This window comes from Peromyscus californicus, unplaced genomic scaffold (genome assembly GCF_007827085.1).
Source record: "Peromyscus californicus insignis strain IS unplaced genomic scaffold, ASM782708v3 Scaffold_19__1_contigs__length_69161282, whole genome shotgun sequence".
Classification (NCBI taxonomy): Eukaryota; Metazoa; Chordata; class Mammalia; order Rodentia; family Cricetidae; genus Peromyscus; species Peromyscus californicus.
Window position 1 is genome coordinate 63,409,764 of NW_026294491.1, and position 69,236 is coordinate 63,478,999.

Consider the following 69,236-nt stretch of genomic DNA (forward strand, 5'->3'; position numbering starts at 1 on the left):
GGAGAGAGGATTCTTAGATGAATGTGGGCGGAGCTCCTGGCTAGGACCTAGTTTCACTGTGGCTCTCTAGTGCCCTAAGGAGAACCAGGACAATTTGGCTGGGCTTCTCATTTCTCATGGGGGTTGTTAGAAGGTTGCCTCAGGAAACAGGATTACTGAACTTTTCCAAAAATGTTTGAAAAAAGACACTAGACCAGGTCCAGAGGAAATTCTTCTTCAGAAGTTGAAGGATTTGTCTAGCCAAGGATTTTTCTTAGGGCAGCTACCTCACAAAAAAAATGACATGGAGACTTATTAATTATGAAAGTTCAGTCTTAGCTTAGATTTGTTCCTAACTAGTTCTTATAACTTAAATTAACCCATATCTTTTAATCTATGTTCTTTTATGTGGCTCAGTTACCTTTCCTCTGTACTGCCAGTCCTGCTTCCTCAACATCTGGCTGGTGACTCCACCTTCTTTCCAGCCTTCTCTCTCTAGAAGTCCCGCCTATCCCTCCTGCCTAGCTATTGGCTGTTCAGCTTTTTATTACACCAATCACAGCATCCTCACAGTGTACAAATATCCCGCAACAGCCAATTGTTTGGCCAAGGTGATCTGTCCACGTTGAAACAGACCTAGAGACAGGAGAATAAGAAGAATGCTGCACATGAGGGTAGGAACATGGAGAAGGTTCTAGACGTAATATGCTGGCTCTTTGGCTATGACCTGCAAGGTTATGATATGATCAGATTTTCTCCACTGATTTAGGAAAAGCAAGGTCTTGGCACCTCTGATAGATTTTATTCAAAGTGAGACACATATACACACACACCCATACAGGATTCAGAGGCAGAGGGCAGTAGAAACAGGGGGAACTGGAAACAGTGTCTGAATCTTTCTGAGGGTTGGGGATTTCTTATGTTTAGATGTGGGATGGGTTCCCACTCTCCCTCTGAATTGGCTATAGTGGGAGTATCCCCAGGGATTGAGTAATCCGTGGCAAAGACAAGGAAGCTGATTGGTTCCTGCCACAGGAGCCCATCAGTGGGAGATTCTCCCTCCCTCCCTCCCTCCCTCCCTCCCTCCCTCTCTCTCTCTCTCTCTCTCTCTCTCACACACACACACACACACACACACACACACACACACACACACACACACACACACACACAGTGGGAGAGAGCCCACCAAGTCATTGCTTTGAAGAACCTGCAAGTTGGCATCTTAAATGTTTAAGTGGAAAGTACACTGATCTACCTGAGCATTTTTCCCAGCATGCCTAGGGGGCTATCTGACTCTTAGCCCCTCAGCTGGGATCACCTTGGTGCCAGAGGGAGCTGAGCTGAGCTGGAACACAGCATGTCTATCAGCTATATCACAGCGGCTCTGTAAGCAGGAACGAGGGAGGAGACAGAGCTATAGAGAAAGCACTCTTCTCTCTCACCACCCAGACATGTGTCTGTGGGCAGCGGAGGAAGGCTCTGAGACGCTGCCACATGTGGGCCAAGACGCAGACGCTCAGCTGGTGGGGAGCACGGAGTTCTCACCAAGCCCTGCATCTCTTGATCCTAAACGGGTGGTTACTGCTGGAGAAGACATGGAGGTGGGTGCTGAAGCGCCATCACGGTCTAAAGTGGACTCCTGAAAGTCTAAGCCCGATTCTGGACCAATCCTTAAACTGTGTAGGGAGTGGGTGGGCGGGCTTCCCACACCCAAGCCAACCCTCTCCTTGAAATGTAAGAACAATAATTTTCTTAAGAAGGGAGTGCCCACAGGAGGAACTTGTCAAATGGCCTTGCTGGAGACACTGGGGTTAGGACCGTTCTGGGCCGGGTGACACACCTTGCTGGACTTTTAGCTGTGTATGTCTCTTGCTTTCTATTCATTTATTTCAAGTATAACTTCTACTTTCTTTCCCCCATGATCTTTCTTCTGTCCTCATGAAGCCACCTCTTTACATGGCTTTGCTGGAGGTCCCAGGGCAGCACCGGTTGTGTGGGCGTGGCCCGTCCTTCCGGGTTCACATCCATGCCTGACTACCTTGCCAAGAACGGCACTGCTCACAAAATGTAGCTCGAGAGCTTGGAAGAATATAAGCATCGTCCCTGGTGGCAGAGGCTTCTACAACGTTCCAAATGACAAACTTAGCGGCCTCTTCCCTGGGCACTCACTGGGCATCCACACAGTGAACCAGCTGCACATGGCCCAGGCCTTTTTTGGCACAACGATTTTTTTTTTTTCTCTTACTCATCTTGGAGCCAAGACCCAAAAGAGCAGTCATTTATGTTTTAATTTTAAAATTTTAAGAGTGTGTGTGTTTCTGTATGTGGATCTGTGAACACGAGGACATGACCGCAGGGGCCAGAAAAGGATGTAAGATTTCCTGGAGCTGGAGTTACAGGTGGTTATGAGGTCACCAACTTGGATGCTGTGATTTGGGTCCTCTGCAAGAGTAGCAAGACCTCTCAGCTGCTGAGCCATGTCTCCCAAGAGCTTTGCTTCATGGGAAAACGACTTTACACGTTCAGCCTCATTACAAATTACACTCTGGTGATAGGAAGGGGTTCTCTTAGCAACCTTTAGAGATGTCCCTTAGGGAGCCACAAGCGTATACAAAGGCCTTCCAGGGCTCTCCTATGACAACCCCCTTTCCTACAGATTGTGCTCCCTCCATATGTCCTGCTTTGTATTTGACTCATTCTGAAATGCCTTTCTTCCTCAAAGCCTGGTGCCCCAGCTTTGCCTGGAGGGCTCTGAGTAGCACTCTTCAGGCATCTGCAGGTGCAATGTGGTGCTGTCTCCCCATGGTGACAACTGTCCCAGACAGAAGCACCACAGGGATCCTCCAGATAGAAGCCAATCTCCCTCTCTGGGAGGGGAGCAGGGGGTGAGTAAGTAGGTTTCCCAGACTCTAATCTGCACTGGCTTTCCAGAAGCCACACAGGAGGGCACAGCTGCCATGCTGGCTTTCTTCGAAACATAAGGAGACCAACTAGAATCCAGAAGGGAATCAGTATTTTCCTCCCTTACCACTAGACCAGGCCCTTGGTTCACCTTTGAACTTGAGACAGGTCCTATTGTCCCCAGGTGACTAGAAGCACACCCTAAGCATTGGACTGAGTTGTTTAACATTGCCATGACTTTTCCTTGGGAGCTGGGTTTCTGGCAGGGCAGGCCTGCTGCACTCACCTTGAGCTCCCAGGGTCTGCTTTTCCCTGGCTCCTGAGATAAACGGAGAAGCTAGTCTTGGTTGTTCAGATTTCTGGAGAATCATAAAGCAGCAATAGTACCAGAGGGCTGTGGGTTTTGCAAGCACATCCGTGTCTACAGAAGCCAGGACAACCTGGGAACATCATTCCTCAGGTCTGTCCACTTCTTTTTTAAGACACGGTCTCTTAATGGCTTAGAACTTGCCAAGCAGGCCTGGCTGGCCGCTCAGCAGGCTCCAGGGATTGTCCTGCCTTCATATCCTTACTGTTGAGATTAAGCCAGGGCTGCACCATGCCTTTTGCATGTGCTTTCTAGAGCTGAAATGAGGCTCCCAGGCTGAGACTGAGATAGCTTCCCAGCCCCAAGCTGTGGATTTTAGTTTGCTCAAAACTTAAGGAGTGTATCTTCATTCCATTTAGGTCTACCACATGGAAAATTGAGGGCTGTTTTTGGCGATAAAACATTATGAATGTTTCCAGGCACTGGACACGCAGATGTCATCCTTGCTGGGAGTGGGGGTGCACACCTGGCAGGAAGATATTGAGTTGGAGGCCAGCCTGGGCTACATAGCCAGTTCAGATCTCAAAAAGCAAAACTGAAAACCAAACCAAACCAAGTCAAACCACTTTTTACTATTTTTATAAATTTATTTAAAAAAATTGCAATGACACCAATGATCACCTGTACCCCCCTTGCTGGTGGGGAGCCCTACATAGTTGAGACCCAAAGGAAAATCAAGACATTATTATCAGGCACCCTGCAGCCAGGAGAGGCCGTCGGTGCAGCGTCTAGACACTGGCGTGCCCCGTTTATTACCAGTGCAATTAAAATATATACATTTAGCTATCCTGCAACAGAAGCGCTCAGGAAGTACAGAGATGCAACAGACTAGCAGCCCGCTCCTCCACTCACTGCGTCTTTGAAGCCATCACTACGATTCCAAGAACAAGTAAAAAGAACTAAGTTAAACAAACAAAAACCCAGAACTCAGCCGCCCCACAGGCTGGGACGTTGTGCTACAATACCACAAGGAAAGGGTCATGAGCTAACAGCAATGCAGGGGCAAATGGAAACCCAAGCATCTGTTTCAAAGGAAATCAAACTCAAACTTGCCTTCCTCAAAATGAAACTGAGCAACAATACGAGGTTAAGATTATATACAAACTTATGGAGACAAATAAATAACATTCTACAATTGCTGGCTTAAGCACTAGACGTTAGGTCTGAGGAATCCCTGAACCCTTCCCTTAGAATCCTCACCACCACAAAGGTAGAAATTCCTCATGGTTTTCAGTAATATCTGAAAGCTCATGTGAAGAGCCAGAAGTTTCTAGTGAGTTTACTAAAAAAGGATTAGCCCCCTCTGACATCTGGAAGCCAGGAGAAATGGCAAGATTCCTGGGAGCCGGAAGCGATGGCTTACTTCATGCTTCTCCGATTAAACCAGTCTCCCTGTGATGTTCCGTTCTAAGAGTAAAATCTTTCCCATCCTTAAGATGACAGAAGGAAGTCAAAGAGCCGGCCTTTGGACTTGACTGGTGTTTTAACCAGCCTCCAAGTCTTTGGGATGACTGCACTTGACCCTGACTGCAGAGCAGCGGCCAGCTCTTCTCCTCCAGCCTCAGCATCCACAGCAGAGTCCCGGCTGGCTGGGGGTGGCTCAGTGGTAGAGTGCTTGTCCAGAAAACAGATTTCTGAGGCCCAACTCATCCTGGGAGCTATGGCCCAATTCCTGACCCCGCAGGAATCTTCCCAGTCTGAAGTGGATCCCTACAGCACAGATGCGTATGCAAACCTTGCTGCGAGGCCTACAGAGAAAGGAGGAAACAAGTGGGAACTGGCACCAAGGAAATCAGCTGCCATGGGAAGAACATTCAGCCTCTGGGCCAGCACAAAGAGGCGGGGTGAAGAAGCCGAGTCTCTCCTCCACTCTGAGCTCCAGCAGTGTTCCAGTATGCGTCCAGGACGGCCACCTCAACAGTGCTTCTTCAGACAACGGAAGGGCACACCTCCAACTTCCCTTAGTGCATGGCAGAAGGTTGTCAGTGTGAATGTGAGTGACGTGGTCTCCTCAGCGTCAGACCCAGGCCTGGTCTCCAGCCACTGGAGAATCACGCTCTCTGGCAGCACCCGGGCAGGCAGGACACTTGCTCTCTAGAGTGAAATGCAAAGATCCTTCCCTTCCCTACTTGCTGTCATAAAGCCCATGATTAAAAATCCTAGGTTTGCCCCTGTTGAAGAACCACTGTACACGTCGATACTTCAGCACAGATGTTGTGAAGTTTTGTTCTCTACTGGGAAAATCTGCTGCCAGGTCCATTTACTCTCTAAACTGTCTTTAAAGTGGCCCCAGTACGAATGACGGCCCGGAAGGCCTGTTAACAGGGATGAGCAGACCAGTCAGAGCTAAGTCAGTGATGTACCCTTTAGATAGACCCTCAAGGTCGTCTATCCTTTTATCCTGAGTCCAAAACATCCTCTCTGGACTTTCTTGGCTGAAGTAAAACCAACCTAGCATGTGGGCAGACAGGTTCTTATCACACAGCCCGAGACTGCAGCTCAGTCTGCTGCTCCATGTCTGAACATGAAGCTCCTCTTTCTTGCGAGCCACCTGAGTGCAGTGCGTCAGCCATCCTGCCATCCCGCCAGGGGATGGATGCTGGTGATGCTCCACAGGAAGGCATGGGCTGTGGCTGCCTTGACTGCAGACCAAGGTGAGAAGGCTGCTCCCCCTACTCGATGGCTCACTGGCTGGCCTCAAACCACTCAACAGAAGTGCTGTGTATGTAACGCTGGGCTGGTCAATACCTCCTTGTATCATCCAAATTCACAAAAGGTCAGTGTCACCACCAGTCTGAAACAGGTCCTGAATGAAAGGGTGAGACAAAGGCTGGCAACTCCAGTTCATCAGCCACCACTGCAGCTATAATACTGAGCTAAGCAGTTCCTGTCCTGAGCAAGGGCAGAGTGCAATCATCAGTGTCCCATTGGAAGAGTCGCTCCATTTCCAGACAGTGGAAACAGTGGAGAGGAACATGACTCATCAGCTCTGCCGCCCGCCTGTGGTTAGGAGACTCGGATAATCTGTGCCATGGCTTCTTCATCAGCTTGGTTTGGATCCTACAAAGACAGAACCACAGTCCTTTACACAGGAGTTTCTGCCTCTTACAACTCACCACCAGGGAACCCATATAACCTTCAAGTAAACTGAAGCTCCAAAATGATCTCTAGTTCTGCACACGTGGTTTAAATCCAACTCTACCATCAATGAGGGGGCAGCTGTCATGCTGAAGACCACCTTCATGACTGAAGGACCTGTCAGTGCCCACCCATGGACATGCCAAGGAAACCCAGGCTGCCTCGAGTAGACTCTAAGGAATTCATTAACTCATCCAGTATTTGCTGAGCATTTGTTCAGAACTGGATCCTAAGCTAAGCCCAACAAACGCAAGAGAACAAAACCTATTTTGATGTAACACTCCAGTAAAGGAAGCAGTGTGGCCCAAACAGAGAGAATTTCTTGATGATTTTCATCCTTTCAAGTGAAGGGAGAACTTGTAGGAAAATACAAGAGTAAAAGAGCTCTATCTAGAGATGAGAGCAGGCTACAGGCCTTTCAGAGCTAAGCCAGGCCTAAAAGGAAGGGAGACAGAAACTGCCTGTTGGTGGCACACACCTGTAATCCCAGCGCTTAGAAAACTAGGGCAGGAATACTGCACATTTGAGGCTAGCCCAGGCTATGCAGTGAGAAAAAGATACCCATGCAAAACGATGGAGAAAAGAGCATCTGAGACTGGAGACTGGAAAGATGCAGGACCAGGTAGGAGAGAGAGAACTGGGTGAAGGCAGGTGGGAAAGAGCACAGAGGCCAGAAGAGGCGGACAAGCCTGCAGGCCACAGCCATCTACGGACTGACCTTGTGCAAGGTACTTACTTCTCAAAAACTCATATTCGACTGTAAAAATGGTGACAAGAAGTCACTCCTATCCCACGGCCCTGAGGTCGCCACAGTCAGTAAAACAACAACAACTAAAAGTTTACTGGAGTGCTTAACACAAGACCTGCCACGTACTAGTAAATGTCACCTACTGCTAATAGAGCATGCAAAAAGAAAAAAAACCTTTCCTTGAAAAACAAGAATTGAGAAGAAGGCAATAGTAAACATTTAGAAAAAAAAGGGAAAGGCCACGGGGTGGAAACTTTTAGTGCTTTTAAAAAGAAGGAAGCTAAGCAACGACCCTGCACTCTGTGGAGGACACGTCTCCTTGAATGGAGGACAGCCCGCTGCTGCTCAAGAGAAGGCAGGAAGCAGACAAAGAAGGATTTCACCCGCTTACCTGCATGTGAGGACTATCCTTTTCTTTTGGAGAGAAGAACCGCCCCCCTTCACCACGCTTCCGTGCCATGGCGTGTCGATGCCGAGACTCGTGGAGGTATTTCTGGAAACAAGAACACGTAACTGTTGGCGAGAGCTAGTAGTCACCCAGTGCAGTCAACCGTTCAAAGTTCCAGACAGTGGCACTCCAGGAACAATGAAGCCTGAACGACGCAGAAGCTCTGGAGAAGAGTCAGGCAGCCGCTGGCCACAGAACCACCGTGAGAAGGCCAATGCGCAATGAACGGAGGGAAACGTGATGACCGTTATCCCCCTCCCAGCACTGACCCTTCCTCTGCTTCAGCACCTGACAGAGGGAGGCGTGCCTGAGCGGTGGCAGGTCAGGAGGAGACACCATCTCTACGCTCTCTGCAGGTATGCTAGACTGGGTCACAGCATGCTGGCTAACGTGATGGGTGGACGGCCTCCTTTGACGAGAGAGCACCTCTTTCGTATTCCCTTCGCCCCTTGGCTACAGCTCCACAGCCATTACAGACTACAAGTGACAGACAAGCACTGCAGCTGTAGACAAGACAAAGTCTGAGGACAAGTCACCTCTGGACTTCTTTCGGAAGAAAGGGGGAAAGCCTCTTGCTTATAAGCCACTGTGTGTTCTTACAGCAAACCTGCCTGCATACCATAGTTTGGAAGGGACAGGGAAACACCATATTCAAGACACTTTTAGAGGCAGAACAAATGCGCTACTTCCCGGCTTTCTTCCGGGCACTCGGCATGGCATACGCACCCTTCTTTCCTTGGGAATTTTCCCTTCGGCCTCTAGCTTAGCCCGCGCTTGTCTCCTCTTAAGGATGCGGTGATACTGTTTGGCATTCACATACAGGGGCTCTTCTTCCAGCATCTCCGCTCCAGGTAAAGGGATTCTTTGGATAGCAGGCACGGAGCCAGCTCCAGGCACCATCTGCAGGAACAGAGAGCGGCCTTATTAGTAGCATGAAACCTGCACACTCACACCTCTCTTCCGCTGTATCTCCAGTGTCTAGAATAGTCTGAGACACTGGGAGGCATCAGAATGAATTATGCATCTTGTGAGTGTCGACCACTGTTAGTGCCTGAGATGGAGTTCAACTCCAAGAAGTTAACACCATAAGCAATTTCACAACTTGCAGCTGAGACAGGGAGTCTGTGGAAAGCTCCAGTGCCAGAACACAAATGGGGAACCGCCTTCCTTACCATGACCATTCCTCCTGAGTTGACCACATTGCCCGCCACCGGCAGCGTCACAGTGACAGTCCCTTGTCCACTGCTGGTTGTGTTGGTATTGGCTCCTGTCTGAACGATCTGTGCTCCTGCCAAACTGGCTGCTGGGATGGTGATCATGCCTGAAACAGGGACTGTAACTTTAAGAAAACAAAACAAAAAAAAAACAGGCACACAGAACAGAAAGAAAGGAAGACGGTTAGTCCCGTCCACCTGGCTATCGTATACCCTCCTGGACAGATGCACTGACAAACACCAGAGAGAAAACAGACGCCCTCCCCCACTCCTTTACTCCATTTGCTATGCAGTCTGTGTAAGTTCCTTTTTGGAAGTTTCTATGAACGGTCCAGGGCTCAATTCTACATAAATTATACTTCCACCCCCCATACTATACATTCTAACAATGGAATCAAAAAGGCAAGATGATGTGGAGGCCTCCTCATGGAACCATTCCCACGGCCAATGCAGCTCCGCTGCTGCTTTTCCGTGTGGAACAATCTGCTGCAGGCAGCCCGAGGACCTGGTCACACTGTAAGAGACCTGGCCGGGGCTCAGTCCAGCCTGGCTCTCTCCTATGTGACTACCACACAGCTACTCACTCTCTGCATCTAGTACACTGTGAGATCTTGGTCTCAACCAAACCATCATGGTTCTGGCTGAGCAGCCTTTCTGGATTTAGTTAGCTTCCAAAGCATGTTAAGTAGTCTACTCTGAGCATGTCCCTTCCCCAGCCTGTCTAGACTCGTGTCCCCTCATCTCCTCCTAGGGCACTTCTCTGTATGTCTGTTTACATCGTCTTAGCCAGGTGGAGGCTGAGAAGCCCTTGACTCTAAAGTAAACAACTAGATGTAGAGGCCTAGAACTAAACTGCAGCAATTCTAGTCTACAAACATCAATGGGTTGGACACTATGGTGACAAGAATTGACAATCCCTGGCCATCTGGTGGAAACCCTGTTGTGGTGTAAATGTGATGTGGACTTCACAACACCTCTGAAGCATTCCCAGGTACTCAAAGGCTAGAACCTTTGGCTGCAAAGTTCCAGGGCAATAGTGGCAGCTTACCTTGCTGGAGGATTGTGCCGTCTGCATTAACTGGCTGGTAGACAATAGTCTGCCCTTCAGCAGTCTGGGCCACTTGCTGTCCCTGGACAGCAATTTGCTGCTGTGTCTGGAGAAAACAGTGACATACTCAACAGATGCCAGAGGCCCACCGAGAACCCAAAGACATTTTGATAGCTTTCGTGCATTCATGTTCTATGTGAATTAGATGCCTTGCTGCTCACCTGAGTCTGGCCGGCGGTGACTGCAGTCTGTGGCTGCTGAATGATGATCTGTTGGGTCTGACCCTGCTGGCCTTGCACCTGCACTGCCTGCCCACCCTGAATCTGGATCTGCCCAGGGGGGACCAACTGTATCTGTGAAAGACAATACACTGAAAGGTTGGTACCAAAGCGACATGACTCTGTTGGCTCCTTATTTTTGTTTTTACTTTTCATTTTTATTTTATGTGTATGGGTGTTTTGCATGCATGTATGTATGTATTCACCATGCGCATGCCTGGTGTCCACAGGAGCCAGAAGAGGGAGTTGTATCCTCTGGAAATGGAGTCACAAATGGCTATGAGCTACCATGTGGGTGCTGGAAATCAAATCTGAGTCCTCGGGAGGAATAGCTAGTGTTCTTAACCGCTGAGCTCTCTCTCCAGTCTCTCTCCTTTGGTTTCTGCAAATTAGCTGAATAATTCCTCGAGAGACCAGGAAATATGTGGAGGCACATGCCTTTAAGTCTAAAACCTGGGAGGCAGAGGCAAGATGGTCAGGAATACAAGGCCAGTCTTAAGGACACAGTGAGTTTGAAGCTAGTGTGTGGCCTACTTAAGACCCTAGTCCCAAAATTACAACAGAGTAAGTAATAAATGCTCGGAAGAGGATAGGAGTCTTGTCCTACTATCAGCTATCAATTACTGAAAAGCTTGTTTCTGTTTTTCAAACCATCAAATAATATTGAATATTGTTTGGGATATCAACAATTAAAGAATCGGTGTTCATTAAAAAATTGTTGGAATGGTTATCTTTTTAAAGTACATTTAATTAAAAATACTCAAGTGCTTTATAAATGAATAAAACAACTTTCAAAATATATTCTTTCTAAGTCAAATGTTAAGCTTATGGCAGCCAAGGTTAACACTATGTTAGGTGGTCCTTGAGAGACAGAGATTAGCTGTCAAGATTCCTGATCCACAGAAATTGAAATGTACAATCATCAATTTGATTGAATAAAGAATTACCATGGAAACAAGCCCTAGGCACGTCTGTGGAGGGAGTTTCTAGAGGTGGGAAAACCTATCCTAACTGCAAGTGGCATCCCATGAGCTGGGGTCCTGAACTGAGTGAAGAAAGGAGAAAGCGAGCTGACCCACAGCATCCATTACTCCGCCTCCCGGCTGCAGATGCAATGTTCCTGCCGCCATGTCTCCCCACCATGCTGGCTGGTGCCCTTAATGTGAGCCAGAAGAAAAGTAACTAATACAAACGCTTCTTGCTACATATTCCAATGGGAATAGACAACATACACAGCAGGGACAGGGAAGGTGACGGGACACACTGGACTCCTCCTCTTAATCCAGTTCCAAACCCTCACCACCACACAGCACTGCCATTAATGCTGATCTACCTCCTCCAGACTTCTCTTTTGCTTCCAGGTTTTGGAGCACCAAACCTCACAGAGCAGATATGGAAGGCATGAGATCCCGTGTGGTACCCGAACCTAGTTCCTTTCCTTATCTTAATTGCTACAGTCACTTATTAGAAGTATCATCAGAAACTTGACAAGTTTTGAAAGTTTTTCTTTGAAGTCTTCTAACTTGAGGAAAGGTTAAAAAAAAAAAAGCCTCAACACTCTGCTCAATGTACAGAATCCTACTTCCTTGACTACTGGATACAAACCTCTAAAGATCCAATGAGAAAGTACTTAGGAAGGCCCCACCACTCAAAATTTCTAGTACTTTATACCCAAGAATACCCCCAACCCAGAAGTCAGGGTGCCCAGCTCCTTAAACAAAGTCATTGCCCTGGCCCACCTGCAGACCCCCATCTCCCTGCTCAGCAGCTTTGGAACCGTTCTGTCACTTCCCTGACCCTCCTGAGGAGCCCTGCCTCACACATCTAGCAGCTGGGAGGTTACCTCCAGTTAGGTGGCTTCTACCCACTGAGTCTGTAAAGGACATGCCTAGAGCCTCGAGTTCCCGCAGCTCTCCAGCTGACTAACTGTTGGGAGAAGGGAAGGGGAAGAGGATCAGGACACGGCCCCGTGTCTTAGAGACCTTCTTCATCTATCTGGTAGGCTGTACACTGCCCAAGTTTCCTTATGGACTCTCAAGTATAACAATTAAAAGTGTTGGCAACTGACTAAAGGTGAAGACACCTGACACTGACGTCTGGCCTCCATCTGTGTGTGCAAACCTGTACACACATGGATATATATACCACCCACACTCATACCAACCTTCACTGATGTGCCATCTAAATACTTTTAAAATACCACTTACCTGCTGTAAACCTTGTGTTCCAGACACAGGTACTTGCATGATAGTTTGGCCTTGTCCACCCGGCACAGCCTGGACCATGATGGGTTGGCCAGTTGATGTAATTAGCTGGCCTCCACTGACTTGTACCATTAATGGCTGCCCCTGGACCTAGAATGAAATAAAACACCAACAATGAAACAGCGTAAGACACAGTGGTTTCACCAAGACAGTCACTGGTCACTGGAACTGTCCTCCTGCTTGGCAGGAGGGGAGGCAAGACAGACTTAGTGAAAGTCAGTCACCCCCCGCCCCACAGGGTCTTTCTATGTAGTGCTAGCTGGCCTTGAACTTAGAGACCCTCCTGCCTCTGCCTCCCAAGTGCCAGGATGACAAAGTCAGTCTTTTTACCTCCCCTTCCCATGTATGTGTTTGTCTGTGGAGCTTATGTGCATATGCTGCTGCAGAGGGTGGGCATTCAGATCCCCTGGGAGCTTGAGGTACAGTGATTAAGAGCTGTCACGTTGGTGCTGGGAACTAAACTCAGATCCTTTGCAGTAGCAGTACGTGCTCGTAATCATTGAGCCATCTCTGCCACTCCAAGAAAGTAAGTCTCACGCTCTTCAGATACTTCTGCTATTTTTGATTAAGTGCCAAGTTGGATATCCAAAAGTCAAATCTAAGGAACCTATTGAGACTCTGGAAAATCTCAATCAATGTAAGGTATTTATCACCAAAACCAGGCTGCATTCAAGAAACAGTTAAGTTACCGGACTGTTTGCCTTCTCAACCAGGTACCCAGGAATGGTTTCTGGTAAAGACAGGAAGAGCGTCGGTGAGAGGGAGGTAATGGTGGTGGGGGCTGAGAAGTGAATCCAAGCAGCCCTAACTCTAGCCGCCAAATAGGAAGAGCTCTGAAAGCTCATGCGGACCTTCCTCCTGGGTCTCACTCAAAAGGGAAACATGAACGTTCTCCTCCACTTGACCCCGAGGAGTCCACCACTGAAGACTCATAGACTGGGTAGGCCAGTCATCTCAGCACTCAGGAAGCTGGGGCAGGAGCATGGACTTGAGGACAGATGGGAGCAGAGTGAGCTCCACATAAATAAGCCTGATGAGACCCTGTCTCAAAATCAAACCAAATCAACTCTCCAGAAATACTTTCCGGTCAGTCTGTGACCATCACAGTAGAGTTCTGCATACTGCATCTTAAATATTTACATAGTTATTTAAGTATCAGACGCAATCAAACACTGAAATCAGATAGCTATCATGTGTAAATGATTTCTAATCTTCAAGTCTTCTGTTCAACAGACTACTCTAGAAAGGAGGTCACCCCAATGTGAAAACTCAGGGAGAACGCCGTCAGAGGCCCAGAGAGAAGCTGCTCTGGAGATGGGGATGAGCAACAGGACAAATCCAAACTCCCGCTGTAGACTGTCTTTGCTTGAAGGAACTATCTGTAACAGAACAGCTAAATACTTGTTCTCAGTTCCAGCAGCAGTCTCCTCCAACAGCATCAATCAACTGTGTGAACAACAAATTTGTCCTAGATAAGGAGATGGTGAGGCTCTCCTGCTACCACTCGCCATCAGAACCATCAGGAATAGCCCACCCTCAGGGCTGCCCCTGAGAAACTCATGACTGTAAAGACTTTATGGCGTATTTGCTCACATTCTCTCCTCTTAATTCTCCATTGAAATCCCCTTTGCTACACCAATGCTTTTATGTGCTATGTCAGGAAATTTATCAGAAGCCTTACCACAGGAGTAAGAGAAAGAATTATTTTAAATTCTCCTGAAACGCTGAGATTTATAAAGGAAAATTCCCATCATTCCATTTCTTTCAGTGCGATCCAGATCCTGGGGCTGACACAGCTGTGCTGTTACTGTGTGCTTTAAGGCTGTGCAGCCCCCTGTGTGAGAGTGGAGGCCAGAGCTGGCATGGATATTATCTCCTCCTGCTCACCACCCTGTTACCTGAGGCAGTCTCTCAGGGCTCCTTGATTTAGCCAGCCCGCCCTGGGTCTGCCTGTTTCTGTGCCCTAGTGCCAGGGTTACAGGGACAAACCCACATATTTACGTGAGTTCTATAGATCCAAACTTAGGTCTTCACCCTGGCATAGCAAATAGTTCCCAAACTTAAGACACGTAACAATTTTCTGGTTACCCATCACCCCCCGCGCCCCGCCCACTAACATGCTACATATCATGCGACAACGGAGATGAGACTCTGAAGAGCTCACCATGTCTACAACAGATGATAAGGACTCATGCATGAGACAGAAGCCACACAGGTAAGAGCACGTGACATTCCCATTCCACGGTGGTTAATGACAACCCCAGACACCGTTTCATGTATTAACAAGATGAAGCAGGCAGGAACAGAAAGCCACTGCGCTCCCTCAGATTCCACCTGTGCAGGAAGACAAACAGAACCCACTTCTTCTGTCTGAATGGATGTGAAGAACTCGCTTGCCACTGTCATCACCAAACATACTAAGCGGCAGGGGTGGGGAGGGTTGACAGGGTCAAGGCCTTACTGTAGTGGTTCTCAACTTGTGGGTCATGACCCTTATGGGGTCAAATGACCCTTTCACAGGGATCGCCTAAGACCATCAGAAAACAGATATTTACATTACAATTCAGAGCAGTAGCAAAATTAGTTATGAAGTAGCAATGGAATAATGTTATGGTTGGGGGTGGGTCACCACAACATTAGGAACTGTATTAAAGGTCACAGCATTAGGAAGTTGAGAACCACTGGCTTACAGGAAGGGGTGGTTACCTTCAAGAGGATCTCAGCAGCACTCACTAGAAAGTGGGATGCCAGTTTGTCTTTGGAAGCCCAACTAAGTCATTCCAATTCCGTGGAGGAAGACAGGGAGGGCAGGCATCTGAATCCTGCCAATTTCTCAAAACCTTTAGTTCTCAATGGACCCAGAAAAGACCAGTGCTGCTACCCTTATTTTTCAAGGGAATTTAGGATATTTAAATTGACCATACATGATACTGAAGAACAGCACTTGTTAACTCCAGTTCATTTTTTTTCCCCATCTTTGGTTGTTCAAGACAGGGTTTCTCTGTGTAGTTTTGGGTCTTTCTTGAAACTCACTTTGGAGCCCAGGCTGTCCTTGAACTCACAGAGATCCACCTGCCTCTCACTCCAAGTGCTGGGATTAAAGGTGTGTGCCACTACCACCCGGTTTTGTTTTGTTTTTTTTTTAAAGACAGCCCAACCTGGTCCCAGATTCAGACTCTCATTCCTCCTGCCTCCATACAAGTGCTGGGACAGGAGGCATGGACCACCATACCCTATGCTTGCACTTAAATATGCCCATCCAAGAGATATGCCATCACCTCAGGAGAGCCCGGTAATGAGACAGGAAAGGTTATGCAGTCCTCAGATAAACTTGGCTCAGTGCAATGGCTGTTAGCAGTCCAAGTACACTTTTAGCAAAAACAAAACACAGTACAGCCATGCCTCTCCAAGCCGCTTCTCTGGTGTAATATAATTCACAAAATTTTACCAAGTGGCTGGACTGGCATCTGAGCACTGAGTAAGCTCTAAAGCCATCTGTAAAATGTCTTCCTGTGGCTTGTTTCCTGGCATTTCTAAAGCAACACACTTAGCACATACTTCTCAGAAAACAGACATAGCAGTCACCAGATGTTTTGGCATGGGACACTGGCATGTTGGCCTCAGAGACAGGTTAGCAGCACAAAAGGCATGCAACTTTGCCATTCAACTTGAGATCCAAACACAAACAGCAGCGGACAGGCAATGTTCATGCAGTGCTCACAGAGAATCAGAGAGGGCACCACTACCTGGAGGGTCTGGACTTGCTGGCCTGAGGCGGATGCCACCTGGGCCTCAGTCTGCAACTGGACAGCAGTGACACCACCCTGCTGCTGAGAACAGGAACAGGAAGAGCTTGAAATGTATCAGGATAGAAACGTACAGCTCAAGACCTGAGATCACTTGAGGGGGAAGGGGGAGTCTCTGAAAAGCTTCATTCCACACAGGAGCTTTCAAAGGTGTTGACTCCCATCTCCAAGCTGTCGTATAGCAAGCTCTGTTCCTAGAGTGGGCCTTACAACATACTTCGATGACTTAACACAACAGTACAATGCAGGCCTTCCTTATTTCCAAACACAGGAATTTTACCCCACTGCTATACATTTATGGTAAAGATTTCTTCATTTGCTTAGGCTCACAAGAACAAAACCACCAGGTTTTAAAGCCTTGAAATGACCAAGTTTCTGGGGCTTTAACACATCACCAAGGAAGAAGGAACTAGTCATGGTGATCCAAATTTCAGCCTCGAAAGGCTGCTACTCCTACACCCCCCAAATGAAGACTTATTCCTATCCAAATGACTGGCTGCTTCAGAGGCAATGTTTTCAGAAAGCCACCTGACTTCCTATCCTGGGGAAGTCCTCCCAGGAAGAGACCCACCAAGGCTCTGTCCGTGTGAAGGCTCCTCCAAGGCCCATTTGCTAAGGCAGCTGCAGGAAGCTGCTAGTGCTACAGCAGTGTGTGGGCTGGGAAGGCTGGGGAGCTACCAAGCTCATTAATCCCCTTTAATGCAGAGTAGCCTCTCCCCTTGACCAGCCGGATGGAACTCATCATCAATACTTCCTTCACCCTCCCTCTAATCTGTCTTAGTGAACCTCTATTCTAAGGAGAAAACACACCCAGGACAACAGCATTGGCCTGTGAGCAGATAGAAACAATGTCTTTTTTCCAAAGCTCCGGGGTGGGGGTGGGGGTGGGGGATTGAGAGAAGGTTTGCTACCATAAACCTAGGTAAAAGCACGGCAAATGTTCTCTGTGCACTAATTCAAACATCTGGTCCACTTCATTATGGAAGAACTGGCAGCAGGAGCTCCTCTTCAATATGTACTTATCCACAGAGCAGCACCCCAAGTGTTATTCTAATATTAACTACAACTGTTCAGAATAAACTCTGGGGTAGAACAGACCAGCAGACTGCCTGAAATCTGACTGTTGTCTATTGTGGTTAAACCTTACTTTATCACAAGTTGGCATAAAACAAAGGGAACGAGGAGACCAAATCCAGAGCAAAGCAGAAAATGTTCTGACTTTCATTTCAATAAGCTACAAAGGGCCAATCTACTTCTAAAGTGGTCTTCACAAAGAACAGATGCCAAGTGGCAACAGACAGGTTCCCAGTGCAGCACAAGTCATGAGACCCGGGAGGGTCTTGTAAGGTCTGACAGGGCCCAAGAACTTCCCCAGAGTAAGCACAAACAAGCCGCCGCTCTGTCACCAGCTGCAGAACTGGGACGGTCATGGCACACTGGCTCCCATACCTGCTGCTGAATCTGGCCAGCCTGCACCACGATCTGCTCTGTGGAACTGTTGCTGTTCGTTGTATACTGCTCCATGGCCCCGCCACGTTAAGAGTCCTCCTGTAGCTTCACTCTGCAGACCCCAGGCAGCTGCCAGCGAGGGAATCCTATCAGAAAGGGGAGGAGAAAACCTAAAGTGAGTCGTCACTCAGTAAAGCTCTCTTAAGACACGATTATTTATTTTCTAACTATAGGCGACATTACTAAGAAAACCAATAGGAGATGTTTGAGCCAGCCTGGGCTATACAAACCTTCCTCAAAAAGACTAACCAACAGAACAAACAAAAACATGGTATTGTGTTTTCACATTTAAAAAATGCCTGCACTTATTTTTTTTCCTGGAAACTTACCTTGTGTATTAGCTATCTCTGTGATGCTGTGACCAAAATCTAACAAGAGGAAAGGAATTGTTTCTTTTGACTCAGTTTTAGTGGATTTTAGTCTTCCATGTCCTTTATACAGGATGCCACCAGCAGAACATGGGGCCTAGATTAAAGGTGGGTTGTCCTACCTGAAAAGATCTGGATTAAAGTTTTCCCACTTCAAATGATTCAGTCAACAAAAATACCTCTAAGGTGGGTTTTAGTTAATTCTGGACGTAGTCAAGTTGACACAAATAGCCATCACATAACACACTTGCCAGATTTATCTGTTTTTCTTGAAGACTTCATTTCTTATGGCTGTATAAATTCCATTTTGCATATGCAAGGCATTTTTATTATCCATTCTATTGATGACACATCTAGGTTGGGTCCATTCCCTTGTTACTGTGCACAGTGCAGCAGTAACTTTGGATGTGCAAGTATCTCTGAGGTAGTACAGAACCCTTTCGGTACATGCCTACAGGTGGTATGGCTGGGTCACGTGGTAGATCTGTTTAATTTGCTTGAGAAACCTCCACACTCATTTCCACCAACCAGCTGTGTAAATGAGGCTCTCCTTTCCTGTATCCTCAACAGGACTGGTGGGTCTTTATTTTCTGGATGAGAGCCATTCTGACTTGGGTGAGGAGGAGGGATGGTGTAGTTTTAATTTACATTACCCTGGTGGCTAAGGATGTTGGTCACATTTGAAGATACTGGCCCTCTGTGCTTCTTCTGAGAGCTGTGGAACCTATCTACTGTCTGGCAGGTCTAGTCTTCTGGTGGTTAATGTCTGCAGTTCTTGGGGCTGGGGAGGTGGCTCAGTTGGTAAAGTACTTGCCTCATGAGCATGAGGACCCGAGTTTGATCCCAGAATGTCTAGAACTCTGGGTGTGGTGGTGAGTTTATAAGGCCAGAGCTGAGAGGGCAGGCACAGTACAGCCCCTGGGGCTCTAGTTCAGCCTAATTAGTGAGCCCCATACCAATGAAAGTCCTTGTCTCAAAGGAGGACAGCAACTGAGGATGAGCAGTTGCCTCCAACAAACAACTAATAATTTTGCAGATATTAACCCCTTGTCTAAAGTATGCTAGGAAACTTTCATTCTGCAGACTATTCATTTTGTTAACTCTTAATTTCACATAACCCCATTTGTCAATTAAGACTACTTCCAGTGCCACTGGGGTCCTATTCAGAAGGTTCTCATCCTTTACTGCCTGCATACCACCCTGGACACACCTGATCTTTGTCGATCTCACAAATCAATGTTTTCTTCTAGCAGTAACTTACTCGTGATTTAAAAAAAAAAAAGTGGAACGATGAATTGGCATAAATACTAAAGTATGGCAGATGCTAATGGTAGAATCTAAGTAATAGGTATATGGGTATCCATCATAACACTCTTTCAACTTCACTGTCTAGAAATTTCTATGCTACAATGTTGGGGAAAATAAAAATAATCAGGCGCCAAGCAGAGGTGACGTACACCTTTAATCCCAGCACTCAGGAGGCTGAAACAGGCGGATCTCTGTTAGTTTCAGGACAGTCAGAGCTACACAGAGAAATCCCTTCTCAAAAAACCAAGAAATAAAATAATAATAATCAGACTTATTATCCATAACCAAAACAGAGCACTACACCTTTAGAGTGGGTTCTAATGGACTTGCAATGGGAAGATAATGTAAATAGCAACATAACTAAACTTGATTGCTACTTTATTAGCATGTGTTCATTGTATAAAACAATGGCTTTTACATAATGTAGTAACCTGTCTGGACCACACTGACCCTCTTTCTTACTTTACAAATAATTTCCCCTCTTTTTGTCGGTTTTAATCTAGAGTACGCATATGAGAGAACATATTTGGTATTTATCTTTCTGAATATGCCTCCTTTCCCTTACTGTGTTGTTCCAGTTCCATTTGTTCTTATGTATAATAGTCCATTGAGTATACATCCGTTTACCCACTGATTGGCACCTAGACTCCTTAACTTGGTGGTTGTGAAGGCACAGCAATGAAATGCAGTGCCTTTAGTACATATGTTAATTCTGCTCTCTCCAGCTGTACCCCAGAGTGGTACAGCAGGTTCATACATTAGTTCTAGTCTTAGTTTTTTGAGAATTTCCACACTGGTGGCTACTCCTGATGTCAACTTGGCTACATCTCGTATTAACTAAAATCAAGCAGCTGGGTACACCTGTGAGGAATTTTTTTAAATTCAATCACCTGAAGTGGGAAGACCCACCTTCAATCTGGTGGCAGCCTGTATAAAGGACATGGAAGAAGAACACTTTTGCTCTTTCCCTGTTTGCCTTTGCTGGCAAGTTCATTCCTTCCCTGGCATTAACAGACTACTTCTTCAGGATTCTGGTGTGTATGGAACATCCAGCTTTGAGGATTGAACAACCTCTGGATTCTCGAACTTTCTGTTGGTAGACAGCCAATGTCGGACTAGCTGGACCACAGGGTATAAACCACCTTAACACGCATGCACTCAGTCTCTCTTTCAGTTCTATTCCTTGAGAACCCTGACTAATATATGCACCAATTTCCATATACTCTCTCTAGTGGTTGAACTAGTTCATATTCCATCCAAGGATATGTAAGAGCTGCTCCCATCCTCGACAGCATTCTCTGTCTTCTTCCTTTTTTTTAGTGTGTGTGGGGGTGTTTGAGACAGGGTTTCTCTGCATAACAACTGTCCTGGAACTCGCTTTGTAGACCAGGCTGGCTTCTGCCTGCCTTTGCCTCCCTGGGTACGTAACAACATTCTCTATGTTCTTAATGACAGCTATTCTGACTTGAGTGAGTATAGTTTTGATTTGTATTTTCCTGGTGGCTCAGTATGTTATTTTTTTATACATCTATAGGCCATTTATAATCTTTTGAGAACTGTTTATTGAGTAGATTATTTTGGTTTTTTTAGTTTTTTTCTATATTCTAGATATTAATCACATCAGATGAAAAGCTGGCTAAGTTTACCGATTGTTACACCAGCCTTCTCTGAGCCAGCTGAATGAGTTGATTCTTGAGAGACTCCAGGTACAATACGGAAAATCAGCCAAACTAGGTGGCTCTATGAGGGAAGCCAATGTTTCCCCTTTTGGGGGTGTGTGTGTGTGTAGACAGGGTTTCTTCAAATAGCCCTGGTTGTCCTGGAACCCTTTCTATAGACCAGGCTGGCCTCAAACTCAGAGATCCACCTGCCTTCCAGGTGCTGGGATTGAAGACGTGCACCCACACAGCAGGCCTCATGTTTGCATGTTTTACCTTGTGTCTAACACCATGTCTATGTCTTTAAACTAATAACACTGAGATCACAATATAAACAAGCATGGCACCATTCATATAAACCCTGATATCAGTAGCCTAGACAGAGGAGAAAAAGATCAGAGTTCCTTGGGCCTGAGAAAGAGAAGGGGAGGCTGACTGGACGAGCTCTACAAACCTGGGGGCGACCAAAGTTCTCATCACTTTCCAGAAGGAGGGACTGTACAGGTGTGGAGAGTTCTAAAAACTCACCAAAATATACACACATACAGTGATTATACTTTGATGTGAAAAATAGAGAATATTAACATTCTCTGTATTTCAATACGTCCACTAGCCCCAAGTCCTCTTCCTATAAGGCTTTCTTCTTGGCTAAATTTCCATAAATCTGCATCTTATCAGATTAAAATGTAAAATGGAGCTTGAAGGATGATTAACAAGTAGCACCTGGTCTTCATTAGTTTATCCTGCTGATTCAAACGCTTCGCCATCGAAGCCCACTGTACTTGGAAGGGTTTGAAAAGCAGAGGCAGCTCCAAATGCAGCAGCCATTCTGCATTAGTAAGGGAGCAATGGCGCTTGCTTCTTGGCTCCAGTGGAGCTGCATGTGTCTGCTTCTGTCACCTGCAGCTAGAACTGCATGCGATCTGACACACTGCCTTCCTCAAGTGCTTCTCTGCCCAAGATCATGACAAAATTGAGCCTGCTGTATTCAGTCTGTCTAGCTCTTCCACAACATTTTCAATGTTTCTGAAAGTGAGAATATAGATGAATATGAATGAGAGTGGATTTATTCTGGTCTCTCAAACATTCTTTCCATAGCACTCCCTGCCCATTTAAAAGGCACAGAAGCAGTTGGCCAGAGCTTAGAAAGATAATCTATCTCAAGTTATTTGAAAGATGAAATGTTCAGAAATGCAGCTACAATAAGCATGATATCAACACAGGCCATCGGACTTGACAATCACAAGCAAACACCAGGCTAGGACCTTTGAAGGCTCCAAATTTACTCCTTTTCTCTACTAACAATATACCATGAACTTAAACAATAAAACAAGATTCTAACTTCAAAGAGGGTTTTAAGTCTAAAAGGGAACAAAAATGTCTTCTAGACTCCTAGGAGGAGAACAAAGTAAACACGATTTGGAAGATAGGCTTTTCCAGCTGGGGATAAATCAAGGAAACCACCAGGAGGAGGTGTCATGTGAATGACCTGAAGTGTGAGGTCCAGTCTAGGGTGAAGAAGTCCTTCAGAGGGGAAAATCTCAGGCCGTGTCTAGCGAAAGCCAGTCTGCATTACTTTTCTTAAAATGCAGAGGCAGATAACATGTGGAGGCCCCGAGCGCCCAAGCGACAGTAACCAGAGGATAACTGCCTTTTGTCAGCAAAAACATTTGGCATTTTCAAATGACCAGATGCATCCATTTTTAAAATACTAAGGTCAGAACACCCGGTCCAAAGGCAACTCTATTTTTAAAAAAGATTGAAACCATGCTGACGCTGACCCAGTTACTATTGCAAATGTAAGAAATAAGGTGTGCTAGTTAGTTGTCAACTTGACACAAGCCAGGGTTTGGAGATGAGAAAACACCAACTGAGAAAATGCCTCCATTAGACTGGCCTGTGGGCAAACACGTGGGGCATCTTCCTGATGAATGTGGGAGGGCCCAAGCCCCTGTGGATGCTATCTCCTCTAGGCAGGAGGTCCTGAGTTTGAGCCTTGAGGAGAAAGGCAGCAAAGAGCACCCGCTAGAGCCTCTGCTGCGTTGTCTGGACTTCCCTTCACGGACTCTAAGCGGGGGAAGGAAATAAACCTGCCCAAGTTGCTTTTGGTGTGGTGCTTGTCACAGCAACAGAACAGTGAATTAGAACATAAGGGAATTAAGAAAACAATTTGTTTTCACAAAGAAAAACTTCCTAAAATGTGAAGCTGTTTCGGCTCAGGAGCACTGGATTGGTTTTCTCAAACCCATCAGTTAAGATTTCAGCAAACATTGTCAGGTGGGGGCGGTGGCACACGCCTTTAATCCGAGCAGATAGGCGGATCTCTGTGAGTTCAAGGTCAGCCTGGTCTACAGAGCTAGTTCCAGGAGAGGCTCTAAAGCTACAGTGAAACCCTGTCTCGAAAAAAAACAAACAAAAAAATTCAGCAAATGTGACTAAAGAAACCACACCCAGAAAGTGGGCTCCATCTAAGTGCTGAGGACAACTGATGTTTGGCCAGAGAAAAATTTCCTCCCCCCTCCCCCAATTCAATTATTATGGAGTAGAATCCTTAACTTTTTTTTTCACTGATAGGGAGAAAATCCACTCTACATCACTTTTAAGCTACATCAAAGCAGTTTCCAAAAATTCCTTTGTGAGATCTGCAAGGTTTTACAAACTGAACTTTCCCGCCTAAACTCTTAGTACTACTGGCCCTTTCTGCGTCCAACAGCACTATCTGCTGCCTACACATGCTCTCCGCCCAGGACATTATCCTCCAACGCCCAATCAAGTGTGCCGATGAAAATTGGCTGGCTTCTTCATGCAAATAGCACTTCCCGCTACTGCACTAGACCTCTACAGAACACTAAGCCCCAGGTATTGATTTTTCACCGGCCAATCTCCACAGAGCAGGCGTGGTTCCTACCTCTCCGCCTTGCAGCACTTAGGTGATGCCCGCCAAAGACTACTCAGCACATGGAAGACTTTCTCTCTCCCAAAGGAAAAAAAAAATCTCGGCATGTAAGTTTTTTAACATCTTTTGAGAAAACGTTCACACGGGATTTGGGAAGTGTATTAGAAAACAGACACGAGTGGGCTGAGCCGAGTGGTGCCTAACACTGGCACAAAAGGTTCAAGGAAAGCAGAATCAGAGAGCATGCAAGGCACAGAGCTCACAGGAGACTCGGATAAAAGAAACAGAGAGATGTGTGTCCCCAGTCATTAAGAATGCACGAGGCTATCAGTCTTGCAAGACTGAGGTTCCAAACACCCAGCGAAAAGAGGAAGAGCGCTTGGGTAGGCTCCAGCACGGAGGTGTGCCGGCATCGCCGGCCGAGCGGGGCGGGAGGAGAGGAAATGACGAGCAGAAAGGGGTGGTAACGGCGCCGGGCCGGAGCCCCGGGATGGCGGGCCGGGAGGAGGGGCGCGGCGGGCGCGCTAACGGCCCCGGGGTGGGTCTTGGAGGCTGCGCTGCGCGTCCCCGCCTGCCCTCGCTTCAGATCTGCCGGCCCGACTGCCTAGGGGCTCAGGGGACACGGGCCTCACCGGGGCCCGGAACGTGGGGACACAAGGACAGGTCAGAGGATGAGGCTGGAACGACGCGGGGAGACTGCCACGGTCCGTGGCGGGCCGGCTGGCCACCTGCCCTCCCGGTACCCGAGGATCAGGGAGCAGCGGCGCATCCGCCACGGGCGCCGGGAGAGGATCCGGACTCCGAGGAGCCTGGCTCCAGGGCGCCATCCCTACGCTGGACGGCCCCTGTAGGCCTCCACGGGCTCCGAGCCGGGGCCGCCGGCTACCCAGCTCCCGCAGCCTCGGCTCGACTCCCGGGCTCGACGGACGCCTGGGCCTCTCCTGAGTGGTCAGCGAGACCCGCCAATCGGGGCGCTGGGGCCGGCTCTGGGCCGCTGGATATTGGCTCCTCATACTCACCGTGCCTCGCTCCCCCGGTTCGCTGCCCGCGCTGATTGGCTCCAGTACCGGACCCCGAAACCCAATCAGAGGCTCCAGCCGCCGCCGCCGCCGCCACTGCCGCTGCCTCGCAAAATGGCGAATCTGAACAAAGGGGAATCGGGCCTCCCTCCAACCGCCTTCGCGCAAGCGCCTTCGAGACCACGCCCCATAACCCCGGCCAACCTGGCCCCGCCCCCCAGCAGGAGCACTGCGCAGGCGTCCCAGGGGCCACACCCACTGCCTAGATTTGACGCCGCCTTCCGCCGTGTCTTACGCAGGGAAGGCGCCACACTGGTCTTCGCAAACACCGCCCTGAGTGATATACTACGCAGGCGCTGACACGCCCTTTTTAAAATTATTTATTTATTTTTTTGCCAACTGTCCACCCATTCCTAAGCGACCACTGGGACACACTCCCCCCCTCAGCCCAAATGCGCAAGCGCTCCTCTTCTCAAGTCGGGGTCGGCATCTTGGTACGCATGCCTGAGCGGCGGCGGGAGACTATACAGTTTACCGCCGGAAATTCTGAAGCCTTCACCATAGAGAGCGGGCTCGGCTTGGTAGCTAGAGAGGCTCACTTCCGCTCCGTTAAGGGGTGGGGGCCGCCATCTTGGGTGCGTGCAATTAAAGGCCTTGGCGGCATTGGTTCCGCGTCGGGGCTCTTCTGTTGCTCCCCACCTACCAGGCTTCCGTCTCTTCCCTGCGTGGAGGAGGGCCTGCTGACGGCCGATTCCTTTGCAGGTGAAGGATGACTCCCGCACAAACCCTCCTACGGGATCCCAGGACTGACCCTCCTTAGGGTAGGAGGAGAGACTGGGAAGCTTGTTTAGACTTTCCTTCCTGCACCTGTAGGAGAGATGGTGATCTTTCCCGGAGAGGCTGTCCTCTCCGCCTGCACTCAGCACACCTCAGTTCGATGCACTCTGATTGCAGCTCATTGGGACTGTTCAGAGTCCCTCCTATTTTCTTCTAAGCCCCATCCTCTGGGAAAATACCAGCCTATTCTAAACTCTATCCCGCTAGGAGAAGGTTTGAAGTAAGGAGGTGTGTCTTGGGACTGCCTTTGCTTCCGCTCCTGGAAAGCTGTTTTGTGCTGCCTCTTAAAGGCTGAGTGAACTCACATTAAGAGAAAAGTAGAGGAGGTGGGGGAAACTAAGTGGGTTGTCACGGTGATCCGAACGTGCTGTGTTCAGGCTGCGTGAGCGTTTTTACCTGCTTTTCCTTTTCATTAGCAGAAGAAACTTAAATTCTGGAAATAGCGACTCAGTATCATGGCCGGCTGCCTTAATGAAGATCCAGAAGGAAGTCGAGTGCGTGACAACTATTAAATTTATCGGTGAAGTGAAATTCAGAATAATTGAGGTCAAAAACATAAACACTTTCTAATTAAACCAATAATTGGATTTTCGCAGCACCCCCCTCCCAGTTTGTTTCTCTAGCTGGTTTACTTAGGAAAGGCTAATACAATCCTAGGCAGAGATCATCCATCACTTTCCTTTTCCAGATAACTTTAATATATGGTGGTTAATTCTGTAAGATGGGAAGGTTTGGCTTTAATTCAGAGTGGCAGTGGAGAAGCAGGGAAGAGGCGCGCGGGGGGGGGGGGGGGGGGGGGGGGCTCTGTTGAAGCTCTGAAAGGAGTAATCCTTTTCTGTTTTTAACACGCTTTTTCTTTCCGTTTGCGCATTTTAGATCACTTATGTGAAAGGAGATCTTTTCGCATGTTCCAAAACAGACTCTCTAGCCCATTGTATCAGTGAGGATTGTCGAATGGGTGCTGGCATAGCTGTTCTCTTCAAGAAGAAATTTGGAGGGGTGCAGGAACTGTTAAATCAACGTGAGTTTTCAGAGTAGCCTATTTCATCCTGGCTGAAGCATGGTTTGGTCTCCTAGTACACTCTATTTACATGTGTATTCAAAGAGATCTCTAGTGCTTTTAACTTTTCAGTTTTTGGTTGTTTTTTTTTTTTGTTTTTGTTTTTGTTTTTTAATTTCCTCACAAGAACAGCCTCTAGTTTGGATCTTTACCATACCAAATCAGAGTTTTTACAAAAGTTTTCAATCTCTTCCTCTTTTGTGTGTGTGTGTATAAGTTCATGGTGTGCAGATACGTATGTGGAGGCCAGAGGTTGACACTGTCTGTCTTTGAGCTTGCCCATTTAGCTCCATTAGCTGGCCATCAGGGCCCTGGCACCCTCCTATCTCCATTTTTCCAGTTTGGGGTGCACAGTGTGTACCCTGACGTACAGGTTTTATGTGCAAAAAACTAGGGATCAAACTCAGATTCCCATGTTTGTGCAGTAAACACTTTATTGATCAGTTCATCTCCCAAACTCTCAAAAATTTTCTTCCAAAATTATTTCACTTCCCTCAAACCTTTGGTTAACTGAAGGCCTATCAAGTTCCTTAGGCCCATTATGCTTGGAGGTCAAGATCCTGTACTAAATACTGTTCTGTTTGTTCTTTCTTTGAAACAGAGTCTCATTGTGTAGCCTGGACTGGCCTGGCACTTCCTAAGCTGGTCTTGAACTCTGAGCAGTCTTCTTGGCTCAGTCTCCTGAATGCTGACGTTACAGGCATGAGCCACTGCACCAGGCTTTTTCAACTTATTCTTCAGAGAGTAGTTTGTACTGGAAGTGGTACCAGACACCGTTAATCTCATTGGTCAAAATACAGAGAGGGGTGGATCACTGAGTTCAAGGCCAGCTTGGTCTAGATACTTAGACCAATGGAGAGTAGTTTGGAAACTGCTTCTCTACAGACCTCTCCACCACTCTATCAATGACTTTAAATCAGAACTGTGCATTACAGTACATCTGGAGCTTCTGAAATAATTTCTCAGACCACATTTCAGACCCATCCCTCTTCAGAACAGCTACTTCTCCAGACTTCTAAGATAATAACTAAGACCTTAAGCATTGTTTCTCATAGCTGGGCAGGTGGCTCTCTGTGAGTTTGAGGCCAGCCTGGTCTACAAAGCAAGTTCCAGGACAACCTGGGCTGTTACACAGAGAAGCCCCAGGCATGGGGGGGGATGTTCCTCATAATGTTTAATACAACACTGAAAGGTCATCATTGGGATGGGGACATGGTTTAGTCTTGTAAAGTGTTTGCTGAGCGAGCATGAGAATGTGAGCTCCGTCCCCAGAACCCCTGTGTTTTGTTTCGTTTTCTTTTTAAAAGCTAAGTACAGACATACTTGCTTCTCCTTGGGGAGGTGGAGGTAGGTGGATCTCTGGTGCTCACTGGCTAGTCAGTAGCTGATTCAGGGAACTCCAGTTTTAGTGAGAGACCCTGTCTCAAAAAAAGGAGGAAAAAAAGAAAAAGGAATTAAAATATAAGGTGATGTGAGGTGGGGTGGGGGGATGCTGGAGACATGGCTCAGTGATTTTTGAAGAAGACATGAATTTGATTCTTTACCTCCACATTGACTATCTCACAATTGCCTGTAACTCTGCTTCCAAAGAATCTGATGTCTCTGGCCTCCACAGGCACACGCACACACACACACCTTGTTAAACGTGTTTGACAGATTTTGAATAGTGGCACATTCTAAGACAATTTCCAGACAGTTAGCATTAGTGTTTTTAAGTGGGCAGGTGACAGTGCATTTGAAATTGGGATAGGTACACACAGGTCTATAAAAATTTTTCTTACCGTAAGTGTGGAGATGGGTGTTTTGGTTTTCTTTTTCCTTTTTACTATTAAGTAACTGTTTTCTTAGAAAAGAAGTCTGGAGAAGTGGCTGTTCTGAAGAGAGATGGACGATATATATATTACTTGGTAAGATGGGGCCAAATCTTTATACCGTATGGATTGGCAAATTCCCTTCGTTGATCACGATGATGCTCCATCCTTCACAGCAAAGGATGCCAGACAGCTTCCAATTTGACACCAGGGGAGCTGGCTGCTTGGAGCACTGAGTTAGGCGTATCAGACTGGGCCACAGTTCCATGGTGAGACGCTGTGCTGTCCACTACAGGCCTGTGATCCAAGAGTGGTGGACCTTAGGGAGACCCACTACCCTTTCTTAGTCACAGTGAAAGGAAACCTGGTCTCAAGAGATCTCCCTGAGGGAGTCTAATAATCTTCCCTGTCAAATGCAGAGCCACAGAATGCTCTGATCCTTTCCTGCCTGCTATGAGAATGTGGGATTCTTTACCTTCCACACCATCTTTGGCCCCAGAAGAGGTGTGGCTTCTTTACAACCAACCAGTTGGGTGATTTAGAGCCAAGCCACTACAAACCTTTTCTAGCCAGCAAACAGTGCGGAGATAATGCTAAGCTGTGGGAGCTGTCCTAAAAGCCGAGAATGATGTTCTGTTAGCAGAATTGCCTCTTGCTGCTTCATTTAGGGAAACAGAAGCAGGGGAGCATGATTTCTAAATGAACAGAAGGGGGCTGCTTGGGCAGTGTGGGCACCTTGGCACAAGTGTGCCACTTATCTGGCACAGAATTCACCACCTTGCTTAAGCATGGCAATAGGCACAGCTTTCCTGTGCCGTGTGGTTTTCCTTGTTACACATCGGAGTCTGTTTCTCAGTTATTAGTGGCTTTTCCTGTGGCTGTGGGACATTGTCGTCCCTGCTGAAAGTGCTCATTCTTTCCATTTCAGGGTGTAGAGGAATCGGGGGCTTCCTCATTGGCTCCCTGTCTGGGAGGTGGGGCTAATGAGAGTTTGAATCCTTCCTTTTGTGTTCAGATCACAAAGAGACGGGCTTCACATAAGCCGACTTACGAGAACCTGCGCAAGAGTTTAGAGGCCATGAAGTCCCACTGTTTGAAGAATGGAGTCACTGACCTCTCCATGCCCAGGCAAGGAAATCCAGGGTCCTGACGAAGATCAAATTGATTGATTGGTTGAATCTCTAACTTCCAGGCCAAGCCAAGAGTGTAGATGTAAAGGTAGACATATCCCTGCTCCTCAGAGCTCCCTACCAACTGGCTCTGAGGCCGTAGGATAGCTGTTTTCTAGCTTAAGTTGAGTGAATCAGAGTATGTAATGGAAGGCACACACCTGCCTCAGCTCCTCTGGGGAGTGCCCTTGGTGTTCAGACACATCTGTTGAGTTCTTGAGTGGTGTTGGAAGCAGTGGAGTCCCAGAACGGAGGCAGCAGCCACAGCTCCTTGCACGCTGCTGCCGATCTCCTCCAGTTGAGTCTGTGCCAGGGACGTTGTCAGTGATCTCTGCGTTTATGCTGCTCGCCTACTTGTCCTTCCATGGGGAGCAGTCAGGACTTGTCCCTGCTGTCCCTTTGAGGACTTAAATGACATTGGGTGTTCTGTGACCCTTTGCTTCCTCAGGAACTGGTCTCTCAGCCAAAAAGCTTTAGTTCCTGTCTCCTCACGCCTTATATACCTTTCTCTGTCCAGCCATCACTTCCTTCCTAGTGCTGGGATTGATGGTGTGTATGCTTCCCAAATACCGGGATTAAAGGTGTGAGATTTCAAGTGCTGGGAATAAAGGTGTGTGACTCCCAAGTACTGGGATTAAAGGTGTGTGCCACCACTGCCTGGCTCTGTTTTCTCTCCTAGACTGAGTCAGTCTCATGTAGTCCAGGGTGGCTTTGAACTCACAGATCCAGACGGATCTCTGCCTCCGAGTGCTAGGATTAAAGGTGTGTGCCACCACTGCCTGGCCTCTATGTTTAATCTAGTGGCTTGTTCTGTTCTCTGTTCTTCAGGCAAATTTACTAGGGCACACAATATATCACCACATTTTCCCTTCTCTTTTTATTACCCTAGTAGTTTTCAGTCAGTGCTAACCAAGTTTAAGTGACTTTGGGTGTGACCACAACATCAATTCTTTTTCTTTTTTTTCTTAAATGTACATTGGTGTTTTGCCTGCATGTATGTCTTTGTGAGGGTGTTGGATCCCCTGGAACTGGAGTTACAGACAGTTGTGAGCTGCCATGTGGGTGCTCTTAACTGCTGAGCCATCTCTCCAGCCCATCATCCCTTCTTTAGTATACTCATGGCTTATGTATCAGAAACTTTTTTTAAAAATCGCTATTTTTGAAGTTCATTGTCTTGCTATCATGTGAAATTGGGATTTTAAGTGTCCCCTTTATCCCTAGGGTTGTTGAGGATCAGTGTCATATTAAAAGAAAAGTGTCAGATGGTAGAGCTTTACAGGTTGACCAGTAGGCTGTGACGATCTCATTTTGGCCACAGCCCACATTTCTGGACATTCCATTTTTTGCTTCCTTTTGCAAAGGTCCTCTTCTCCCTTGCATCCTCTTTAGCATTCCATTATTGTAAGTGTGTTTTAAACGTATGTGTATTTTCCCATCCACTGAAAGAGGGTAACTGGACTAGTGGCCTCGTGTCAAAGAATGAAATCATTAGAAAGTAATAAGAATTGCCGGTGGTGGTGGTGGTGGTGGTGGTGGCGGCGGCGGCGGCGGTGGCGCACACCTTTAATCCCAGCACTCGGGAGGCAGAGCCAGGTGGATCTCTGTGAGTTCGAGGCCAGCCTGGGCTACCAAGTGAGTCCCAGGAAAGGCGCAAAGCTACACAGAGAAACCCTGTCTCAAAAAAAAAAATCAAAAAAAAAAAAAAGTAATAAGAAATTGGCAAGTGAAGAAATATGGTGGACACCTAAGAACTGTCTTGAGTGGCTTCCCACTGAGACTGGACTGTCGATTCTTCATTGTGGCTGCCTGTAGGTGTGCGCCCCGAGGACTGGGCCTTGCATAGAGCCTAAAGGAAGGGGAAGGAGGAACAGCCTCCCAAGTACTTTTAGGTTTTGTTTATCCACACTTGATCATAACCAAAGACCGGGAAATGATGAGATCTTTTCTTCTGTTTTCAGGATTGGATGTGGTCTGGATCGTCTGCAGTGGGAAAATGTGTCTGCGATTATTGAAGAGGTGTTTGAGGCAACGGACATCAAAATCACGGTGTATACACTCTGAACAGAGGAACATTTGGATGACTCACGGTCTTTGTGTCCTTTCTACTTGGCTGTAGGACTGAGCACCTGTAGGACCTCAGAATGGGCAGGGGACAGTGTGTGAGGGATCTGTGTCACAGGCCAGATGTGGCTTTCTGTACTCCAAGACTGGAGGGTGCTGGGCCCACGCAGTGTGGCAGGAAACCAGCTTAGTAAGCCCACCGGGTGGGCCTGTTTTGCTCATCCACTACTGGGTTTGTTTGGCTGGCCACTAGGTGGCAGCGTTGATTCTAAAGCTCTTGCTTGCTTTTAAAGAGAAATTACGGGAGAGGTAAACTTGCGATTCTTTGGCGTCTTTTGTATCTGTGCACCTGGTGCCAGTCTGATGTCATCAAAATCATCCTAGGAAAGGATTATGGTTGTTTTGTGGTAGTTACACGTGTAGGTTTCTGCTGTCACCAAGGGGTTTGTGGGGACGGGAGTGGAACAATAAACCTTTCTGTTGGGGTCACTCAGGTTTGGGCACATGCGCGTCTTTGTTCTGGATCTTGGGGACAGGATAAACCTGTGACTTAATTTTGAAGATCCAGGGTTCACTGGGAAGAGCATCAAGGTAAGAGGCAAGTGCGGACAGGAATGGGTCCACCTGATTAGAAGGCGGGGGGGCCGTGGATTTAGTCGGGAGGCTGACGAAGTAACTGAAGACTCAGTGGCGAGGAGGGTCCAGGTTTGTTCGTGTCTCTCCCTCCCTGGAAGATGGTAAGGTGCAGCTAACTGGATCTTGAGAGCACTGCGGTCGTCATTGGCTCCTCTTCAGAAGCTCAGGACACACCTGTCTGTGTAGGGAGAGTGCCTGCGCGTTGTGAGTTCCTGGGGAGACTAGGACCCTCCCACCTAGGTGGTGGAACTGAAAGGCTGCACACTGTGAGTGCTGGTTGCTCAGGATGTGTGGTGTTCCAGGCGTAAAAAAACAACTAAGTTTTACAAAAGGCTTGTGGGAGCACCGGGAAGGCACTGGCGACCGATCCCTGGCCACCAATCTTGGTACTTTCTCCCAGGAGGCAGCAGCAGCTCGGAAAGTGTTTCACTTTTCTATCTGGGGACAGACGAGTTCTACATGTTGCTGTGGGGGGAGTTCATTATAAACTTAGACCAAAGCTTTTATTGGAACCTTCTCGGGTCTTTAACACTGTAGGGAGAAATGTCTTAATTTCATGAAGTAGATGAGATCAGGGTGATGGGCAGAAGATGATCTTATTTCACTGTGGTTAATCTTTCCTTCCTTTCTCTACAGACTCAATCTGTAGCCCTTCATCTTAGGCTGCCCCTCTAGCAAACTACACCTCCAGCCCCTACGGAAACATCTTAATACTTAGTCAAATCGGTAGCTCTCAAGGACTCCTTTGCTTTTAGGGGGATTATAGTTAATAGTTAATTTTTGTCAGGGAGCCTGATTATCAGTGACATCCTGGGCCTTGGTGGGGATGTTATCAAGTGCCTTGGGGTCAAATTCCGGTGATTCATCACCCATGAAACCTGAGGGAAGGAAACAGCCTGACAACAGACTGAGTACAACCTTCTTGGAAACCTAGATGGATCTGACTGACACCCAGGCGTGTAAGCGTGACTTCACCTCTGCAGAGCACTCCACAAACCTTTTGGGAAATGATACTTGCCACCTTCTGGTCATGGTCTTTCACGTGCTGCTTTTTGGAATCTCACAGTGTGAGTGAACATTGACTTGGTTCTTTGGACCCTCTCTAGTGAGAAGGAAATTGCTTATTGCTTGGCCGTTGAGGTGTGGATATCCCATAAAATTCCACGAGCCTTGTGACCCCCACCATATTATCTTCAGAGGAAAGGAAAAGCTACCGTTTACAAAGAATCCCAGGAGAAAGTGTTTAATTTTCCTTAGTGCTGGGGATGGAGTGAGGGCCTTGCACACGCTGGGGACGTACCCTGCTGGCAAACTAGAGTTCCTCCTGGAAGAAGTCCATGTGTGTGTCATCGCACGCAGATGGAGGTGAGAGGACCAATCATGGCGGTCTTCACCTTCCACCTGGTTTGAATCCCAGTCTCCTGGTTGCCACTGGGTATACCAGGCTGGCTAGCACACCTCCAGGGATTCTCCATCTCTTGTCATGTGCTACTGCACACTGCTTTACATGGGTTCTCAGGATTTGAACCTTTGTTGCCATTTCCCCAGCCCTCAGGAGAAAATAAGTGAATGTTGGGGTCATGGTGAGAAGTCAGCCTTGGAGAGCTAGTTTCCTCATTGTCAAGACCTGACTTTACCACCCCAATGTCACAGCTTGGTTCTTAGCCTACAATATCCCTGTGCCCAGTATCCACGCACTGTCCATGGGAACGTTCCACTGCCCAACTTTCTTAAAAGAACAGGCCACAAAAACCACACTATTTCCTTTATTAATGATGCTATTTTGCCTTTAAAAAAACAAACACCAACAACCCAGCCCAACTCAAAACACTTTCCTTGATGTTTCAAAGGTCTGTGCCTTGAATCTGAGGATCTTTGTCTCAGGCAGCACCCCGGGTAGGCAGGAAGAGCCTCCACCCCAGGTGCCCACATACAGCTGCCTTTCTTCCCTTCAATTTCTCCCAATAGCCACATTACAAAAGGCATGACGGTGTGACGGCCTGGGTGCGCCGAGTTCTCGGAGGGAGGGCCTTGTCCAGTACAATTGGTTGGTGTCAAATGTCCAACTCCAGGTATTGGTTGGTGTCAAACGTCCAACTCCAGGTATAATTGGGAAGACCAGCCTGTCCCGAGTGCCATCCATGTCACTGCTTCTCCGGGTGGCAGCGGGCAGACCTTCATGGAAAACAAAGCGTGTTACCGAGAGCCTTGCTGACCCGACAGCCAGCCCTCTAAGATAACCGAGGCTTCTTTTACCTTTCCAAAAGAGACCCCGGCTGTTAACTCCAGGGCCTCCTGTGTGGTGGGAATCTCCAGCTCCAGGGGTGGGGGTGGGGGGACCCAGGGCCCCTCAAGACCACACCTACAGGGTATTTAAGGTCCATCCATAGACCTTCCATATGGTTTCTCTTCCCCTGAGGTCTCCTGGGGATGCTTTGCTCATTCAATCTGGACTTTTAATTCAGCTTGAATTGGTATATTGCATTGGTGGGGTTACCCACTACCAGGAATGATTTTTCAAAACACTCATCACTGTGGTTCCTGCCTGAGCTAGGGTTGGGATGTTTCCTTCTTTGCTTTGGTATGGTTACAACAGTCCCAGGGGAGATCTGCTCGGAGTCTGTTCTCTTAAGTTAAATATATGGTCCAAAGATTGGACTTGGCTTGGCTTGAGATGGGGTTCCACTGTGTAGCTTTGTCTGGCCTAGAATGTACTATGCAGACCAGGCTAGTCTCAAACTCGGAAAGCTGTTTACCTCTGCCTCCTGCGTGCTGGTCTGCTAGTCTTAAAGCAGAAGATGAAATGAGACATATTTATTTACTGGATGCTTCTTAGTGAACTTTAAGAAGGGCTGCTCTTTAGGGCATTTAGACTCTGCCATAGCTTTTTTGTTGCCTTTGACCTTCCCCTCAGGAGCTGGGAAGACTCACAGATATGCACAGGGAAGTCTGCTGATGCAGTCAAGAATACTGGTGTATCTGTCTACACAAGGAGTAATCGTCTTTTTAAATTACATTTATTTGTGTGTATGGGTGCATGCATGTTTGGAGGTTGAAGAATAGCTTTTGGGAGTCAGTTCTCTCTACTATGTGGGTCCCATGGATTGAACTCAGGTCTTCAGGATCGGTGGCAATCACCTTCACTCGGTGAGCCATCTCGCTGGCCCAGAGAATTTTAAAATAAGCTGACTTAGACATGCACTTCCCCTCATGCTCGATTATTTATTGAGTACCAGTTAAAACGCTCCATGATCCCAGATTAAAACTTTTTAATCATCTGTGAAATTCATAATTTAATGAAAAAAAAATCCCTGAAGACTTTCTAGTAGTTTGGGAGCTGGCAGAAGTGGCCTGTGAGTCTTCCCAGGGCTGCCAAGATAGCTCAGGTTAGGCTCCCGCCACCAGGCCTGCCACTGAATTCCCAGCCCCGAACCCACATGGTGGAAGCAAAGCCCCAACTCTGGCAGGCTGTCCTCTGACTGCCACATGTGTGCCACGACACGTGCCCCTTCCCCCCCACAAATAAGTAAAAATTAAATGTAATTTTATAAAGTGGCATTTGGGGGGGGGGGATGTTTTTGTTGTTGCTGTTTTGGGGATCGAGTAAGTAGTAGCCCAGCCTGGCCTATGAACTCTGCATTCTCCTCAGTCCACCTCTTGGTTCTGGGAACACACGCATAGAATAATAATACTTAGATTATTTTTGTTATTGTTGTTGTTATTGTCAGTGGCACTGAGAATTAAATCCAGTATGTATGCATGCTAGGCAAGCATTTCACAACCAAACAGCACAAATCTTTGGACTTTGTAAGCATTCTCTACCACTGAACTACAATCGCCACCCCAAACTCTTGGGGTTTTTCCTTGGGGTTTTTGACTCTTGTTTTGAGACAAGGTCTCTTTAGGTAGCTTAGGCTAGCCTGAGAATTGTTATAGCCCAAGACAGCCTCTAACTCATGATCCGCTTGCCTCTGCCTTTGGAGTGCTGGGATTGTAGGCACATGCCACAATATTCCTCTCTCCCATGAAGACTGCTCAGGGTTAAAGTTACGCCAGTGGTCACCATTATGCTGGCTAGACAGTTACAGCAGGGCTACCTATACTAATAAAAATCTTTAAGAAATTGTAGGCAAGTTCTGTATTTCCAGGCGTCACCCTTGATATCTGTCTTTACTGCTGTCCTGACCCAGTGTCCTGTGTTATTTTATGGTGGGAATCTACCTCATGACTGCCCACAAAGTCTCTGTCCTTTTGCTAAAAAGAATAGACTGAAAATGTGTTGGCTAGGACAGGAAGATGCAGCCTGAGGATGTCTGGGCACCCCACATGTTTGCCTAATAGCAAACACCTGCCAACACGCAGCTCCGGAACATTGAGATTTCCAGAACGTGCCTGTGAAGCAGCGTCTTCTCTTAAGGGTATTAGGAGAGAGAAATATCAAACGTAAATTGAATGATCTTCATGGACACATGCTGCGTCCATGTTTTATGAATACAGCAGTCGTTCCAGAATTAAACTCGGGTAGGAGTGCAGTGAAGAGCCTTCACCAACACTAGATTTTGACCACCAACTCCGGCCTTGGAAAGGGGTTCAGTCACAGCAGTTCCATGGAAGCAAAGTAGATCAGACCAAATTCAAAGGATAGTGAAGGATCTTTTACCCTCTTTCCTGAGGATAATTGGCCTGTTTCTGTGAGAGTCTAATTTACCCTCAGCAAGAGGCCAAATTGGCCTTAATTGTGTCCTAATTATTTGCCTAAACAGCTCATCTTTATTTCCAGTTTCCTATCACCTCTTGACATCTGGAGGAGGCTACTTCTGAGCTGCTAGTTGAGTTACAAGCATCTCTTAACCCTTTAGACATTCTGGTATAAACTAGCTCGCTACTCTCTCCTGATAGCATTTGACTCTCCATGAGTTAGTTCCCTGGGTGATTCTCAGTAAGAATGCCCTGGCCTTAGGCATCCACCCAGCAACCACTGAGCAACTCAAAGAACAGCCCTCTGAAAGTGGGAGAGCAGATCTGGGTAAAATCAGAAGATGAATGCAAGCCTGGAGAGATGGCTCAGAGCTTAAGAGCTCTGGGTGCTCTTCCAGAGGACCTGGCTTTGATTCCCAACACCACAGGGTGCCTCACAAGTGCCAGTAACTCCAGTCCCATGGGATCTAATGCCCTCTTCTGGCCTCCTTGGGTACCAAGTATGCACATGGTACACGAACACACACACACAAGCAAAATACCTATATCCATAAAAATGTTTTAAAAGAATAAAACTTCAAAAAAAAAAAAGAAAGAAAGAAAGGAAAAAAAGATGACAAAAGAAAAAAGCAAGAAATTGCCCCAAGAATGAAAATTCTGCATTACAGAAAAACAGAGGTTGTGAATTTAGGAATAGGGATCTAGAAAGTATCTACAGTGAGAACTTGGAGTCCCAGGAAGTGGAGTTATGGGTGGTTGTAAACCACCACGTGGATGTTCAGAGTCAAACCTGGGCCGTCTGTGAGAATAACCAGTGCTCGTAACCAACCACTGAGCCATTTCTCCAGCCCTTATTTTTTAATATATATTTGTGTATGTCTGTGTGAGTATGAGCAAGTGCATTCTAGTGTCCGGAGTGCAGAAGAAGGTGTTAGGTCCCCTGGAGCTGGAGTCACAGGCAGTTTTGAGCCATCCAAGTGGGTGCTGGGAACCAACTTTACAAGCGCCCAGTGCTCTTAAGGGCTGAGCCATCTCTCCAACCCCAAGGCGTGGATTTAGGTGGATCCAGGGGAAAGGGAATGAAACAATGTTCTAGAATGTTTCTACAACCAATTAATACAGAGGAGTGCACCCCCTTCAAATTGTGTTTCTTCCTACGTGACCTCAAGTCTTCTACCCAAGTAAACACAGATGGCACCAGGGCACCGGGAAAACTCACAGAAGGCTGCGCTCTGCTGCCTACTTCAGGATATCTGCCAGCTTCTCCTCATAATATAGGAAGTTCTCCTGAATGTCCTCCCAGGGCTCAAAGGCCTTGGATTCACCCTCTTCTTGCTCCACAAAATTCTGCCAGATGTACTCGAAGTCCTGGGGTTTCATGATGCGCAGTTTGCAGCCGGCCTCCTTCAGCTTCTTCAGAGCGGCCTGGACCTCTGGCTCCTCCCACATGAAGAGCCGGCCCACCAGGATGAGCAGGCGCAGGTTCTTGGTCTTGCTGAGCGTTTTGAGAATTCGGTCAGCGCAGGCTGCACAGGGGCTGGAGGACACATACCAGGTGACACTGTACTTCAGGGCCGGGTCGCAGGCCGGCAGGATGGTGTTAAAGAAAGCCTCCTCAGCATGGGCACCTGCATGCTCATCCTCCAGGTAGCCCCGGGACGCCTGCACTTGGCCTCCCTTGCTCTGTGCTTCCACCACATAGCAGAGGAAGGTCTTATTCCGCCCGGAACTGTATTCCACGTTCCGGAACTGAAATTTAAAGAAGTTGACAGGCAGCCGCTCCCTGTAAGTCAAGGAGACAAGGCAGGGAAGAAGGGAATGATGAGTCCTTGTTTCTTGGACCTAGATCGGGCAGCTCTCCAAGACCCATTCATTCCTACTGAAAATGGGCCTTGCCTATGCTAATATTCACACACACACACACACACACACACACACACACACACACACACACACACACGTGTGTGTATATATATATGTACACGGAGGGGGCGCACAGAGGTCAGGACTGCTTACTACTCTTCGAGGAGACTTGAGTTTGGTTTGGTTCCCAGTATCAATATTCAGCAACTCATAACCACCTGTAACTCTAGTTCCAAGAGCTCTGACACCCTCTTCTGGCTTCCAAAGTCACCAGCACACATTCAGTGACATACACATCAATATAAAAATACTCACCCCTTAGAAACAACAAAGGTCTTTTTATGTAGCCCTGGCTGTCCTGGAACTAATATAGACCAGGCTGACCTCGAACTCACAGAGATCTACCTGCCTCTGCCTCCCAAGTGCTGGGATTAAAGGGATAAGACACCACTGCCTGGCATGAGAATAGTAATTTAACGAGGTAGTAGGTTGTGGAATGTCTCATGAGGAAGCAAGACAAAGATTTTATGGAGTGTTCCATACCTTCATTTCTACTTTGTAGCTCGCATAGATTGCATTTTGGTCACGGAGTGGCCTATATCTCATAACACGGTGTTCTATTGGCTGTTTTTTTATTGAAAGGGGTGTCAAATGATCAGGGGCTAAGAATTATCTGTGAGACAAGTCTACCCACGTGTACCACAGGGTAGGTAAGCTTGGGTGTAGTATTGGATCATTTGGCCCTTGGCCTCCACATGGCTGCCATCTAATAACAGCTAGGATGCAGACGGGAGAGATTTAATAAACAGTCGAGAATGCTAGAACACTGGAAACGTGGACGGGAGAGGACACGGAGTGTGATGGTTAGTTTGTCAGTTCGACTGGATTTAGAACCACCCGGGAGACACATCTCTGGGAATGTCTGTGAGGGTGTTTCCCAGGAGATTTACCCTGGAAGGGAAGAGCTAACCCGAATTTTAGGTCCCAAACCGTGGGCTCAGGCCTCAGATTGGAGAGAAAGTGAGCAGGCCAGCGTCAGTGCTTCCGGCTCCCTAACTGGATGCCATGTGACCAGCTGCCTCACTCATGCCTCTTCTGCTTGGAAGGACATCTCCTCACTCTGTGAACCCCAAGAGACTCCTCTCCGGTTGCCTCTTGTCAGGCATTTGGTTACAGCAATGAGGAGAGTCTTGGGATGACAAATGGAGGGTCGTGAAAGTTAAACCTTGATTTAGGAGGCAGTACAAATGTTTTCGAGTTCTGGAGGACAAGCGTGGCATCCAGGGAAGACCTGGTGATGCCAGGCTGGTGCAGTACAGCTGGGCACGGCCTGCAGTTCAAAGAGCCCTCTAGATGTCTTTGGCAGTGGACTTGGTGCGTGGAAGATTTAAAGGGAGAGTTATATCAGGCAGAAAATGGAATAGGAGTAGCTGGGCATTTTAAAGAACAGCGTGGCATTGATAAGGAGAGAAGGCATCAGAGTTGACAGTGGTGTTCTTTAAAAATGACATATGTATAAACCTTTATTTATATTTATTTATTTGTGGGGAGGAGGCACTTGTGCCACATCGTGTGTGTGGAGGTCAGAGGACAACTTGTGAGCGAAGTTTCTTTCCTTCCACCCCGCGGGTTCAGAGGATCGAGGTTAGGTCATCAGGATTGACAGCAAGCATCTTGACCTGCTGAGCCACCTTGTGGGTCTCAAAGATTGTTTTTAGTTTTCTTGTTTGTGAGTGTTTTCCTAAAATGTAGACCCGTATAGGTTTGGAGGCCAATGAAAATGAGTTTTCAAAGTCAGGAGTGGAAAGTGCTAGCCAGAGAGCCCGCTTTCCTTGTTATAACGGTCACAGGGGCTGGGGTGGGGATCTCTCTTGCCTAGCATGAGAGACCCCCAGCGCCACAGAATAAATGTGTAATCTCTGCACCTGCTGCAGGACATGCCCCACTAACTCACCGGGGGCCCGTCTCTCCTCCTTACCTTTCCCCAGAAAGGTCAGCAGACTCCAGGGCTACAGAGGAGTCCCTAGTGTCCCAGACCTTGGCTGCTTAAGCAGCCGATTGGAAGAGCCAGGAAGCCCCAGTGACTTACCTCCTCCTGGCCTCGTCACAGAACGTCTCCACCCATGTTCCCATGTCTCCTGCTGGCAAATCAAGTTTCCAATATGGAGATGGATCTGTCGGAGGACCCAGCCCCAGGATTCCTTCAGGGCTATATTTGGCTCTCTAAGCACCTCCATCCCTAGCTGGAAGTGTTTATTATTTACTTAACATTTCAGCAGGAGCAATCACCTGCTGTTTTTCCTTTCCTCTTTCAAACCCTGATGGAACACTCCCCATTGCATAGTTTCATTCACCCCCCAAACCACCCTCCGGCTGGCTCTACCTGTTCCTCAGGGGTCCCCTTTCTTCCTGAAAGAGATTCCTGTTCCTGAGAAGACAGAACTCATGTTTTAGGTATTTAAAGACTTGTTAGACTCCTCACCCTCCCTAACAGGAGTCCAAGCCAGAGCCCAGAGTTGCCTTCTATGCTGGATTCTGGGGGAGGGTGGTGTTGGAAGTATTTATGGCTACGCTGTAGGCTTGGGGCTTTAAGCAGTAGCTGCCCCATGTGGTCCTTCAGGGTTTTGTTTTGTTTTGTTTTCCGTTGAACTCCCCTCATTCCCCCCACACACCCCATGCCTAAAGCGTTGCTCCTACTTTGTTCGGTGTGGTCTCACTAAAAGCAAGAACTGGGCCCAGTCAACAGTAGCAAGCTGGCTGAGTGGATGAGAACTGACTGCTTCTAGAAGCCCCTCCCACAGGAACTCTGACATTTACCCCCTCCTCTCCTTCTCCAAACATGAAGAGAGAACCCAGAAACCCTAAACCCATGGGAGAGGAAGAAAGGTCGCCTCTCTATAAATATCCTTTCTGACCCAGCCCTGCCAGCAGTCCCAGAGCCCACCCCGCCCCTCTCCCTGGCAGGGCCTCTGGGCTAGCTGCTTAAGGGAAGACCTGCCGCCTACACTCCCCTTGGCTTGGCTAGAGCCTGGGCTTGCCTGGTTCCTCTGGCTCCTCCGTGGGCCTCTTGGTCAGAAGGAGCAGAAAGGTCAAATAAGGTTCTTTGGGTCTCCTATGGACTACCTCAACCAGGAAAGAGCTGGCAGAGGCCTGGAATTATTGCAGAGAGCTGGATAACATGGCTATCCCAGGCAACTGTGGAAACACAGGATAAGCCACAGGGGAAGAAAGGAAGCAGGGACATCTAATTTCTCAGTTGTAAACCTTTTTCCTAGTCACACAGTATGGCTGAGTATTACTCTCAACCTTAGTAGATTTCACGGTTAAAGGAGGAGCGGACATTCTGTCTCTCTATGTGTACGTGTGTGATGTGTACATGTGTGCATGCGTGTTGGGAGGGCAGGCTGGAGAGTGATGACGGTGGCAGGTCTTGTTTCCCTGCACTTAGTCACTCGTCCTGGTGAAGACCCAGGAGTGTGACTCCAGTGCCCTCCTTAGGCACCACTCACACTGGGCATCGCCAGGAACAAACAGAGAAACACTGGCCCCTCATACCTATTCACAAAAGAGAGTTCCTCTGCCAAAGGAGGGAGAGCCAATGTGGGTGTGTGTAGTACGTGTTGTTTCTAAGGTGCATGCTTTAAACATTTGTGTTTCCCAAGCACAGATACACAATGAAGGGGGGCAGCAGTGGAGCCCCTAGAAGCTGGTCAGAGACGGAATATCTGCTACACAGTGGCCCACGCAGTGGGGCGTGCACTCAGGACAGACGGGATGTTGACTTACTTCAGTTCCCCTCACTGGACCTGTCTGTGAGCCCTTGTCAGAGGGGGAGCTGCTGCTTTTCTCAGACTCTCAGTGCCAATGCCAGGAGTGAGGGTTAGAGATCAGGTGCTCCCCCAGCCTGCTTGGAGCGACTCAGCGCCAGCAGTTAGGCCATCTTCATCACAGACTCCTCTCGTGCTCTCTCGCTCTTGCTCTCTCTCTCTCTGTCTCTCATGTACCCACTCTGAGACGGCCTTTCGATCCCCCAACCCCAATAAATCTCTTGCATGAGATCTGTTGTGTGGTGTGATCTTTGTGGCATACCTTGGCCTGGAGACCCACCAAGGTACTCCTGTCTTATAAATAGTGGGCCCAGTCAGGAAGAGGAGTATAGAGCAAGACAGAAGGTTCTAGAACTAAGGAGAAAAGGCTAGATTTGCAGGACTGATGAAGTTCCACCTAAGGCAAGCAGGAAACCAGTGCCTTCTCCATGGGACACTCAATCCACACAGCTTTGACCTCCCTGAAGGCCAGGGTGGCAGCTGATGGGCCATTTTCTGTTTCTAGTAGCCCACTCTTCAGCATGCTCCAGAGGCCAGGGTGGGGATTTGTGGCATAAAGAATAGTGTTGAGGGGGCTGGGCATGGCAGCGCATACCTTTAACCCCAGCACTGGTGAGACAGATGGGCAGATCTCTGTGCATTTGAAACCAGCCGAGTCAAGACCTGACTTTGAATCTCCAGAACCCAAGTAAAGAGCCAAATGTGGTGGTGCCCCTGTCTGTAGCCCTGGCAGAAGCCAGGGACAGAAGACTCCCTGGCAGCCCATGGGCCAGCTAGCTAGGCAGACAATGCAAAACGAGAGACCTTGCCTCAAACAAAGTGAAGGTGGGGATCATCCCTCAAGGGACTTCTCCTCTGACCTCCACATATACACCATGGTATGCATGCTCCCATACTCCTACACTCCCACAAATGTGTGCATACAAACATGTGCTTGCACACACACACACACACACACATACACACACACACACACACACGAATGGTGTTGAAGGCTCACTCCACAGACATACATGTGAGCAAAACATTCATACGTACACATACAGCAAGTAAACCTAGAAGACTGAGAAGACCATGGTTAAGAGAAAACTCATTGTGCCATTTATCTTCAGCCCACCATACCCTGTGACAGCAGGCTGTGCTTTCTACAGAAGCATATACAATTCCACACATAGAAGGGTGGTGCTAGGTAGATCCAGGATCACCAATGCAGAGATGGAAAGATGGGGATCGTGTTGTCCTAGAGCACCCCTGTGCTTTCTGCAAGGGCATACATGGAAAATTCTACATGCTGAGAACTGCAAGTCTCTTTATATTCTCTTCATTAGAAGCCCTCCCTCCAGCTCACTTCCTGTTACAGCGGCTGGCAGACAGCCTAACACACGGAAGTGCCCATTCATTAGTCCATTCATTTATCCTACAAATATTTATTGAGTACCAATTGAGAGCTAGAGATAAAGCAGTGAGAGAGAGAGAGAGAGTCCTTGCTTCCCTGCAGGACAGCTACTCTAATGGAAACAAGCGCTAAGTGCACAATTCACAGGTGGCAAATATTTGCGAATATGAAAGTCCTCAATATGCTTTGCTTGAGGTAGTTCTATGCTCTGGAGTCATAAGGTCCTGAGGTTCATGCCCTATGACTCTGACTAACCTTGAGCAAAGTCCCTCTGAGGTTTATTTTTTATATGCAAATGACTGAGTAATCCAACCTCCTAGATTTTGATCAATAGTAGATACATAATAAGGTATAGCTAGTATTGATGGATGATGCCTTCTCTAAGCCTCGAGTTATACCTTTCAAAGAGCCACCCTAAGCTTAGGCAAACCACAGAAAGAGAAACTTCTGGAACTGAGACAAATATAACCAGCTTTCTGAGAGAAAGAGGGAAAAAAATCCCCAAGTTGTAATGTGTAGTGATTTTTCTTTTTACATAATCATCAGTGTGTGTGTGTGTGTGTGTGTGTGTGTGTGTGTGTGTGTGTGTGTGTGTGTGTGGACACCAGTCTCTGCATGTCATGCCACCTGTTTGGAGTCCAGAGGACAATTTTGTGGAGTTGGTTCTTTCCTTCCACCTTTACGTGGGTTCTGGGACTCAAACTCAGGTTGCCAGGCTAGCAGGGCAAGCTCCTCTACCTGTTGAGCCATTTTGCAAGCCCAGCATTTGCTAATTTCTCTCATGTAAACCCTGCACTATGGAGATCTGAAAGAATGAGTGGAAATCACTGGATACAGGACGGGGAAGAGATGGGCAGAATCTTCTCTCCAGAAGGGAGGATCTGGCTTCAGCACACCCTATGGCTTTAGACCCTTTTCCAGAATCTTCTGCCATCTTTCTTGTCCTTGTGCTCAGGTCTGCTTTCCATCTATCTATCTGAAGCACCAACCCCATGTAAACAGAATCACCACAGACAAATCTCTCTCCTCGTGCCTCTACAAACCTTCCTTGCTTCAGACTGTTCTGATACGCGTTCTCTGCTCTTCTAGTTTCAGCCCAAATCTAAGGAGCATTTTAGAGCCATCCCCTGTGGAGTCAAGACTAGGGAAGGAGTGGCTTTGCTGGCCCTCTGGAAAGAGAAGGAGAGGCCAGCCATCTTTCCGGGTCCGGAGAAGACAAGGCCACACCTCTGGGCTATTTTAAGTATCTGTTTATCCCGAGAGGCCTAGAGGACAGATCACCACAGCTGTTGCCTGTGTCCAGGAAACACTCAGAGCTCCACCTCCATCCAGAAGTGCTCTCAGAGACCCAGAACCGTGCCCCTCTGTGCCCCTTTCTCTGAGCCTTGGGTCATGGAAAACCTGTAACTCTCATTGCCATGGGAGACCCGTGGACAAGACACTTGGCTGGGAGTCCAGAAGCCTGTCACTGCCTGGTTCTTTGGTTGTAGGTATATTGTTCAGTCTCTCTGAGTCTGTTTCTCCTCTCTCTCTGCATTATGAACAAGCATTCTCTTGACTGTGTTGTGAAGCCTTAGACAAATGTCAGTTACTTCCGAGACCTTCAGGCTCCACCGCCCTGGGACCCCAGTGCATGTTCAAGTCAACAGTCTAATTTTGTTGTTGGCTCACCTTGCCCCTGTACCTGGGAGATCAAGAGCTGCAGAGAGTGGAAGGCATGTGTGTAACCCAGGACAGCATGGTCCAGCATGCTCAGGTGTCAGTAAAAGGATCCTCTGCCATAGGCAAGCCACTGGAATTGAGGACTCTGCTGGCCTGTTTGCCCTAGGCTTTCCCTGTGTCTATATTAGTCCATGCCCAGCTGTTCCCTTAATCCTAGGATGAGAGCAGGATTAGCTGGGTGAGCAAGAGTGAATGGAAGTTCAGTGGCCACTCACGTCTCAGGAACCAAGCTACATTTCCCCTGGGCTCTCTTAGAAGTCAGAAAATATCTGAGCAGGAAGGGACATTAAGAATCAAGTCAGGTGAGCTTCCTCATGTTAGAAATAGGAAAATGGAGGCCACGCCTAGGGCATTGCACATCAAGCATAAGACAGCAAGTACAAACTGCTCTCCAGGTCTGCTTCTCCCCATGAGAACATCCATGACTTTGTCCCTCCTGAGACTTAGTGTGCCTCCACCCAGCCTTTGCACATTGCCGAGACTGCCATGAGAAGCCCCGTGCAGGGGGAAGCCTGCCGCCCGCCCCTTCTTACTCTCTGCCTTGACCTTAGCAGTGTCTTTCTCTCTAGGAATAGAGAGAGGTGAGGAGGAAGGCTGCTATTGTTCATTTCTGGAGATGAGACAATCTGGACAAGAGGGGACCCTGAACATGGCTTTCCCTTGGGGACCTGTAGACTGTTTGATCTGGGCACAGTTGTTCCAGGCTGTGTGGGGCTTGTGGGACAGCTCCTCTGTGTAGACGCTCCTAAAGTCTGCACTCCAGGAGATGATGGTCCACCAGGACCGTCTTTAGTATGCCATTCTCACACATTCCTTGGGAGTGGATCATATGCACAGGGGCTGGTGATACCCAGAACCTGCGGCAAGTCCAGATGGCCACCAGGGCTCTTCCTCTCTCCCTCTCCATAGCATCCATGCCACCATCCCTCCTGAAGCTTCCCTCAGTAAGGCATGATTCTGCCTTTGCACACGTCAGAAACTGCCATGATTCTGTGGGTCGCTTCCTCAGAGGCACTCCCCATTCCCATCTCCTACTGATTACAGAGTCTAACGTGTCACCTCAAGAAGCCAAGAGTAGCTGGACCTGGTGGTACATGCCTTTAATCCCAACACCGAAAAGGAAGGGGCAGGAGGATCTGTGTGAGTTCAAGGCCAGCCTGGTCTACAGAGTGAGATCCAGGTCAGCCAAAGTTACATGGTAAGACCCTGCCTAAAAAAAAAAATAAAATAAAATAAAAAGTCAAGAGGCATTTGCCGCCCTGAAGCCCCTGCTAGGATGTTGGGCACAGAGCTTGAGCCTGACCTTGGCCCTACTATTCCCCTCCTAACCTTCCGCAGCCTGCTCAGACCCCACACTCTCCCAGGCAGGAGACCCCAGCCCCCACACAAGGCTCACCCAGTGACGATCTCAAAGGGCGGCAGGTCGATGAGCTCCTTCAGCTTCTCAGGGTCTTCTAGGTTCTCCAGCTCTTCTCCATTCTGGGAGGCTGGCGCTGCAGCCTCAGCGACCTCTTCTTTCTGAGCCATGGAGGAACAGTGGCTGAGAAGTGGAGGAGTTGTGAAGCCAGCTGGGGCCTGGCGGCAGAGTCCCAAGCAGCTGTCAGCAGCTCAGCTTGGCTGGGGATGACAAGAAGAAGACCAGGCTTGGTGCTCTCGCCCTCAGCTGCAGGCTTTATAAGCAGGGCCCCCACCCCTCCCTGGAGCTGTCTCCCTCATCTTTTTTTTTTAACTGGATGACTGGCAGTGACAAGGATGGGGAATGGAAACTCTGGCCATGCTTCTTCCCCTATTTATCAGCAGGCAGACAGGAAGCTGGCAGGTGCGGAGGGCTGGGCCAACTCTTCCCCACCTCTCTCTCCCCTCTCACCCTGTGTTCTCAAGTGGCTCCTACCCAGACTCAAATGAGCTTTTGGGGAGAAGCCCTCACAGTGTTTTAAACAGGATGAGAGCCTGTGGTGGTGGAGGAAATTGTAGAGACCCCGGCCATTCCTGTTGGGAGGTCTTGGAGGGCACGAGATAGAAACCAATGGTTTGAAGTGAGAACATCTGTTGCTACTTCATGCTGCATATGCTTGTTGTGAGTCCTGGTTGCCACAGCAATTGACTGTTGGTCTTTTTTCTTTTAAAGATCTCTGTGTGTGTGTGTGTGTGTGTGTGTGTGTGTGTGTGTGTGTGTGTGTGTATGTGTGTGTGGGGGGAGGGGTGTCTGTGAGAGCATACGCTTTCCTGTGTGTATGATGGCCAGAAGAGGACACCAGGAATCTTCCTCTATTGCTCTCCACCTGTTTCTTTGAGGCAGGATACCTCCCTAAACCTATGCCTCACATTGTCTGAATTAGACTAGAAATCAGTAAGCCCCGTCATCCTCAGGTTTCTGCCCTGCTCCGAGCTGGGTTTACAGGTGTTTCAAGGCCACCCAGCTTTTTCTGTGGGTGCTGGGATCCAAACTCTGGTTTTCATGATTGAGGACCAAGTTCAATCATCTCTCTGGCTGCCAACCACTAATCCTACAGCCTTAGGGTGCTCAGTTTACCGAATTCCAAAGTTTCTAAATGGGCCTGCTAGCAAGTTTAGTGGCTTACCTGTAAAAGTGTATTTAAGACTCTCCATAGCCCTGGGAGGCAACATGTGCTCTTTCCGCACTAAACATGGGACACAGAGACTCACAAAAGGGTTAGGGTGCTTGCTTGAGGTTATATAGACCCAAAGTGGATGTGGTAGGATTAAAATCCCATTTAGTGCAAAGGGCAAATGTTCAGCCTTCATCCCCTGCATCAGGCCTGTGCTCATCTGACGAACGTGTGCTGAGCAGATGCTCTCTGTCAGGAACTGTTCTAGGCACAGAGGTGCAGAGCAGTCCAAAGAACGAAGCAAAGGAGAGTCCTGTTCTCAGGGGGCTTGCCGGTGTCAGCGGCCAGACTAGGAAGCTAAGTCAAATAAGTGATAGGTTTTGCTAAGTGCTGGGGAAAACAGGCAAGGATGGTTCCAACAATGACCAAGGGTGAGATTACATTTTAAAAAAATGTTTACTTTTTATTTGTTTGTCTATTTGTTTATTTTTTGAGACAGGGTCTTGCTATGTAGTCCAGGCTATCCCAGGACTCTGCTTGTAGATCAGGCTGGCCTCAAACTCAGAGATTCACCTGGCTCTGTCTCCCAAATGCTGGGGTTAAAAGCATGCACCACTGTGTCTGGCCTTTCTTCTTATTTATTTATTTATTCATTTGGTTTTTTTAAGACAGGGTTTCTCTGTGTAATAGTTGTGGCTGTCTTGGAATTTCCCATAGACTAGTCTGGCCCTGAACTCACAGAGATCCTCATGCCTCTGTCTACTAAGTGCTGGGATTAAAGGCATGCACCACCATGCTGGGCTTGGCCCTTATTTTTTATTTTTAATTGTGTGCTTGTGTGTATGTCTCTGTGTGTGTATATATGCATGTGAGGGCAGGTGCCTACAGAGGCCAGAAGGGGGCATCAGATACATTGGAGGTGAAGTTACAGGAAGTTATGACCTACCCATGTGGGTACTGGAAACTGAACTCAGGTCTTCTGCAAGAGTAATATGTGCTCTTAACCACTTAGCTACCTCTCCAGCTTAGATTAGATTTTAACAGGGAAGGACTTTGGAAAGAAACAGGGAGCGCTGGGAAGGAGACAAAGGAGGCATTCATATGCCTATCTAAAGGGAAAGTGTTCCCAGCAGAGGGAGAGGGCATAGGTGAGGAGGGAGTGAGAGGTGTGTGCAGGGGGATTTTTCGGGGTGGCTACAGAGGTTCTGAGATTTCCTACTATGTTTGAGGAAGTAGCAACAACACCTGAGTGGTTGGAGAGTCTTAGGAAGGAAGCCGGAGGGAGGACAGAATATTGCTGTGGGACGCCTTTCTGTATGCTGTGAATATACACTGTTCCCATTGGTTAGTAAATAAAGCTGTTTTGGCCTATGGCAAAAAAATCCATGTATGGCCAGGCAGGAAATCCAAGTAGAAATACAGAGAAAAGAATGGTGGAGTGAGAGAGACGTCAGCAGCCCCCCAAGAAGCAGCAAGATGTCAGCAGACTGGTAACGCCACAGCAACGTGGCAACTTATAGATGAATAGAACTGGGTTGAGTTATAAGAGATGGCTAGCAAGAAGCCTGAGCCATAGGCCATCCAGTTCATAATTAATATAAGCCTCTGAGTAATTATTTTATAAGAAGCTATGGGACCGCAGGTGGGAAAGATTTGTCCGGACCTCAGGGCTGGGCCAGACCAGAGAAAATTCCCACTACAGGATACGGAGGAGCTGTTATCACTGAGCTGGTAAGACACATATCCCACTTCTGTTTTAGCAGGATCAGTGTAGTGGTGCACACCCGTGAACCTAGCGTTTGGGAGAAGGAGGCAGAAAACCAGGAGTTCAAGGCCAGCATTGACTATGTACTGAATATGAGGCCAGTCTGGGCTATAAGAGACCCTTCTACAAGCTATAATATATCATATATGCTGTACTATACCATACAGTACTATATTATACTATACTATACCATACTGAGGGACCCATTAGAAGTTCAAACAAACCAGACAGAGAAAGAATTGAGCTAGAATGGCATTGGAGGACAGCTGGGCAGTGTAGAGGTCATGTGTTGAGTGCTTAGCAGGCCCCCCAAATTTCTATATTTGGGGTGATACAAATGCTCTAGAATTCTCAAGGAAATGAAAAAGTGGCCAAGACCACCTGCTGATTAAAATGAGGACCCTAAACATATTGGTTACAGGTAGGAGGCTGGGTACATAACTTGGTAGAGTGCTTGCTTAGCACGCTAAAGCCCTGAGTTCGATCCCCAGCACCAAACAAACCAGGCATCAATCCAGCACTGAGGAGGTATAGACAGGAGGACCACACCATCTTTGGCTATGTAGCAAGATTAAAGCCAGCCTTACCTACATGAGACTGATGTAAAAAAAAAAAAGTGTTCTAGGGAAGTGGTCTGGGGGTCAGACTAGAGAAGAGGAGTCAGGGAGGGTGGGGTGTGGGACTCCATTTCCAGAGAGTTCTGAGCTGCATAGTGCACCATTAGTATGGGTTCCGAGCATTTCTAGTCATAATGTCTCCCCGCTGTCCGGTGAGAGTTACTACAAATGCTACCTGAGGCCTTCTAGTTGGACAACAAAGTACATGTTTGTCCTTCTTATTAAACCGATGACTGGTAGTGTTTGTGTCCGGAGAGAAAAATATAAAATTTCTCAGGAGCCTCAAACACAGGATGTCAGAAAGTGCCCGGTCCACAACACAGTGTCAGCAACAGCTGATAAACAGTCAAGAGCATTTGTTATGACGTAAGCATACAGCGTCTAGATGCAAAGCATTTACTCCATTCTCCGACTGAATCAACAGTTAGTGAGAGCTCGTGTGTGCCAGGTGCCATAGTGAATATCACGACTGTAGAGATGAATATGCAGGGCTTGAGTCTGTAACATCTGGGGCATTAATCAGGCACTCCAGCATGCCTCGTCTCATTTAGTCCCACACGTGAATTATTGGGCTCACTTTGCAAGTTAAGGGGCTGAGTGCTTGGAAAGGGAAATTGATTTGTGTAAGCTCAACATGCGTTTGTGTTCAGGTCTTCTGAGCCTAGGTCCGGTCTCATTTCTAGGACTGCATCCAGGCACCTCTTACTCAACATCTCCAAAGTGCTGTACTCATGAGGCTGGGGGAGCCGGCTTGATGGTTAAAGGCATTGCCATGCAAGCTTGAGGACCAGAGTTTGTGTCCCCAGAACACATATCAACGCCAGGTGTGTGTCTTGGCTCACCTGAAATTCCAGCCTCAGAAGGAATGGGATCCCCAGAGCGATCTGACTACCAAGGCTGGACATATCTTGAGCTCTGTGTTTTATTGAAAGGCCTGCCTCAGTGAAAGAGCGATGGGGGCTGACTCCTGATGTCAGCTCGGGCTTCCACAGGCATGCCCATGAGCGTCCACGTTCACACATATTTAAAAATGCATAAGCACACACATACATGCCATAAACACATGCACAAGGCGTGGATAAAAGTAAAGCATTGTAAATATGAGTCCCTCAGTGGAAGAGGAAGAGCCCCGGGTTTCTGGAGGACAATCCTGTCTGTTCACTGGTACTCAGGGAAAGACTTTGTCACTAAGGACATGTTCTTACATCTTGGTTCTCACATATAACCTTGGATAGGAAGGGAATGAATCCCACTCACAGTCTCATCTTAGCCTGATTCACGGTGGGATCTTAGACAACTACTTCACATCTCTGGGCCTCAGTTTCCCTCTCAAGCTACTGAGCTGTTGCTCTAAGGAATGGAGATGATGGCGTAGGGTAGGTGGGCAAAGTCCACGGGGTGCTGGCGATGAGCTCTGGCAAGAGTTTCCTGACCCTCCCCATGGCTCTAAGCGACTCAGGGGGAGAGTGAAGAGGTAGCCTACACTGGCCCTTGCTGCTATGGCACCCATAGAAAATTTTTCCATCGACCTCTCCAGGGGAGTGAGCTGGGCCCTCCCCAGACTGAGGACCGACAGCTTCCTTCTCCACCGTTCCTTTCCAGCTTCTCCTGGCCCCACCCGCCCCGCCCCCAGGCCCTCTGGCCAGCGCTGGCTATTTATAGCACCTCCGAGGGACCTGAATTCCTCGCTGGTCCCTGGCTCTCCTTTCCAAATCAGGCCAGTTTCTCCGGCAGCCCAGAGTGCCGTGGCTAATGTGGAGGGGGTGGGGGTCAGCTGCCGGGAACCCGGCTCCTCCCCATGAAGTTGCCCCTATACTCTCTTACAGGGCTAGCACACTCTGTCCCCTTTGAAGCCTGTGAGGGGACAGGTCTATCAGCCCTCTTACTGCATAGCAGGGTATTTTATTCAAGGTCACACAAGGAGTTTAGTGGGGCACTGCGGTCTGGTGCCAGCCAAGGCTTTTCCCACGATGTCATGATGCCTGGAATTCAGTAGCACCGACTGAGGGCTTTCGTACTCCCTGGCTGCTAGCCTGACACTCCCCTGAACACCTGCAGATGAACTAATTTATTCCTCACCAGGATATTTCTGGCTGGTCTTGTTTTGGGTGCCCCGTTTTACTGACAAAGGAAACTGAGTCCTGGAGGTTGAGTGACTGGCCTAAGATGGTACCTCTAGGGAAGGTAGAACTCCTGGCTTCCAGAGCCGTGTTCTTAGCCCTTATCAGTCAGTTATTACTGCTGCCAGGCTCCCGGGCCAGCAGAGGAATGTGGTGGGGGAGAGGAGGAGGGGAGAGGGACGGGGGTGGGGTGGGGGGGGGTGGGGGGGCGGGGGAGCTGGAGAGCTCAGGAGTTCTTGCTGAGAAAGCATGCTCTGGGAAATATTTGGTACTGAGCAGCAGTGTATATTGGGGTTACGGGTACGGAGATACCCCACAGTCTGGGTGGAAACCACAAAGAGGGTAACTGCTGGCCTGTCTGCACGCCCCCTCTGCTGGTGGCAGCGGCTTGCAGGAGCTTGATTACACACAGGAAAAGGTGCAGACTTCCCCTCATGGCCCAGTCCCCACGGTCACTGCAGAAAAGATTCGGGTGAGGAGGGGCCAGGGCCGGGCGCAGACCCTCTGTTCGCTGGGTGTTCGCTGGGTCTTGGGGGCGTATCGGGCTGCTCTCACTGGAAAGGGGAGAGGCCCGCAGAGGGGCAGGTGGAAAATAGAAGCCCCATCAGGGGAACCTTTAAATTCTTACTCTGTGAAAGAGGACACCTCAGGAGGGTGTTGACAGAGTGGGTGTTTTATGTGTAGGGACAGCTGGGACCCTAACAGTGTGTTGCCCAGAGACCTAGTCCAGGCGTGCTGCCCCTCTGGTCACTACCGAGACGAGGAACACAAACAACTGGGCTGGGCACCAGACACCCCCTGGCGGGCATGGGCCTGCCTTCTCTGGTAACCACTTGTTGATATAAACACGAGGTGTCCAAGGCTTTGAGGCAAGGCTGGGGACAGGGGTGGAAGGTCAAGGGTCTCCCAGAGTCTGAGGCTGGGCTTGGAGAAGAGACCAAAATCACAGGGGCAGGCCAGGGTGTATGTTCTGTTGCACAAAACACAACAGTTGCCTTATCTTGAGGGACACACTGCCCTGGGCAAACGGGCAATGTAGGACTGATCCTGGTCGCCATGGTCTTCCATTCCGGTGGCCACTCCTGGCACCACCCAAGCTGCCAGGCATTGCCCAGCTAGAGTCTTTGAGGATAATGATCTGATAAGAACTGTCCATTAGAGTGATTAATAGTATCCCTCTTTGAAGGGATCTTGTAAGGTCAACCAGCGACTACCTGGAATAAGCTATGAGCTCAACAACCAACATTTGGGAAGAGAATTGAGCCCTTAAGAGGAGAAAGGCTTTAGAACAGAGGCACACAGAAAGGGCTTGGGACTTTGCTGTTGCTCCTTTGAGCAATGATTCCTCCATGGGGAGGAGGACTCGGACATCTAATCCCTAGATAGTGAGCAGACCCTGACTAGACACCTGGGAGGCAGTGTAACCAAGATGGCGTCTTCCTGATTTTGTGCTCCCAGAGGTGACTTGAGTGTGTGGGGGTATGATGGAAGGCTTTCAAAATTAGGGTTCTTAAAAAAAAAAGATCGTCCTGGGCTGGAGAAGTGGCTCTGTTGAGAACACATATTACTGCAGAGACCCCAGTTCCATTGCCAGCACCCACACCAGGGTCTGTAACTCCAGCTCGAAGGGAAGCAGATGCCTCCGGCCTCCAAGGGAACTGACGTTTACATGCACATATCCCTCACACACATAATTTATAAATAACATTTTAAAAAGTTATTTTTTTTTATTTTTCAATTGTTGACCTCTGTAGGGAATGTGTGGGAGAGAAACCCTTGCCCCACGTTTCCACCCAAGGACCTGGCCTCTCCTGCCAAAGATCCACAGCTCACTGGCTAGAGCGCTTCCCTAGCTTACAGCAAGGCCTGGGCTCCATGCCCCACACCACATGAACTTGTGTGGTGGTTCACTCCTGGAGTCCGGCACTCTGGAGGTGACAGCGGGTGAGTCAAACGTTTAAGATCACCCTTGACTACACAGCAGATTTGCAGCAGCCCAGGCTATGTGAGACCTTGTTTTCAAAGAAACAGAACAGGGCTGTGGAGACAGTTCAGTGGGTAAAGGCAGTTTCCACCAAGCTTGGTGACATGAGTTTGATTGCCATGATCCCCTTAACTCACAGGGCTAAGGAAAGAACAGACTCTTCACATGACCTTGAACAAAAGCTCCCTTCTGATCACTGCTGATCTGAGGCCTCCCAAAGCACAGCATACAGTGCTGACCCCACAGGAGCCACCAACAGACACCCTGAGCTCAGTCCTGCATGTGAATCAAGGCTGAGAACTGGCCAGCACCAGTAATAGGAAAGACAGAGAGAGGAAAGGCTAGGGTACGAGATGTTCCTTTCCTGGCTGATGACTATGTAATAGATTGTATGACTTTCTTTTTGACAGTGAAGACAGGGGCTGGAGACACAGCCCAGCTCGTAGGGTGCTGGCCTAACATGCATGAAGCCCGGGGCTCCATCCCCACACTGCATAAACCAGGCCTGGTGGGCCATAAACCTGCAGTCCTAGCCCTGGGGAAGTGGAGGCAAGAGAGTCAGGAGTTCAAGGTCATCCTTCTATCCTGGACTACACAGAGAGATCAGGGCTACCCTGGGATACACGAGATCCTGCCTCAACACACACAGACACACATTCAGATACACACACACAAAGACACAAGCATACACAGAGACACACAGACACACACGTACAGACAGACACTCAGATACACACAGAGACACAGACACACACTCAGACATACACACACAAAGACACAAACACACATAGACACACACATACAGACCGACACTCAGACACACACACAGAGACACAGACACACACTCAGACATACACACACAAAGACACAAACACACACAGACACACACAGATACACACATACAGACAGACACTCAGATACGCATAGAAAGACACAGACATATGTACAGACACACACACATACAGACAGATGAAGACACACACAGACACACAGACACAGACATACACAGAGACACACAGACACATGCACACACACTTCCTGGCCTTTTTTCTTACCTTTCTGTTACATTAGAATACTGCCTATAGTGCCTGTTGAACTCTTGGTCTCCAGCAGGTGGTACTGTTCTGGGAGGTTCTGGAAACTTCAGGAAGCAGGGCCTACTTGAAGGAAATAGGTGGCTGGAGGTGTGCCTTGAAGGTTATACCTGGTCCTTGATTCCTTCTCTGCCTCCTGTCCATCCAGAAGGGAAGAAATCCCGTGGTCACATGTCCCACCCCTATGATATGGGACCGGCATTGATGGAGTGGACCCTTTGAAGCTGTTAGTGAAAACACACGTCCCCTCTTCAAGTTGCTCTCTCGGGTATTTCGGTCACAGCACCAAGAAAGCTAACTGAAAACATTCTGTTGGTTGTCACAGCCGCAGAGAAGGCGGAGACAGACCAAGAATGGCCTGAACTACACATCATCCATTTTCCCATTTTGTGTGTTTTTCAAGGTTTTTATTTATGTGTGTGTGTGTGTGTGTGTGTGTGTGTGTGTGTCTATCTATCTGTGTGTGTGTGTGTGTGTGTGTGTGTGTGTGTGAATATGCATATCACATGCATGTGAGATCCAGAGGAGTGTATCAGTTAGCCTGGAACTGGAGTTACAGGTGATTGTGAGCCATCCCATGTGGGTGCTGGGAACGGAACTCCAGTCCTCGGCAAGAGCATCAAGTGCTCTTAGCTGCTGAACCATCCAGCCCCTGTTTTGTTTATTTTATGTTGTTTTTCTATAGATTAGGATGGGCATCAGGACCCAGATCCCAGAACTAGGTTTTTTTTTTTTGGGGGGGGGGAGAATCCAGTAACAAAGAGTCCTCCAAAGGTGATAAGCCCAACTTGAGCTTCCATAGCGGGCCAGGTGTCCAAAACTAGAGCATCTGGATCCAGGCTTGTGTCTTCTGCTTGTCTGAGTTAGATCATAGGTGGGAAGCATCTTGGAGGGTCAGTGTAGTATCTATATTAGTAAATACTGTAATGTCTATGTGAGACGATGATGGGAAGGACAAAGGCAGGTAGTTCCCAGGAACTCACCTGTCCAAGGTCACGCCGTGAGAATGGAGCTGAGATAAGAGCCACTGTTTGGATCTGGTGAGATTGCTCAGTGGGTAGAGCTGCTTATGGCCAAACCTGATGATCTGAGTTCTGTGTCTAAAACCCACATGGTCGGAGGAGGGAAGCAGCTCTCCCAAGTCACTCTTGGACCTCTGCAAGCATCCTGTACACATAAGGAAGTGTAATAAAGTATTTTAAAAAATGAACCAGTGTACTGTTTTTCCAGGCCTACCCCTTGTCAGTCAGTGTTTCTAGCTAAGATTTATGTTTGGTTTCTATCCCTGGGAAGCCTGCTCTTTCCTGAAGGGAAACAGAGGAGCAGTAGATCTGGGGAATGAGGAGGTGGGAGGGACCAGGAGGAGTAGAGGGAGGGGAGAGTGCGGGCTGGATGTATTATATGAGAGAAGAATAAATAAAAAGAAAACAAAACCAAAACCCAAACCAAAAACAACTAATTTTTTTTTACATTTTAATTACCTTTATTTGTGTATGTGTGTGTGGTATGTGTGTGTGTATGTGTGTGTGGGGTGTGTGTGTGTGTGTGTGTGTGTGTGTGTGTGTGTGTGTGTGTGGTATGTGTGTTTGTATGTGTGTGTATGTGTGTGTGTGTGTGTGTGGTATGTGTGTGTGTGTGTGGGGTGTGGTATGTATAGGCATGTTGTCACAGTGTACATGTGGAGGTCAGAGGACAAGTTTTGGGAATCAGTTCCCTCCTTGTACCATGTGGGCCTGGGGATCAAACTCAGGTCACCGAGCTTGGCAGCAACCCTCTTTACCTGAGCCATATCACTGGCCCAATTAAAAACTGTTTTTAAAAATTAGATGTTGAACTAGATAGATGCCTCAGCCATTGACAGTGCACAGTGCTCTTGCGGAGGACCCAGGTTCAGTTCCCAGCACCCACATCAGGTGTCTCCCAACCACCCGTGACTGCAGCTCCAGGGCTGCCAGCGCCCTTTGGCTTCCATGGGCACCTGCATGCCAGTGGTGCTCGCACAGGCGCACACACATCTGCATACTTTCAAATAAGTAACTCTTTAATAAGTTACACGTGTAAGTAAAGCAATAAGCGCAATGAAGTTGTTAGATTGTCAGTGTGTGGGTGGGATTTTCCTGGCCTCACTCATGCTAGGCAGGTCACACTACTGAGCTAGCCCCAGCCCGGATTTTATAGTTCTCTTGACACACAGACAAATCCACACAAACGTAGAACGTCAAAAGCCCTGTGTTTTGACCCTGTGGCAACAGTCAGGCTAGCTCACGGATCAGAGGAGGTGACTCCTGGCCCTTATTAAACGGTGGCTTCCTGAGTTCTGTGCTGGACCGGCTCCTCTCTGGGCCACACACCCTTTCTCCCATCATTCCATTCACCCTTCCCCACACGGCTGCGAGGTCCCGGTTTTGCAGATGAGCAGTGTGAAGGCCAGCTGCTGGGAAGTCATGCTGGCCAAGTTAGTGAATGACAGAGTTGGATTCTGGGTATTAATTAGCTTCTCTCACCCGAGGAAACACCTGTGAAGTCAACTTCAAAGGGGAGCAGGCCTCGGTCTTGCTGCAGACGCTTCCGTGTGTGGCTAGCTGGCTCCGTTACTGCGAGCCCACGGGGAGGCTCACCATCATGGCAGCCGTGGATGGTGGCGAAGCCTGCACACCTCATAACAGAAAGTAATGGAGAGAGAGAGAGAGAGAGAGAGAGAGAGAGAGTGAGAGAGAGAGAGAGAGAGAGAGAGAGAGAGGCTCACAGTGGCCAACTCACCAGCTCCTTCCGACTAGTCCCCACTCCCGTAGTCCACACTATTGATAGTCTAATCCACTGATGAGGTTCAACTCCATGCTCTCCATCACCTCTGACCTCTGACTCATTGAGGACCAAGATGTTGTGAACTGACCTTCCCCGAAAAGAAAGAACCACACCTGTGCTGAAGACTGACTGATTAGGGCTGCTCGCCTGTGGAGAGTTGGAATGGTGCCGATCCAGAGCCAAGCTACTTCGAGCTAGCCACCTTAATGGCTATTCTCCGTGCACCTCTGCATCTGACCTCACATCTTGTGGTTCAGAAGTCAATCTTTTTGGAATGTATTAAAGGGCTAATAGCTCCCCCAAGCCTGAAGCTGAGAATGTCATCGGACAGCAGAGATGTCCGTGCTCTGACCACCTGCCAGGACTCACTAACATTTTCGCAAATGATTATGATGTCCTTTGTCCTGGTACTGTGAAAACCTCATGAAACCGTACTGCGCTGGAACACGGAAATGGGGAACCTGAGTCTGTGTGCCTGGGTCATGCTCACTCACATTTGATTCCGGGATAAACTCTTATTCCCTTTGAGTTGAGAGCTGAGGGGGGTTTTGTGGTTTGTATGTGTTGGGGGCTGTGTTCATATGTGTGTGGAGACCAGAAGTGACGTCTGGGTTTCCCTCGATCACTCTCCTACCTTGCTTATTTTTTTAACAATGATTTATTTATTTTGTTTTATGTGTCTGAGTGTTTTGCCTGCCATGTGTGTATGTACAATGCTTTCGTGCCTGGTTCCGTGGTGGTCAGAAGAGGGCGTCAGATCCCTTGGAATTGGAGTTACAGATGTGAGCAGCCATATGGGTGCTGGGAACTGAACCCATGTCTTCTGCAAGAACAGCAAATGCTCTTAACTGCTGAGACAAATCTCCAGTCCAACCTTATTGTTTTAAGTAATTAATTAATCTTTTTTTTTTTTTTTTTTTTTTTTTTTTTTTAGACAGGCTTTCATTATGTAGCCTAGGCTGGCCTTGAACTCACAGAGATCCACCCGCTTCTGCCTCCTGAGTGCTGGGACCAGAGGTGTGCACCATCATTCAGCTGCTGCTTCTTTTTTTTTTTTTTTTTCAGCTAGGGTCTTTCATTGAATCTTCTGCTAGGCTGGCTTGCAAGCCTCAGCCATTCTCCTGCCTCTGCATCCCAGCACTGTGGTTGCAGAAGTGTGCTGCCACACTTGGCTCTTCTGTGGGTGCCAGGGATCCGAACTCAGGTCCTCATGCTTTCACAGCAAACAGTTTACTACATGAGCCGTCTCCTCAGCCCTGAGAGCTGTGTTTTTGTATCAGCATCTTCGATATATGAGTCAGGGGTACATTTCACAGCTAAACCGTGGCAGTCTACCTCCAGGGACAGACTACTAACCACTGCACTCGACAGAGTGATCTGGCTCTCAGGGCCAGAACCATCAGGCATCAGGTCACTGGCCACAGTGTGGGAAGCGAGGCCCTACACATAACAGTGGTTCATCATCTGGCTGCAGATCAGAGTCAGAAGAAGTTTCTAAAACTGTGTAAACTCTCCTCTTTTTCATTCTATCCATCCAAAGGCAAGGGTGGGATTGAGGGGGCAGGAGCAGTGACATTTTGATTTTCTTTTTTCAAAGTGTGACAATGTGTTCACTTACTGGTTCATTCAATCCATCAAAGGTATGTGGGTACCTACGCTGTCCCCTGCTGTTCCCTGCTCTGCAGAGACAAAGATGGGTGGACCTCGTGTCTGCTCCGCTGGGGTACAGGTGACTTGGCCTGCTGAGCGGAGCCTCCCTGGATGGAGGAAGGGGGATCGGGGCTCCTCTGCTGTGGGTGCGTGAGCTCTGGACAGAGCCAGTGTGTTCCCTTCTCAAGTGTTGCTGCTGCATGGCGCCTTTCCTCTGGGAGATATTTGCCTCCTTCCTGACAGACCTCATTTTGCTTCAGATTCCAAGTTGAGCCCACAGAACCCCTGACCACGGGGGTCAGGCTCTGAGAAGCGGTCCAAGTCCAGAGCCCTTGATCTTCAGTGGGTGGAAATGGGGTGTGTGTGTGTGTGTGTGTGTGTGTGTGTGTGTGTGTGTGTGTGTGTGAGAGAGAGAGAGAGAGAGAGAGAGAGAGAGAGAGAGAGAGAGAGAGAGCACCTATGCCACAGCAGCCCCTGTGTGGAAGTCAGGGGACAATCTATGGCCTTTGGTTCTCTCCTGCCACGTGGGTTGTCAGGTGGTCTCAGACACTTACCTGCCGTCATCATGCTGACTCCTCCTCAGGAGTCCTTTTCACTTAGTTTTCCTTTTATGTACGGTTTCAAGAACCTTTTTTTTAAATTTGTTGTGTAGCCAAGGATGACCTTAAATTCATTTCCTGAACGCTGTTGGGGTTACAGGAGTGCACCAACACTCTAGACAAGATTCCGTTTTTATTTATTTGTTCATCTAGTGTGTGTGTGTGTGTGTGTGTGTGTGTGTGTGTGTGTGTGTGTGTCTGTCTGTCTGTCACAGAGCTCACGTGGAGGTCAAAGGACCACTTTTGGGAGTCAGTTTTTTCCCTTCCCCATGTGGTTCCCAGTGACAGAAATCAGGTTTCTATCTGTTTTGGTGGCAAGGGCTTTACCTGCCGAGCCATCTTGCTGGCCCAGGATTCTGTTTTTGAGGTAAGCGCCAACTGCTAAGCCCTGTGCTGGGCTTGGGGAGGCATGTGAGAGGGGAGATGGTGGCCACCCTCCCCAGCATGTGCTTCCACACCCACTCGTCACTCCTACAGGAGAGGCTCCCACTCTGCAGCCCCGGGGACTCCCAGTCTGCAGCCCCGGACGCAGGCATCCATATCCAGCTTCCATCACACCCTCAAAGTCAACAACGGGATTTTATTATGTGTCGGAAAGCCCCCCCCCCCCCATTTCTCTGAAGTCTAAGGAGAGCGGCCACATCGAGTGTCCCTAGCTCCACAATGACTCCTCCCACTTGCCACCCTCCCTTCTCTCCCATACCCTGGTGCCTCAGGTGCTCTTCTCGGGTGGCTAAGGCTGGTATGCTGGACACAGGCTGTCCCTCCACAGGCGGTAGGTGATGGCGGTAGTCACGGTGAGCCAGGCCAGGTAGGGCAGCAGGAGCAGAGCAGCTAGCTTGTTGATCGGCTGCCAGATAAGCACCAGGCTTGCCACCAGCCCATAGAGCAGCAACAGGTCCAGGAGGGCCTGGGCAGAAGTGTTGGGAGGGTATAGTCACGCTGTGTCAAGAGCCAGGACCCTCTATCTTTCTACAGTACCCTGACCCAAGAAATCCCATCCCTGGGGCACTGTGCACACTATGATAATCGCACACATGTCGCTTGCTGGTCCCTGATGTCAACTGTCTGATGTGGGCCCTGTGGTTCATGTTCTCCTTCTCCCAGAACGGAACACCACGTGACTTACCAGCCCAGGGTTGTCGGCTGTCAAGAAGAGCAACAAGAAGGTCCAGCTTAGGGTGAGCTGGAAAGTGTAGAGGCCAAGGGGCAGTGCCAGGGGCCACCGGAAGCCCCCGCCCAGCTCCTTCCACACCAGGTAGGAGGCATAGCTGTAGGGAGAGGGTGTTCTGTAGGACCCAGGCCCCCCTGCAAAGGCCTCTTGGCTGTCAAGGAGTACCCTGAGCCTGGCACGTGGGCAGGTGACTGCAAGCATCATTTGAGGTCCAAGGGAGGGCCTAGAGAGACGGCTGAGCAGGTAAGAGCACTTCCTGCCCTTCCAGAGGGCACAAGTTCGGTTCCCAGCACCCTTGCCAGGGAGTTCAGAACTTCCTGTGTTGCAGCTGCAGCCTCTTTCTGGCCTCTATAGGCACTCACACACAGCACACACTCACACACACACACACACACACACACACACAGGCAGACAGACACAGACATATTCACACACGTAAAATAAAGTGAATCTTGAGAGCCAAGGGAGAGCTGCTGTGAGGGACTGGGTGGGAGGGGTTGGGTGTGTGGGGAGAAGGCTGAAGGGTTGGAGACAGGGAAGCGGAAGGCTTGCTCGAATCTTAGGTATGTAGGGCATTTCTGTTTGTGGGGACCCCTACTCGAAGAGAAACAATGGGGTGCCACCCATTTGGAGGCCAGTATTCAGCACAAGCTCACACACAGGGGGACTTGCTTCTACCCCTGCAGGTACCAAGGCCACACACTCACCCCATGACAGAGTAGATGGTTGCCCACACAAGCAATATGACCTTGTGGGGTGGGCACCAAGACAGCTTCCTCTCATCCTCACACCAACCGGATGTCTCATGATGAGTGAACATGCAAATCAGGATGGGTCCCAGGAGGGGCACACCCACGAAGACAGGCCCTTGAAGCAGCATTCACCGCAGATAGGCAAAATCTGGGGAGGCAGAGAGCATGCTGGGCTGAGCCTTCCTCTGTCCCCCTCCTGGGCTTCAAACCTGAGGATTCCCTAGCCAGAGTTCCTCACTGGAGGTCCCCTGCCTTGAGCCCTCTCCAGCCACCACCCCCTTGCCATTCTTTGGCATCCACGTGGGCCTTACGTTCCCCACATTCACCACTCGCTCAGCCACGGGGAGCACAGCTCAGCATCGGTCTCTGCTTTGAGTCAAAGGCTTCCTTCTCTCTAGGGCCATCTGACTCCTGGAAGTCAGGACCAGGCTTGATCTTCATCTCCCACCACAGGCAGTGCCTGGCCAGGCAGATAGCCAGCCTGTAGGGTCTCACGTGCCTCACTGTAGCTAACAGTGGCATCCTGGAGGGAGTGGGGACACTTATGAGGCTGGACTTAGCTGGGGCCATTTCTTTGATTTTCTGCCAGTGCATTTTCTGAGGTGAAAAGATGTTTGTCCGTGTCTCCCCAGGAAAAGTCACATGCCCTGAGTGTAGGAGCCAGGCATTGCTGTGCTGGCTATAACCCCCCCCACCCCCCCTTACCTCACTCATCTTATCTCATTACACCAGACTGGTACACTCAAGAGGCCCACCCAGGCTGCTCTGCCCAACTTCAGGCATGGCCAACGGACGCTGTGGATCCCCTTCTCTGAAGCATTTCTTCTCACCTGCTCCTGGCACCTCAGAGATGTGGTCTGCGCCTCCCCATTCCCATAGGGCTGGTCTGCAAACACAGGTGTCCAGATTTCTTATGGCTTGACTCCTGAGGACCCAACAGCCTGGTCTCTGATGGGAAAACATCGCTCTCATTTGCATGCTGCTGTCTTTGCTGTTTTCATGAGGGCCAGGGTTTAGACCCTCCTCCAACCAAGGCCCGGGTCAGTGTCAATCTTCCCACTTGCTCTTGCTATTTCAGCTTCTAAGATCAATGGAATTTGACAGAAATTAAAATCTGGTTGTTTTCAGTGTCCTGGAGTGACCGACAGCTCTGCCCTTTCCTATGGGTCAAGGACAAGTTCTGGAGACTCCTGGGACAGGGCTGAGCTTCATGCATGTGTGCATTTTTCTGTTTGGTTCTCCCTGCTTCTCAGGTTGACTTCCCGTCTCCCTGTCTCAGTTTTTCCTAGTTTTTAATCCAGTGCTGGAGGTCTCCCTCATTGACCATGGCCACCCTGTCTTCTGTTCCCAGGCCTCCCTCACTTACCTCAGGCACACACCTCCCAGGCCGGCTGCCTGATCATCCGTGATGAGTGCAGGGCAGAAGAGGTGAGGGACAGGAGAGGGGTGGAGCTAGGCTCCTGCTGTTCTGCCTTTCTCAGATGGAAAGGGTGGTCACGTTGCAGGGCAGTCTATGCTGCGGTTTGCCTGAGGGCTTCTGTCCACACACACACCCTGGTCTGTTCGAACTTGTGTGTGTGTGTGTGTGTGTGTGTGTGTGTGTGTGTGTGTGTGTGTGTGTGTGTGAGTGATATTAGGGATTAAATGAACCCAGGGCCACATGTCTGCTATCAAGCACCCTACCACTGAGCTGCTCTGATCCTCTTCCCCTCCCTTTGCCCCTGGCCTCAGCTCCTTCTTGATACAGGGGTCTTTGGAGGAGACCCCCTTGGTGGACTAGTTCAGAGTCTGACATCTGACCTTCTGTAACAGCCCAGCCCTACTGCTACCCATGGTCTCCATACCAGTAACCCAGCTCTGTGTCCCTGGGATGATAAGGGCTCCCAGATTTCCCTAGAGCTCTTCTGGAACCAGATTGTCTCCAAGTGAGGCGAGCACCAGCTTTGGAAATGAGTTCACGATCCATGAACACAGTTCCCGATTACAGCCTCTTGGTTGGCCTGTTTCCGCCTGGCTGGACACTGGAGTTAAGCATGTCTTCCCAACCCCCAAGCACTTGGTGTCTCAGAGATGAAAGCGGCAAGCAGTAGAGGTGGGTGGGGAATCTGGGTGGGAGTGGCCTGGTACTTCCTCCCAGCCACCCCGAAAAGGGACAGGGGAGAGTGTCCCTGTCTGCTGGCAAGGCCCAGTCTTCTGTGTGACTCAGACAGCTTTGTGTAACGAAGACAGCTGCCTCTCTGTATGTCCCCTGTCAGAGTTCTGAGCACCCTTCCTTGCGTCTCCTTTGGGGGGCTGGCTGCTCTCCAGGGGTCCCTGGTGACACTCACTGGGGCTCCCTGTGGTGTGTTTGTCTCACTCTCCTGCCCAGGAATGGAAGCAGAGAGGAGGGGGTTGCAGAGAGAGAGAGAGAGAGAGAGAGAGAGAGAGAGAGAGAGAGAGAGAGAGAGAGAGAGAGATGTGCGGCTAGAGAATAATGAACTAAAAGAGGAAAGAAAAGGAAATTATTTCGATACATTCTTTTATGTGTGCATATGTGCGCATGTGTGTGCAGGTGCACGTTTGTGTGTGTGTGTGTGTGTGTGTGTGTGTGTGTGTGTGTGTGTGTGTGTGTGTGTATGAGGGCTATGCTGTGTGCACATGTGGACGACCTTCAGTGCCAGCTTTCTCAGTTGGAGTCCACTATTTTATTTTCATTTATTTTCTTTTGAGGCAGGCTCTCTCCCTGACCTGGAGCTGACCAAGCTGGCTGGGTTGGCTGGCCAGTTGGCCCAGGGTTCCATCTGCCTCTACCTCCCCAGCTCTAGAGTCTTTTATGTGGATTCGAGCCTTTGAACTCAGGTCCTTGCACCTGCAACATAAACACTGTGCTGACTGAGCCCTCTTCCCAGCCTCTCTCTCTCTCTCTCTCTCTCTCTCTCTCTCTCTCTCTCTCTCTCTCTCTCTCTCTAATTGTATTTAGGGGCTGGAGAGACAATTCAGTGGTTAACAGAAGTTGTGGCTCTTGCAGAGGACCCGAACTCAGTTCCCAGCACCCACACCAAGTTCCTCACAGCAGCCTATAACTCCAGCTTCGGGGGATCTGATGCTGTCTTCTGGTCTCTGAAGGCTCCCATATCCAGGTGGCATGCACTCACACAGACACAAACATATAAATAAAACATGAAATAAAACAAAAATAAACATAAAACACATTCACACAAATAAAAACAAAAATATTAAAAATTGTTTTTTATTTTTGATTGATGCACGGTAACTACGTATTTATTGGGTATAATGCAAGATGTCTTGATACATGGATACATTTTGTAATGATCAAATCAAAGTAATTAGCATATTAATTTCCTCAAACATTTATTATTGAAGTTGTGAGAACAGTCAGAATCCTGTTTTCTGACTATTTCAAAATGCATGGCACATTATGGTCGACTGTAGGCACACGGTTGTACTGCAGTCTCACAGAGCACCAGAACTTAGTTTATCAAACTGCAATCCATCGACCAGCATCTCCCGACCTCTGCTCCCAGCTCTTCCCGGACTTTCATATCTGTATTCCCATGTTTATTGCAGTGCTGTTCACAAAAGACAAGATATGGAGAGTCCATGGAAAGATGGCTGGGTACCCAAGAGGCAGATAGCACACAGATGGACAACTTCCTGCCCCTAGGGGCTTTCATCCTTAGAGACTCGCTGTCTCCAGGGCTCTGCTCTTCAGGGCTCAGAGCCTTGGGAGTGTCGGTGCTACCTCCAGCTCGTTCCCAAGGGCAGAGTCCCACCAACTCTGAGGGGGTGCGGAGCAGGTGTGTTTCACACTGTACCTGTGTGATCGATCTCCCCATGCAGGAAGGACTGAAAAGAGACTCTCGGTGCGCGGACCAGCTACACTGCCTCACCCGGAAGTTTCTCTGAGCTGAGATCTCCCGCCCAGAGCCTGTGGAAACAGCGGTTGTGTTTGAACAAGATTTCCAGATGAGTTCTGTGCGTCAGTTGTCTGACAACCTATGGCGAAGGTTCCCTTCTCTTGGTCGTACTAGCAGCCTTTGGTAAGGGTTGCTGCTCACCAGCAGAGGGCACTGTGAGGAGGGGGCTTCAAGATGCAAGACCTGTACCAAAGCTGCCCTCCTTCCTCCTCCCTTCCAGACCTGCTGTGGGAAGTGTACTGACTCCCATGCCTCACCTGGACTTTGCCGATAGACAAAGACACTCTCAGCCACCCCTCCTTAGCGTGACCTGGGAGGCAGGACGCTGCCGGGAACTGGCAGGCCACACCTGCCTGGATTCCCCGCCCAAGGCCACTTGTCTGCTGGCCTGGAGACAGGTCTGGCTGACCTATCTGTTTCTCAGAAAAGGAACTATTGCTTCTGGATGCGCTAGCGGCCGCTGAGAGCAAGCTGACTTTAAGGTGAGTACCCCAGGGGCGGCTGCAGGGGGATGGGCATGGCTAAAGGGCCCAGGGAAGAGCCAGGTCAGTTTAGCTAGTCTGTGCCTTGTGAGGACCCTCTGCATGGGAGAGAGAAGAAAGGGCCAGTGCTGGCTGGTGTCAGGAGCAGGGGGATGATTCTGTGTTTGGTGGAAATGTGTACCGCCTTCATGAATGCTGGCCATGCACGAACTGTGTGTGTGGCCTCATTCATTCTGTTGGTAGTTTTTGTTGTTTTCCTGATACTGTGGCTTGAACCCAGAAACTCAGGTTTGCAGACAAGTAAGTGTTCCATCACTGAGCTACATCCCCAGTACTCTTTCACTTTTTATTTTTGTTTGTTTGTTTGTTTGTTTGTTTGAGACAGGGTCTCGCTATGTAGCTCAGGCTGGCCTGGAGCTCACTACCAGGTTGACCTCAAACTCACAGAGATCTGTCTGCCTCTGCCTCCCAGGTGCTGAGATTAAAGGTATGCCCCTGCCCCTGCCCCCTCCCCCAATGCTGGGTCCTTACTTTTTAAGACAGACTCTTACTGCATTGCCCAGGATGGCCTTGAACTCTCTGTATGCTCAGGACAACTTTGAATTTGTGACCCTCCTCCTTCAGCCTCCTGAGTAGCTGGGGTCACTCACTGGCTTGTGCCACCAAGCCCGGTTTATCAGGTGATATGGTGAGAAGCAGTGAGGTGGGGAGGGCTGAGTGTCTACAGGATCTGAACGGACCTTTGCAGGAGGGTTCTGGATCTTTGTTCTCAGGACAGGTGATGATAATATTCTAACGTCCCTTGTTTCGGGGAAGTGCTACCCAGAATGCTCTGGACTTGAGACAGACAAGTTGGAAGAACTGGATTCTGAGGAGTTGGGATTGCAGAACAGTGAACTTGCAGTACTTCAGGCGACTCCCCTAAACTTTGGTTCCTTTCCCTTCTTGGGATCAGAGGTTGGGTGAAGGCCAAGGGAGTCTGGAAGAGTGGTCAGGGGCTCCAGGCTCGCTCTAGAAGGAGTTGAGCTGCTGCAGGCCAGAGGGATGAACAGGCTCCCTTGAGGCCCTGGGTGCTGTGGAGTGCTGTGTACTGACTGTCCCGGTAGGGCCCCTGGGCAAGGGGACCTGGCCAGATGGGGTGGAGGGGGTTTGAACTCTGGTCTTTAGAGGCCCCAAGAAAGCCGTCACCCTCTCATTTTATTCTCAGCCATCCCTGCCACTGGAACTTTGGCGGGCAGGGCATAAATGTCATGGAACCCCGAGATGCCTTTATTCCTTTTTAACTTCCTTTGGTTCCTCCTCCTCTTCCTTCTCCCCCTTCACCTCTTCCCGTTCACCTCTTCTCCTCCTCCCCCCTCCACCTATTTTCCCTCTTTCCTGTTTTTACTTATTTATTTCTGTTTTATGTGTATAGTATTTTGCCTGCGTGTGTAGCTGTGCACCATGATCATGTAGTGCCCACAGAGGCCACAAGAGGGCATCCGATCATTTGGGACTGGAGTTCAGATGGTTGTAAACACCATGTGGGTGCAGGACTCAAACTCAGGCCTTCTGAAAGCCAGTGTTCTTAACCACTGAGCCATCTCTAGTCCCTTTCTTTCTTCTCCCTCCTTCCCTCCCTCCCTCTCCCCACCCTCCCTTTCCTCACCCCTTCCTCCCTCTCCCCTTCCTCCCT

General features: G+C 48.8%; 4 protein-coding genes across 21 annotated transcripts; 1 reads left to right on the forward strand and 3 right to left on the reverse strand.

The window, feature by feature from the left end:
- Positions 1–3,813: 3,813 nt before the first annotated feature.
- Nfya (nuclear transcription factor Y subunit alpha) lies at positions 3,814–25,093 on the reverse strand. Of its 12 annotated transcripts, none has more exons than XM_052745575.1 (10): positions 24,953–25,093; positions 17,644–17,789; positions 16,135–16,215; positions 12,332–12,478; positions 10,068–10,199; positions 9,847–9,952; positions 8,757–8,905; positions 8,311–8,484; positions 7,528–7,629; positions 3,814–6,310 (listed from the first exon to the last, which is right to left on the reverse strand). In XM_052745575.1, the coding sequence occupies exons 2-10, from the start codon at positions 17,716–17,718 to the stop codon at positions 6,257–6,259; spliced, it is 1,020 nt and encodes a 339-aa protein (XP_052601535.1). In that variant the 5' UTR covers positions 17,719–17,789; positions 24,953–25,093; the 3' UTR covers positions 3,814–6,256. The 12 variants fall into 12 exon arrangements, with proteins under 12 accessions (XP_052601535.1, XP_052601531.1, XP_052601533.1 ...); XM_052745571.1 differs by having other exon boundaries at positions 8,757–8,923; XM_052745573.1 differs by having other exon boundaries at positions 16,132–16,215.
- A 239-nt stretch (positions 25,094–25,332) lies between these two features.
- Oard1 (O-acyl-ADP-ribose deacylase 1) lies at positions 25,333–32,383 on the forward strand. 7 transcript variants are annotated; one of them, XM_052745583.1, is made up of 6 exons: positions 25,333–25,446; positions 26,206–26,283; positions 26,666–26,810; positions 28,698–28,756; positions 29,676–29,788; positions 31,788–32,383. In XM_052745583.1, the coding sequence occupies exons 2-6, from the start codon at positions 26,245–26,247 to the stop codon at positions 31,888–31,890; spliced, it is 459 nt and encodes a 152-aa protein (XP_052601543.1). In that variant the 5' UTR covers positions 25,333–25,446; positions 26,206–26,244; the 3' UTR covers positions 31,891–32,383. The 7 variants fall into 7 exon arrangements, with proteins under 7 accessions (XP_052601543.1, XP_052601539.1, XP_052601540.1 ...); XM_052745579.1 differs by lacking the exon at positions 25,333–25,446 and adding an exon at positions 25,594–25,714; XM_052745580.1 differs by lacking the exon at positions 25,333–25,446 and adding an exon at positions 25,594–25,714 and having other exon boundaries at positions 26,209–26,283.
- A 110-nt stretch (positions 32,384–32,493) lies between these two features.
- On the reverse strand, positions 32,494–47,654 carry Apobec2 (apolipoprotein B mRNA editing enzyme catalytic subunit 2). Its single transcript, XM_052745578.1, has 3 exons — positions 47,429–47,654; positions 38,444–39,007; positions 32,494–34,701 (listed from the first exon to the last, which is right to left on the reverse strand). The coding sequence occupies exons 1-2, from the start codon at positions 47,557–47,559 to the stop codon at positions 38,464–38,466; spliced, it is 675 nt and encodes a 224-aa protein (XP_052601538.1). The 5' UTR covers positions 47,560–47,654; the 3' UTR covers positions 32,494–34,701; positions 38,444–38,463.
- Positions 47,655–61,903: 14,249 nt separating this feature from the next.
- On the reverse strand, positions 61,904–63,305 carry Tspo2 (translocator protein 2). Its single transcript, XM_052743995.1, has 3 exons — positions 63,118–63,305; positions 62,366–62,507; positions 61,904–62,146 (listed from the first exon to the last, which is right to left on the reverse strand). The coding sequence occupies exons 1-3, from the start codon at positions 63,288–63,290 to the stop codon at positions 61,970–61,972; spliced, it is 492 nt and encodes a 163-aa protein (XP_052599955.1). The 5' UTR covers positions 63,291–63,305; the 3' UTR covers positions 61,904–61,969.
- Positions 63,306–69,236: the final 5,931 nt, after the last annotated feature.

Coding starts and splice junctions, on each gene's coding strand:
- Oard1 (XM_052745583.1), top strand. CDS start 26,245: ATGGCCGGCTGCCTTAATGAAGATCCAGAAGGAAGTCGA. Junction 26,284..26,665: donor AAGATCCAGAAGGAAGTCGA/GTGCGTGACAAC, acceptor TGCGCATTTTAG/ATCACTTATGTGAAAGGAGA. Junction 26,811..28,697: donor GCAGGAACTGTTAAATCAAC/GTGAGTTTTCAG, acceptor CTGTTTTCTTAG/AAAAGAAGTCTGGAGAAGTG.
- Tspo2 (XM_052743995.1), bottom strand. CDS start 63,290: ATGCTGCTTCAAGGGCCTGTCTTCGTGGGTGTGCCCCTCCTGGGACCC. Junction 62,508..63,117: donor ACCATCTACTCTGTCATGGG/GTGAGTGTGTGG, acceptor CTCTCCCTACAG/CTATGCCTCCTACCTGGTGT. Junction 62,147..62,365: donor CAGCCGACAACCCTGGGCTG/GTAAGTCACGTG, acceptor ACTTCTGCCCAG/GCCCTCCTGGACCTGTTGCT.
- Nfya (XM_052745565.1), bottom strand. CDS start 17,718: ATGGAGCAGTATACAACGAACAGCAACAGTTCCACAGAGCAGATCGTG. Junction 16,219..17,643: donor CTGGCCAGATTCAGCAGCAG/GTATGGGAGCCA, acceptor TCCTGTTCTCAG/CAGCAGGGTGGTGTCACTGC. Junction 9,953..10,067: donor TCACCGCCGGCCAGACTCAG/GTGAGCAGCAAG, acceptor TGTTTTCTCCAG/ACACAGCAGCAAATTGCTGT.
- Apobec2 (XM_052745578.1), bottom strand. CDS start 47,559: ATGGCTCAGAAAGAAGAGGTCGCTGAGGCTGCAGCGCCAGCCTCCCAG. Junction 39,008..47,428: donor CCCTTTGAGATCGTCACTGG/GTGAGCCTTGTG, acceptor CTTGACTTACAG/GGAGCGGCTGCCTGTCAACT.